Below are 57592 nucleotides of genomic sequence, written 5' to 3'. Positions count from 1 at the left end.
AATAAAAAATAAAATAAAAAAATGTGTTGCATTTAATGTAAGGATGTATGTTTATGTATGTTTAATTATGAAAAGATGTGTTGCTGGGTGGTGGTGGCACAGGCCTTTAATCCCAGCACTTGGGAGGCAGAGACAGGTGGATCTCTGTGAGTTTGTCTGGTCTACAATGGTCTACAAGTTCTAGGACAGGCTCCAAAGCTACAGGAAAAACAAAACAAAACAAAACAAAAAAACTCTGTCTCAAAAAACACCAAAAAAAGAAGGAAAGAAAGAAAAGACGTGTTGCATTTGTTTCACCTTGCCTGCCTAACGCACCTAATTGGTCTAATAAAGAGCTGAATGGTCAGTATCTAGGAGGAGAAATCTAGGTTAAAAAAGAGGAGAAAGTAGAACACACCCAGGGGCAAGAAGTCAGGCAGCTACTAGCCAACCAAACATAGAGACAACAAGAAAGTAAGTAAAGGTAAAAAATTCCGAGGCAAAAGGTAGATAAAGAGAAATAGGTTAGTGTCAAGTTGGGAGCGTAGTCCCCTGCCCCTCCATCTATCCCAACCCCCAGTCCTGGCCTGGACTCCAAATCCCAGCAGGCCAGGTCCTGACCCCTCCCTGGGGGTGGGGACAGGACCATTTTTTCCCCAGGGTATTTAAGTGATCCCGGAAAGAGGAACACGTGGTCTACCTTGCTTCCTCCCGGCGTTTGCGATTCCACGACTTACCGGTTCCCCGTTGGGGCTACCCGAGAGCAGAGAACTCCCATTAAACCTGGATACTTCTTAATTCGGCTTGTTTTGATTTGGCTTGATTGAGAATTTTGCAACCTGTTAGCTGGATGGTGGTGGTACACGCCTTTAATTCTAGCACTTGGGAGGCAGAGACAGGCGGATCACTCTGTACAGAACAGAGTGAGTTCCAGGACAACCAGGACTGTGACACAGAGAAACCTTGTCAGGAAAAACAAAACAAAACAAAAAACAAATGAAAAAGAAACAGGTTAATTTAAGAGAGCTAGCCAGAAATACACCTAAACTAGGCCAGTTACTCAAAACTAATAATAAGTCTCTGTGTCATGAGCTGGTTGGTGGCCCCAAAGAAAACCTGTTACACTGGACTCACTCAAGAAACTTCTTTTAAGAGGTTGTGATTAGGGCTGGAGAGGTGGTTCGTGGCTAAGGACACTTGCTGTTCCTCCAGGAGATGCGAGTCAGCTCCTAGCACCTGTGCTAACAGGCTCCCAATAGCCTGCAACTCCAGTTCGGGGGCTTGGAAGCCCTCTTCTGCACACATGTGGCATACATTTAGAAGCACAAATTTTAAAAAAAAAAACTTCAAATCTCTTTGAAATGGACAATAGGACAATAGGAATGCATATCTTTAATTCCAGCACTCAGGAAGAAGAGGCAAGTTGATCTGTGAGTTCCAGGCAGGCCAAGGCTATATAATAAGACTGTCTCAAAAAACAAACAAACAAACAAATAAAAAACAAAGAACCCATTCCAACAAATAGAAATGTAAGTACAACAAAATTCTTGTTTGGGTTGTGATCTGAGAACAGGTTTTGGGGCCATCATTCCCATCATAATCTAAGAAGATAACCAGGCCATGCAGTGGTGGTGCACGGCTTTAATCTCAGCACTCAGGAGACAGAAACTGGAATACCTAAATTCGAGACCAGCCTGGTCTGCAGGGTGAGTTCCAGGACAGTCAGGGCTACACGGAGAAGTCCTGACTCAAGGACTCCCCCCCCCCCGCCCCCGACACACACACAAAAAGAATATAACCCAGGACAGTATTCCAGAATTTTATAAAGTCATATTCATTCTCAAAAACATGGCTTTGGCAAAATCCTCTCAGATTACCAGGATTATAAATCTCCACACCGGATTTAGTGATAGGCCAGTCTTTACCCTTAGGACCTCATTTTGTGAGGTTAGCTGGTGTTATGGAATATTATCTTGATGTGTTACATTTGTTTATGCTGTGGAACATTTGTTTACTGATGCAAAGATGTATCGCATTCTTTTATGTTGCATTTGTTTAACTCTGTGTTAAAGCTGTATTTGTCTAAAACACCTGACTGGTCTACTATAGAGCTGAACCGCCAAAAGCAAGGCGGGACTGGCAGGCAGAGAGAATAAATAAAAGGAGAAAGAGGGAGGGGCAAGAGCAAGGAGAGGAAAATGTTAGGGTTCTACTACTTCAGCCAGTCAAGGAGTAAGCGTAGAAGATTAAGAAAGACAAAAATCTCAGAGACAAAAGGTAGTCGGGATAATTTAAGGAAAGCTGGCTAGAAATAAACCAAGCTAAGGCCAGGCATTCATGAGTAAGAAAAAGTCTCCATATGTGTTTGAGAGCTGGGTAGCAGGCCCCCAAAAGAGTCCAAAGAATAAAAAAACAACAACAACAACAACAACAAAAAAAAGCCCAACAAGCTGGTGGAAGTCCAGATAAATTACTAGGCAGCAGCATAGATTATGAGCATCTACTGCACCCCGAAAATGCCCACAATCTCTTGGGGACCATGGGACTACCAGTTTCAAGCCTTTCCTCCATTGTATAGGCTGCCCTACTAAGATTCGAACTCTTATCACCCCTGACCCCATACCCAAAAGAAGCACGTGGAAGCCCAGGATGGCCCGTACACCGTTCTGCGGTACCCACGCCTCTCGCCTTGGCCGTTTTGCTAGAAGCCAGCGGCTGACCAGATACGTGGGTAGGGACACGGAACAGGGTATGGGGACACTGTGCAACAGTAGGCCCCGCCAGGCTGGCTGGAAGCGCCCCGTGGAGCAGGAGGGAGGGGCACGTGCAGCTTGTCCAGCAGGCGCCCGCTCATCGGGAGCTGGCACTCACCACCCGCCCGCACACAAAGCCCGCTCGGCGAGCTCGGCGCTCGGCTCCTCAGGCCTGTGCCGCTGCTCTCAATCTGAGGCTTCCAGGTTGGGCGCCGGGCCCGAGCAGGCATCAGGCGTCGAGCATCTGCGCGCATCGAACCGCCGCGGGCGGGAGTGCAAGGGGAGGAGTGGGCCGCGGGGGGTGGGGTGGAGGAAGCGGCCTCGCGCTGAGGAGGGAGCAATTGAATTTCAAACACAAACAACCGCACGAGCGCGCCCCGAGCCGAGCGTTGCCCACCGCGCCCGCCCCGTCCGAGCGGCGCGCGGGCGCAGACGCCGTGGCTGCTCCGGAGCTCGCGCCAGGGGCCACCATCGAGGCGGGGGCCGCGCGAGGGCCGAAGCGCAGCGGCGCCACAACCGCCGCACGCGCAAACTTGGGCTCGCGCTTCCCGGCTCGGCGCGGAGCCCGGGGCGCCCGCGGCCCCGCCATGTCGCGATCCAACCGGCAGAAGGAGTACAAATGCGGGGACCTGGTGTTCGCGAAGATGAAGGGATACCCACACTGGCCGGCCCGGGTGAGCAGTGGGGCCATCGCGGGCCCTGAATGCGGTTGCATAACGATCGGGAGGGCTCGGTCGCCAAGCGCAGAGCGGGCGGAGGGGCAGGGGCACCGGGCCTGCTCGCCCTGGTGGGAGTCCTCCACCGCTTACATAACGGAGATTGCGGGGGCCAGCACCTGGCCGGCAGCGCCGCGTGCTCAGTCCGCCCGCAACTCTCCTACCGGCCGAGGCTTTGGGCGCACGGTCGGGGAGCGGCCGGGTGGTGAGTCGCTTCTTCTGGCGCGACTCCTAACCCCTTCGGGGAGCCCGGAGTCTCTATTGATAGTTGCCTTCGGTTCGGATTTCTCTTTCTGAGCAAACGGTTGCGAAGGGTCCCAGTCCACAGAGGGTTAAGTGGAGGTAGAGCTGTCGTCTAGCAAACTTTCTTCGAGTATTTTGCAGGAAATCTAAAGTTGGGAGGGTCGTGGAGTGATTTGGGGGGACTTAAGAAATGGTCTGCCTATGGGTAACTCTACTACAACCCGTTAGCCCTCAGCTTTACGAGAACATCCCTCCATATGCCGTCAGCTCCGATTTGGAACTGTAGGCAGCAGGGCCCCGTGTGCTTGGGAAGACCTGTACAGATCACCTTGGTGAGGCGGGGGATTGTGGGCGACCGAATTGCCTCCGCAGCACAGCAGCGAGCCTCTCCCAGAGGCCCGTGTCAGCCATGTGGTAGTTTCAACCCGCCAACAGAAGGGCCTTCCCCATTCCAGCACCTGGCCAGGTGGGAGGGTGGGGCCGAAAGCCTGCTGTGTTGATCACCTTTTCTCCAAGGAAAAGGTTAAGTGAGTGTGTGGGTGCTTCTGGCAACTTAAAAGTGAATGTAAAGGGACCCTTGGTACTGGTTGAAGGCATGACTCAGCCCCTAGGGTGTGGGATTTGTGTAAAGTGAAATCCTAGGGCAGAAAGGCCTGAAGGAGGGGTCCCGAAGCAGGTTTGCCTTGAGGCTTTGGCTTTTCCAGCATGGCTGACTGTTCATCTGGCTCAGTACTACTCTGAGCCTAGGAAGTTCCTCCATGCTTTCTTGGTTACTATTCAGGGTTTGGGGCCAGCTTGATCATTGAGAAAACCCATACTCTCCCCCTCGCAAAGAGTGTGTCCAATCCCACTTGCCTGAGCTCCTTGCTCTCTGAAACTTTCAAGTGAGTCAAATAAGGCCTGGCCTCTGGCTTGGGAGTGAAGTGCAGAGAGAAACCAGACTCGGTTCCAGAGCCTAAGAAGGGCTTGACTGAAGCTAGGCTGTGTGTGTGTGTGTATGTGTGTGTGTGAGTGATGTGAACAGTCATGTACTATACCCTGCACTGGCTTCTTGGGCAGGGCAAGAATTGAACCCAGGTCTCTACTACTGCTTCCCCTTGCTGGCGGTAAGACAAAGTTCAGTGGTAAGCTATGCCTGAGAAAGGAGAAATAGTTATGAAGTGTAAATTTAGGGATCTTGTGGTATGTCTTATTCCTTGAAACCTATTGCCCTATGAGAAAGCCCCTCTGATTCCTGGTGACCTTTGGATAGAAGACACCGTGAAGCAGGGATACCATCCATTTCTTTTCAGTATGAGCTCCAGGGCAGAAGGGTAGGACAGAGAGGCAATTTCTTTCTCTATTGAGGCCTCGACCTTTGAGATAGAGTTGTAAATGGGTCTCAGAGATAGGCCTGGCCTGGTTGTGACACTTAAGAGGAGGGGGACATCCAAGGCTATCACCGCTCTAAGGATTCCTGTTGGTTCCCAAAAGGAGAAAACTGAGTCTACCCCACCCCCAATTCCTTAGAACCTGTCTTAGCTCTTCCTGAGTTGGAGGAGGAAGGCAGAAGCCTGATAGCTGGTTGCTCCAGGGTGTAGCCAGAATCTTGGGCCCTGATGCAGGTCGCCTCTTGCACCTTGCTTCCCTCATTTGCTGCTTCTGGGAAAAGACTAAAAGGACTTGAGATTGAAGTCATAGGGACCACATGGTAGCAGGACCTGACTGGAAGAGTGCTTGATGACTCCATCTTACCTTCTTCCCCCTTCTTCCTGCCTGACTTCCTGGAGGATCTCCAGACACTTAACAAGGAACCACCCAAGCCGAGTTTCCCTCTCCTCCACCCTGGGTGCCTTTCTCTTCTCCCAATCCTGGAGACACACGCTCCCAAGCAGTCTAGAGCCTTCCTCTTGACTCTTCTCTTTTCTGCCCTTGGCCTTGCCACACTGAGGTGTCTACTGTCCTGAACATTCTGGTTCCCCTAGGTCAAGTCAGCCAGATGAGCTAGTGTGTCTCTAGCTTTCCTCAGTCTTCCTAAATGCCCAGTGATCTTGGAACTGCTTGGGCTCTGAGTGCTGTGGGCATGGTGTTCAGTTCTCCCTGCTCCTGTGGACACTGCAAATGGCTTCAAAGGCCTCTGGCCTGGACAGGACGGGGTTTCTAGTGTTTAAGGCCTGTCTGGTGGAAATGCAGAGGAGTGGGCTGAAATGGTTAAGAAGTTTCAAAATCTCCTTCCAGTTGGCTAGAGGAGGAAGTGTGGTAGGGTCCCCAGCACATCTGGCCCCACCCTGGCTCACTCTCCTTTGACTCACCTAGTTTAGTCACCACCTGGAGACAGATTCAGGACAGACTTCTTTGAGACTTAGGGTGGAAGAGAGACTTGGGGTGGAAGAGCTGCCCTTCACAACCAAGCTCCAGGAAAGACGTTTGTTTGTAGCTGGCGGGGTGGGGGTGCTGCCACAAAAGTGATTTCTTTTGTGTGGGGGAAGGGGATTGGAAATGCTTCTGAGTGGAAAGCATTCCCACCCCCCAACCCTACCTGCTACACCTACATACAATAGTGAGTGTAGGGCTGGAGAGATGGCTCAGTGGTTAAGCGCATAAGCTCATAGACTGTTCTTCCAGAGGTCCTGAGTTCAATTCCCAGCACCCACATGCTGGCTCACAACCATCTGTAATGAGACCTGGCTCTCTCTTCTGTCCTGCAGGTGTACATGTGGGCAGAATGCTGTATACATAATAAATAAATAAATCTTTAAAAAAAACAATAGTGAGTGTAGTTGGAAAATGAGCCTCTTAAGGAAGAGGCCTATCTGCTCTCATTCCTCCACACCTAACCTTTATGTAGCTGGAAGTTGGCAGGACTGGTGGAGTTGGTATGTCTAATTCCATCCAGCCTTGTGTCTAGGACTGGGCAGCTAGAGACCTACTGGGTCCCCTGCCACACGATTTAGATTCTGCCTGTTTGCTCTCCATGGGAAGATGAGGCATTTCAGTCGGTGTTCTTGGAGAGAACCTCGAGTCTCCTAACCCTTCCTCCACCCCTCTTTCTTTTAGTCTCCTCTTTTCCCTTTCATTACACTGTATTACCAGGCTGAAAGCACAGTGATGCCCTGACTTGGGTGTGGGCTCTCCAGCACTTCAGCCTGGATTCCCCCCAACCCCCACCTCCCACCCCCGCATAGGTGTCAGGCCTATGAGAGAGCCTTGCTACCGTTGTCCTTTACTTGTCTCCTGGGATCTCTTAAGCCCTGGAGGCCTACCCCCACGTGTGCGTGCGTGCGTGCGTGCGTGCGTGTGTGTGTGTGTGTGTGTGTGTGTGTGTGTACTAACCTCCCCCTCTGAGGGGGGGGGGCTAGTTGATAACTGGAGTCAGGTATCCTGTCCCCACCCCTTAGAGCATGTCCCCCTCCCCCTTTGCTTTCCAGTTCTAGTTTAGTTTCACGTACAGCCCAAGATCTGCGTGCCAGATTACGGGCTTTAGTGTCCCCTCCTCCCCAATCCTGGATGGCAGGCCTGGGGGGAGGGGTGGTCACATTCCTGGTGGCTGAGTGGCCCCGGAGGGGCGGAGTTGAGTTGTCATAGTGATGGGGATCACGGTTGTGGGGGAACTGCGTGCCTTTCCACCAGGTTCCCACACCCCAGCATCTCCTGATTCTTGGGCTGGGCCTAGTTTGACTTGTGCTTTCCTAAGGGGAGGGGCTGGGCCGAAGTCCCCAGAGGCCACGGGGCAAGGGGGAGGGGCCCAGAAAGTCTGGGGCAAGATGCCCTTCCAAGTCATACCCACTCAGCTCATTCTAGTCACAGCCTCCCTGTCTCCTCAGTGTTCCCAGTAGACCTTCTTTCTCTAACCACTGCCTTGGCCTGCCTCTTAGGTTTGTGTCTGCAGCCTCAGTCAACATGGCCACCTGGCCTCTGGAGGAGGGCGGGCATTTGGGAGTGTTGCAAGGGTTGCTGGGAGTTGTAGTCCCTGCCCCAACAGCTTGGCTTGGCCTGAACTTCAGGACAATTCGAGGCTGAGCTGGCCAACTGTTCTATCTTGATTTCAAACTTTAACCTCAGCACTTACTACCTTTACTGCAGAATTCCTCCTGGGTCAGAGGGCAAGCGATCTCAAGAAATTAGGTCTAGATTGAAAAGATGCCTTGGTGGTTAAGAGCATTGGCGGCTCTTCCATAGGACCTGGGATTCTATTCTCAGCATCTACATGGCAGCTCACAAAAAAAACTGTCTCGGGGGATCTGACACCCTCTTCTGGCTTCCTCAGGCATTCATGAGGTATACAGGAATAACACTGGGGAAAACGTGTGTGTGTGTATTTTTTTTTTTTAAGAAAATTAGAGCCGGGTGGTGGTGCAGACATTTAATTCCAACACTCTGGAGGCAGAGGAAAGTGGGTCTTTGAGTTCAAGGCTAGCCTGATCTAATTAGTTCAGGACAGCCAAAACTAAACAAAAAAACACTCTCTGGGAAGGGGGTAGGCTTGAAATCTGGTCCTTATAATAATGTGTCGTTTTTTTTTTTCTTGGGAAGGGCATGTCTTTCTTGACTCAGTATCCCCATCTGTAAAAAAGATTTTTACTTATTTTAGTGACTTATTTTAACTGGCTTTCAAGGCCAATCTAGTCTGTAGAGTGAGTTCCAGGACAGCCAGGGCTACACAGAGAAACCCTGCCTGGGAAGGAACCCTACAGACAGACAGACGGACGGACAGACGTATGTATGTAATAAATAGATAAATAAATGTAAATAAAATTTTTTTGTATTTATTTGTTTTGGTGGTTTGTTTTTGTTTGACACAGGGTCTCACTATGTAGCTTTGACTGTCCTGGAACTCAATACGTATACAAGACTGGCTTTGAACTCAGAGATCTGCCTTCCTCTGCCTCCCAGGGTGCTGTGATTAAAGGTGTGCACCACAATGCCCATCAGGATTTCAGAACTGTATCACCAGGCCTGACTCATTCAGCAAATACTGTAAACCTACTGTGTGCTGGAGATGCAAGCCGATCTGATCTGGGTGTGGTGGGTACTACTTTGGACAGCAGAATCATGAGTTCCAGCCTGAGCTATATATGGTGAGATCCTGTCACCAAAAAGAAAGTACAGATAGCTCACAAAAATATTCACCAAGTAATGAATTGTTTGTAAAATTGGAACTATAAAGGGGGGGTGTTAGGATGGTGTGTCCTAGGGGCCCCCTGGTCAGAGATGAAGCTTTCTGGGGGGCATGATGGTGGGGTTGAAGCTGCTCAGAAAGAATTTAGTAAACTTGACAGGCCGACTGAAAGGGCAGTTTAACTTGTCATTAAGCACCCTAAACCTGTGACTCAGTATTCTACAGATGGGAACCAGGCAGAGGCTTGCCAGCCTCTAATGTAGCAGAGCAGACATTCAGATTTAGCTGGATATGGTGGCGCACGCCTTTAATCCCAACACTCGGGAGACAGGAAGGTGGATCTCTGTGAATTTGAGGCCAGCCTGGTCTTCAGAGTGAGTTTCAGGACAGCCAGGGCTACACAGAGGAAATCCTGGTGGTGGGGAGTTCCGACTTTGCATTGAGAAGGGGTGGGCAGTGATCAGAGAGAAAGCATTGAGAGAGTTGAGATTCTTGGACATTTCATAATTGGAGATTGGTATGTGATTGAGGCAGGAGGATCAGGCTGGGCTGCATAGCAAGACACTGTCTCAAAATACAAAGAAGTAACAAACAGTATTGGTGGCAGAGGGAATGGCACTTTGGCCAGGATTGGACACTGGAGATGTTCTCTGAAGGAGAGTGGAGTCACCCTGGATTTGTTAAACTTTCCTATTAGTTTAATTTGGACAAGTTGTACTACTAACCATGTTTTGCAAATTGGGTATTCTCTGGAGTCCTGTTCTGTCTGGCTTTATACAAACGTCACCTTGCCCAGAATGAAGCCTCGGGACTCAGACTCACATCTTCTCTTCCTTTCTTGTCCTAGATTGATGAGATGCCTGAAGCTGCTGTGAAATCAACAGCCAACAAATACCAAGTCTTTTTTTTTGGAACCCACGAGACGTGAGTGAGGGGCTGGTGGGGTGCAGGTGGGACACTGTGGGAACACCATTGTGGGGAAAGGGGGTGGGTGATGATATCTGTCCGTGTCTGGCATTTAGCTTGGTGGCAGCTTGGGGCTTGAGAGCACAGTCTCCTATCTCTCCCCCAGGGCATTCCTGGGCCCCAAAGACCTCTTCCCTTATGAGGAATCCAAGGAGAAGTTTGGCAAGCCCAATAAGAGGAAAGGGTTCAGCGAGGGACTGTGGGAGATCGAGAACAACCCTACAGTCAAGGCCTCTGGCTACCAGGTGAGCAAAGCCCCGGAAGGCAGGGTATGTAGGTCTAGGAGCCTCGCCCAGAATCTCAAGGCTTTTGGGGTGGTAGCGGTAGGACTTCTTGCGAGAGGGACCTGGAGGGTGTGGGGTTACTTGTAGTTAGGGGCCACTGCTGGTGGCATCGAGGACAAGAATAAGATGGACACGGTAAGTGGGGTAAACCTTTGTTGGGCCCATCGTTAGTAAGAGGACACAACCTTCCAAGAGGAGGTTCTTGTGTGCCGGGCAGGACAAGGCGGGAGGGCAGGGGGAGCGGGGTCGTGGGGAATGGGTCCCAGATCCCTTTGGGAGAAGTTGACCCGAGGTTTTGCCTCCTGCTCCAGCCCTCCCCCCTCCTGCACAGAGCCCTGCCTGCCCGGCCTGTGGGTTAACCCCAGGGCTAATCAACAGAGGTGGGTCTCAAATCACTTGTGAGACTGGGCACCTGGGTGGGGGTGGGGGAGAGGTGGGCAGACGAAGGAGTGAGTGTCTGAGGGGTGGTTGGGGAGGGACTAGTCTCTGGTGCCACTCCGCCTCTGATGTCTTCACAGTCCTCCCAGAAAAAGAGCTGTGTCAACGAGGCTGAGCTGGAGCCTGGAGGCCCCGAGGGCGACGGTGACAAGAAAGGCGGTGCCGAGGGTAGCAGCGATGAGGAAGGGAAACTTGTCATCGATGAGCCGGCCAAGGAGAAGAATGAGAAGGGGGTGCTGAAGAGGAGAGCAGGGGACATGCTGGAGGTGACTGTCAGGATGTGCCTGCAGCATTTTCTGGGGAGCCAGCTGAGATTAGAGCACAGGTTTTCTGGGTAGCACTCTAGAAAGAGGCCCTGAGGAGGGGTGTAGGCACAGGGAGGTTAACTGTCTCTAGTCTCAGTTGATGTTCTCTGACAATCTGTCCTAGGACTCCCCTAAACGTCCCAAGGAGTCAGGAGACCATGAAGAGGAAGAGAAGGAGGTGGCTACCTTGGAGGGTGAGAGGCCCCCACCGGTAGAGATGGAGAAGAACAGTGCCCCCTCTGAGCCAGACTCTGGCCGGGGACCTCCTCCAGAGGAAGAAGAAGATGAAGAGGAGGAGGAGGAGGCTACCAAGGGAGAGGCCGAAGCCCAGAGTGTCAGAGATCATGAGAGGTGAGTGAGCTAGCTTGGCAGTGGGCAGGGAGGGCTCAGCCACACATGGAGAGGAGGACACAGAAAAGGGTCTGCAGTAGTCAGGCTGTCTGGAGGCTGGGTGGGCTCTCCCAGAAGACCTGCACTGGCTGGGGCAAGGCCAGGCCAAGGCCACACCATTAACCCTTCTCCCTCCAACCCTCCCCTGCAGCCTGTAGCCACCAATGTTTCAAGAGGAGCCCCTGCCCCGTTCCTGCTGCTGTCTGGGTGCTACTGGGGAAACTGGCCATGGCCTGCAAACTGGGAACCCTTTTCCCACCCAACCCACTCTCCTCCTTCACTCAGTTTCTCCTTTTTTAAGCCCACCTCCTGGAGAATGGCTTGATCTTCACCTCCAGGTTCCTGTATCCTGTGATCTGAGTCAGGGTCGTGTGCCCTGGAATGAAATGGGGCCGTTATATCTTCTTAGATTTGTCTCCTAGGACTTGTGTTGGGGTCTGGGCTGCTGTTTCCACCTCTTGACACCTTTGCCCTCCTTGCAGGTATTCTAGATCTTTGGGCTGGGTGGGGCAGGAGTGGGGTGATGGAATGTTAACTTGAGTATGGGTTCTTGGGTGGCATCTCCTGAGCTCTTGCTCCTACACTTATTTTCCCATCTGCTCAAAAGGGATACTGGGAAAGAGGCTCTCATCCATATATCCTTGATGATTTTGAGAATTTTTTTTTTCCCCTGAACCCTAGGGTTCAAGGAGTTGTAGTTTAACATCAAGACTTTGGGGTTTCCACATTGTTAGGGTCAAGGACCTGGAGAGCTGATAATCTGAAAGATTAACTCATCATTTGTGGTGTCTCTCTAGATCTCAGGTCAGAGATGGGTAACGTGGGGAGACCCTGCTGCCTTCTTCCCTCTTCCCACTGTGCTCAAGGCCGGCCTCTAGTCAGACACATCACCCAGACAAAAAGGAAAAGATACATTTTTTAGGAAATGTTTTTAATAAAAGAAAATTACAAAAAGGAAAAAAAAAACAAGCTGTTAATCCCAGCCCTTTGTGTGCCCCCCACTACTGACCCGTTTCTGGGGTGCACTGGGAGGCTCTCTTTCTGTTCAAGTTGATGACTCCTTGAAGCTGGGGCTTTGATGTTCTTCCGGAGTTGGTCCTCTGGCATTGGCACACATCTAGTTTGTAGCCCACTGAATACCGGGAAAAGTGCTCTCTCCCAGCCTCTTCTGGGATTTCTTATGCCCCCTTCCTTCTTTTATTCCTATCCCTCCCTTGGGCTCTGAAGAAAAATTGCTGACTGTAGCTTTGGAAGTGTAGCTCTGAGAACCATAGACAATTTGAATTCTAGGAAAATAAAGCCGTTGATTACTATCCTGGATCCTGACTAATTGTTTTGAGTGTCTGGGTTAACTGGAGAGGGGAAGGGGGACAAATATATCTCTTCCTCGGTGTCCATTCCCACACAAGACCACACAAACCCACACCATCCATTCTACCCTTGCAAGTGTCTGGGAGGGTCAAAAACGTTTGTATAATTTTATTAGGTATATTTTATGAGTGTTTTGCCCACATTTACGTATGTGCATCACATGCAAGCCTGGTACCCTAGGAGGTCAGAAGAAGCCATTGTGGCAACCAAACCCAAGTCTTCTGCAAGAGCAGCAACTGCTTGTTGAGCCTTTTCTTCACAACTAGTCTAACATATTTTTGAGGCAGGTGTGGTAGCACAAATCTGTATTCTCACTAGTGGGAAGGCAGGAGGATCATGAGTGCCAGCCTGGGCTGTACAAAAATCCCATGTTCGAACCACCCTACCCCCCACCATGTACACATTAAAAAATTGCATAAAAATAGGTTTTAAGGGGCTAAGGATATACATAAAGACACACATACCTCAATTGGTAGAGTAAATTGTCTAGTGTTCACAAATCAGAAGCCTTGGATGTGGTCCCCAACCACGGCAAAAAGGGTGTGATAATGCATGACTATAGCCCCAGAACACAGAAGATGGGGGGTCAGGAAAAGGTGGGTGTGATGATGCATGGCTATAGCCCCAGCACACAGGAGGTGGAGGCAGCGGCGGGGGTGGGGTGTCAGAAGTTTATGCTTTCACACAAGCCAGATGACCTGACTTTTCTTCCAGAGATCAGAAAAGCTGGGTGTTCTCTGAGGCACAGAAAAGAGACTGTCACCTGGCTCAACGATCTGGAAGATGTCCTCTAACCTCCACAGGTGTGTGGCGGCACAGGTGCTGGCACTAATACATAAATGAATTATTTCAGAGTTGAGGACTAAAACCAAGGCCTTGCTAAAGTTAAATCTCTAATCCCATGAAGTAAAACTTTAAAAAACAATTTGTAAGAAAATAGCAAAAAAAAAAAAAAAAAACAGGGCTGGAGAGATGACTCAGAGGTTAAGAGCACTGCTTGCTCTTCCAAAAAAAAAAGGTCCTGAGTTCAATTCCCAGCAACCACATGGTGCCTCACAACCACTTGTAATGAGGTCTAGTGCCCTCTTCTGGCCTTCAGGCATACATGGAGACAATATTGTATACATAATAAATAAATAAATTAATTAAATAAATTTAAAAATGAAACCAACCCATACTATATGGTAATTGTAGAGTTGGTTTAACAGTTAAAGAGTACTTGTTCTAGAGGACCTAGGTTCAGTTACCAGCACCTGTACTGACCCAGAACCATCCATAACTTCAGCTCCAAGGGATCCAATTCAATACCCTTTTCTGACTTCCCTGTGTACCAGGCACACATGTGGTACATACAATACATGGAGACAAAATATTCCTACACAGAAATTAAATTTTTATTACATTTTGCTTTGTGTGCCTTTGTGAAGGTCAAAGGACAATTTTCAGGAATCTCTACCATGTGGGACCAGGTCATCATGCAGTAGGTACTTTTACCCACTGAGCTATGTGACCAGCCCAATACATTTAAAAAATTATTTTAAAGTCAAGCTAGGCGGTGGTGGTGTGCATCTTTAATCCCAGCATTCAGAGGCAGGTGGAGCTCTGTGAGTTCAAGGCCAGCCTGGTCTACAGAACTGAGTTCCAGGACAGGCTCCAAAGCTACACAGAGAAAAACCCTGTCTCGAAAAACAAAATCATCTGCAGGTATGCAGCAAGCTTTTGTGCGGGTATGCACAAAGTCGGTTATATAGAAACTCTTGAGGACCTAGGTTTGATCTCTAGTACTTCAAAAAAAAAAAAAAAAAAAAGAAAGAAAGAAATGGAGTGTGAAGAGGATCCACAAATAGTCATGGAAAGTGTGTGACTTTTGTCTGAGTCAGGGTCTCATGTAACCCAAGATACATTTTAACTATATAGTTGAGGATGACCTTAAAGTGATCTCTAAGTGAAGAGGGTCTCCCTGTTGGTCTCAAACTCATGATCCTTTTAGTCTCTAACGTGCTGGGAAGAAGTGAGTGGTTTGGTTCTAGAAAAGTCTTGGACCTTCAAGTTACAGTTTAGGGAGGATAAATTAACCATTTGATGCTAGTTAGGTTGCTAACCACGTGTCAGCTTGAATTAGCTAGGCGTGGTGGTGCACACATGGGATCTCAGCAAAAGGCCAGCCTGGTCTACATAGTGAGTTGCGGGACAGCCAAGGCTACATCGTGAGACCCTGTCTCAATAATAAGACAAGGCTTCTAGGCAAGAGTTATAAGTTTTGTTTTTTTTTTTTCCCAAAAAGGTTGACAGTTTCTCTGTGTAACAGCCCTGGCTGTCCTGGAACTCGAAGTCCAGCTGACCCCAAACTCAAGAATTAATGACTTATTTTCCCTTGGATATTTGAGACAGGGTTTCTCTGTGTAGCTTTGGAGCCTTCCTGTTTAAAGGTGTGTGCCACCACTGCCCAACTCAATTCATGACTTTTAATTTCAGAGTTCACTTGAAGGTCTGCAGATGGCTTGGCAGTTGCAAAGGAAACTGGGCTCCCAGCACTCACATCAGGCAGCTCACAACTACCTGTAACTCCAATTTCAGGGCACCCCAATACCTTCACCTTCTGGCCGCCACAGGCACCAGCGCACATTTCCTACACTTAAAATTACAATGGTATGTCGTGATGGGGAGTGCCAGGTCTCCAAAATATCCAAGGCTAGGGCAGCTGGACTGCTTCTTCAGAGTATGCAGGTTTGATTCCCAGCACCTACATGACAGCTTGCAACTGTTTGTATCTCCAGTTACAGGGGACCCGACACCCTCACACAGACATACATGCAGGCAAAGGATCAAAGCACATGGAATAAAAAAATAAAAAAAAAAAAGAAGGGGAAGGGCTTATACAGATAAATCCTGTCTCCGGAAAAAATTAGGAAGGTACATACACATAAAAAAAAAAAAAAAAAAAAAAGAAAGAAAAAAGATGCAGTGAACCCTAGGGGTTGGGTCAGTCTGGAGCACCACATAAACCAGGCTTGTTGATGTTGAACCCCAGCACCTAGGAAGTGAGAACAGAAACTAGCAAGTTTGAGGTGAGCCTGGGCTACATGAGACACTCAGGAAACAACAGTTGAGAGGATGCACACCAAGTCCATCTTGCTGAGAGGCTAGTTTAGAGGTTGGGCCAGGCATACCAACCTTCATCTCAGGCTGAAAATGACAAAACTGTGCTTTCTCATAGGTAGAGTTTGAGGTCAATGACAAATCTGGTGCTGATGGCCTCAGGTATACTTTTCTAGTTATACTCATCCTAAGAACAAAGGACATTTCTTCAGGCTCTCCTAATCACTGACTAGTTCACTAACCAAGTTCCTGGCATTACAAACCAGACAGGTTACAGGGGATAGCAGACCCAAAACTCTCTCAGTCACTAGATTTGCTGTGATCAGGGCAGGAAGGTGAGTGGCCAAAGAGCGAGTTGTTAGGTTTTGCTAGAGAAGCCTGCCAGTCCACTGATGGTGGAAGAGAGGGCAGGTGGGAAGTGGACACCATGGAAACTTCCCAGTATGCTCCACTTTACATAGATTGTTTAGCTCATTTAGTATTGAAAGGACCCACGATTACCCATTCCTCTACAAAGGTGGGGCGGTTTTATAATATGTCATGGTCCTTCAAGCAGAGAAGAGCCAGGACACAATGGCTGTAATCTCACGTAGAAATGGATCACTTTGCTTTGAATAGGAAGTCATAACCACCAAGAAAATGGAGTGTTGTTTTCTGTGAACTACAACTCCCAGTGGCCTCCACGCAAAGCACTTACAGGAAAGTACCCTGCGAATCTGCCCGTCTTTCGCCTTCAATTCCCGACATGCCTTTCACACCCGGAATTTCCTACTTATGTCCATATTTCCCGTTTTCAGGTCATTTTGTAGCGACGGACTACATTTCCCAGCAAGCTGAGAGGCTCGCTTCGTTTTTAAGCGTCCTCTCTGCAATTAGACTACACCTCCCGGACTGCCCATGTATAGCACCCACGTGCAAAGAAAGGTTGGGAAAAGTGAGACTGGTCACCGGTGGTCGTCGCGAAGGAAGGGACTTCCTTTTCCTAGTCTTAAACTGAGGGGCAGTCCTCATCCTTGGGTTTCTCTTTACTAGGAGGTTGGAGCTGTCGTCGGATCTGGGTGAGTCTGACAGGGCAGCGCTTGAAGGGCTTGACCTGGGGCTTGAGAAGAAAGCCTACGGCGGAAGTGGCACCAGTATCCGATTGTGTAGGGAACCGAAGGGAAAGATGGAGCGGGGCGTGCCCGGTTCTCCTGCTTTCTCATCCCAGAGCCTTGAAACACACCACACACTCTCGCTCTTTCTTTTTCTCCCTTCCTCTCTCTTCCCCCCTCTCTTCTCTCCTCTCCTCTCCCCTCTCCTCCCCTCCCCTCCCCTCTCCTCTCCTCTCCTCTCTCTCTTCCCCTCCTCTCCTCTCCTCTCCTCCTGTCTTCCCTCTCCAACCCGTTTTATTCCCCCCCCTTCCCTCTCTCTCGCCCTGCCTCTCTCCGCCTCTCTGCCTTAGACCCGTTTTTCGTTTTAGTGAACAGGATCTTAATGAGAATTGCAGCACTTCCTGGGTACTGAGAAGACCAAAACATTGAAATTCTCAGTTTTCGACTTGGCCAGGTGCTTAGAATCAGTGTGTTGGATCTAATTAGAAATATTTAAGCCCTTGTATTCATCTAGCATCATGGATAACACTGGGCCAACCCCCGCGTCTCCTATCCTGAGGTATATAAAGAAGGGAAGAGTACCTCACTTAAACAGAATTACTTGCCCATTACATGTGAATCCCCGAGTTTGATCACCAGTACTCCCCTCCCCCCACCACAAAAATAAACAAAAAACAATGAGATTAGGAGCAATTTCATCGCTGCCCTTAGGCTTCTGTGAGATGCTACTTAATATGGAACCAGGCTAGCAGCTGCTATTTAGAGAGTTCACTGCAGGCTAGGCTAGCGTTCTGCATTGGGCCTTTTGACTTTGTTGTTTTGATTCGAGCAGGTCTCACCTTGTAGCTCAGACTGTTCTGTATCTTGCTGAGTGGGACAGACTGACCTTGAACTCATAGTAATTATAATGCTTCTGATTTCAATGAATCTCTTCACTTAGTATTTTATTTTTGTTTGTTTTTGTTGAGACAGGGTCTCACTAAGTAGTCTTGGCTGGCCCAGAACTGCTGTGTAGACTAGGTTGGCCTTGAACTCGCTGAGATCTGCCACCCAAGTGCTGGGATAAAGGGTTTGTCCTATTGCACTCATTCTTTATTTTTAATTTCTTAGATTTTTTTTAATGTGTGGAAGTATTTCTACACATTGTGTATTTCTACACATTGTGGGCATGTGTGTATGTACACCATGTATGTTCTTGGTACCCACTAAGGTCAAAGTAGGGTATGAAATTGGAGTTATGGATGGTCCTCTGTAAGAGCAACACGTGCTCTTAACTGCAGAGCCTTGTCCCCTCCTCTTCCATTAAGAATATTTAAAAGTCAAGGGCTGGAGAGATGGCTCAGCAGTTAAGAGCATTGGCTGCTCTTCCAGAGGTCCTGAGTTCAATTCCCAGCAATCATATAGTGGCTCACAATCATCTAAAGTGGCACCTCTTCTGACACAAAGGCATATGTGCAGACAGAGCACTCATATACATAAAATAAATCTTTTTTAAAAATAAAAATATTTAAAAGTCAGGGTTTTTCTATGTAGCCCAGCCTCAAGTCTCACTTAGTCTTTTTATTCTTACTTGTCAAGTGTTAGCATTATAGATGTGCATGACCACATCTGATTCCTTTTACCATTTTTTTCAAGTTGGATTTATTAATTTTTTTCTTTTTCTTTTGTTTTAAGATTTATTTATTTATTATATATGCTGTATTCTGCTGCATCTATGCCTGCAGGCCAGAAGAGGGTACCAGATCTCATTACAGATGGTTGTGAACCACCATATAGTTGCTGGGAATTGAACTCAGGACCTTCAGGAGAACAGGCAGTGCTCCTAACCTCTGAGCCATCGCTCCAACACGATTTATTAATTTTTTAAATGTGTATTTTGCCTACATGTATGTATATGCATTTACTTGCATGCCTGATGTCTAGAGAAGCCAGATGAGGGCATTGATCCCTGAAACTGGCATTCTGGGTGGTGTGAAACACCATGTAGATGCTGGGAATCAAATCAGGTTCTCCTGAAAAGGAGCAAGTGCTCTTAAGTGCTGAGCCTTCTCTTTAGCCCCCCTCCCGCCCCTTTTTTTACTTTTTGAGACAGGGTCTCACAAAATTGTTCAAGTGAGTCTTAAACTTGTTATCTTACCACAGTCTCCCAAGGAACTGGAAGGCCTGGCTTAAAGCACTTACTTTTTATCAGTTAATTCAGTAATCTGTTAATTTAGTCTACTGCCCAAGTTGGGAGTCTAGGAGTCAACAACCTTAGAGTGTGCAGTCTTGGGGTCCTTAAGTCTTAAAGGAAAAGCCATTCTTAGGGAGGAGTGGGTTGCTGACAGTCTGTTGACAGAGGTTTCTGTTCCACCCGGTCCCGCAGCCATTCAGTCCCAAAGACACAATACAGAGGCCTACATTAAGTATAAACTGGTTGCCTTACTAGCTCAGGCTTATTAACTTACTCTTACATCTTAAATTAACCCATAATTCTTGTCTGTGTTAGCCAAATGGCTTGGTACCTTTTATCAGCAAGACATTCTCATCTTGCTTCCTCTGCATCTGGGTGATGACTGCAGACTGAGTCTTTCCTTTTCCCAGAGTTCTCCTATTCTGGTTGCCCTGCCTATACTTCCTGTCTGGCTACTGGCCAATCAGTGTTTTATTAAACCAATACAAGTGACAAATCTTTACAGGATACAAGACCATTGTCCCACAGCAGTGAGTCTTTCCTGTGTGAGGTTAGAAGAAGACAGAACATGGGTTCAAGCCAATAAAAAGTCCTTATTAGCTGGCTGGCGGCTGCATTGGGTATTGGGGGGTCCCAGTGTATCCCCAAGCATTTTTCAAGGGGAGGTTTTAAGCACAAAAAACATACTCTGGGTTGACACACAGCCAAAAGCAGAACTACAAAACCAAAAAGCAAGGTTAATACATGTAGAGACTTTCCCAGAATCGTGGACTTTGATGGAATGGGTTTTAGTTTTCATTGGTGGTGCTGTCTATGTGATGAGTTTTATGGCCCGAATGGAGTCAATTGTGTGAAGATCTGGGGCCTGTTACATAGGCACACTGTAAGATATTTTTATCCTCACTGACTCTCTTTGCTGCCTTGTGACTACCTTCAGGCTCTGTCCTTTTCTTTCATTACCTGCTTCTCCCCTGTCCTGCTGTTCATGCATTCACTAAATAACTGTCTTAAGTATCTTAAATGCCAAGTTCTCCTGAGACAGCAATGCAAGGAACTAGATAGTGTGCCTCCTGGCCTCAGGGATTTTTTTTTTTCTTTTTTTGAAACATGTTTTTTCTGTTGCCCTGGCTGTCCTGGAAGTTGCTCTGTAGACCAGGCAGGCCTCGAACTCAGAGATCTGCCTGCCTCTGCCTTCCAAGTGCTGAGATTAAAGGCGTATGCCACCATTATCTGGCGGCCTCAAGTAAATTTTTTGCCTCGAAGTCAATAGATGGGGTTTGAATGCTGATTCCGCCCCCATAGTAGCTTTATCACTGTAGATAATACATAACCCCATTGTTTTCTCATTTGTAAAGACAACTTGTGAGAAGAGTCAACAAGATGAAGTCCACTGCGCAAGAGAGTCTATGTATGCTTTAATAACATTCCTGGGTTGTGAATGGTGGTACTAGGGAAGCAGATGAATTTGAGAGTTCAAGGCCAGCTTGGTCTACATAGTGACTATGCCTACCTACGTAGTTACATAGCTGTAGACAGCTAGGTCAGCCAGAGCTACACAGTGAGACCCTGCCTCAAAACACAAACAAGGGGCTGGAGAGTTGGCTCAGTGGTTAAGAGCATTGACTGCTCTTCCAGAGGACCTGGGTTTATTTCCTGGCACACATATGGTGTCTCACAATTGTCTGTAACTCCAGTTCCACGGGACCCAACATCATCACCCAGCTATACATGCATGCAAAACACCAATGCTCATAAAACAAAATAGATTAAAAACAAACAAAAGTTCCTCTCTTAGTTCAAATTTTTATTCTGTTTCTTTTGTCTCATAGTTGATGAAGAAACTTTTTGTGTCTTTCATTGGTGAGATTTCTTACATCTAACCATGCGGCTTTCGGCCCTGCTGGCCTTGGCATCCAAAGCCACCCTCCCTCCCCACTACCGCTATGGGATGAGCCGTCCAGGCTCCCTCTCAGACAAGAGAAAGAATCCTCCATGGAGCAGGCGGCGCCCAGTGGTGATAGAGCCCATCTCTGATGAAGACTGGCACCTATTCTGTGGAGACATGGTGAGAACATCAAGAATGACGGGAAGGGTTGTGGGCAACAATCTCCTGCCTTTGTCTTCTCATCTTACAGGTGGAAATCTTAGAAGGCAAAGATGCTGGGAAGCAGGGCAAAGTGGCCCAAGTTATTCGGCAGCGGAACTGGGTTGTCCTGGAGGGGTTGAACACGGTGAGTGAAAGGATGATGAGGAATTGGGAAGTCTTTCCCATCTGTCTCTTTTTTCTTAAGAGCAGCATGGGGAGACAGTGGGCTTGAGCTGAATATGCTAAACAGTAGTAGATAAATCCCTTTCACACACTTTGCTTTCTGATAATGCCTTCTCCTGGACAGCATTACCGTTATGTTGGCAGAACCAAGGATCACCGAGGGACCATGATCCCTAGTGAAGCCCCCTTGCTTCATCACCAGGTCAAGCTAGTGGACCCTATGGACAGGCAAGCACAGTTGCCTCTGGTCAAGGGGTTTCTAACTTGAGTCCATACAGGTGTCGGACAGACCCATTTATCACGAGAATGGTTTGTTGGATATGCTGAAACTCAGGGGAATCTGTTTCTTTTGGGGGGGAGGGGAGAGGTTCGAGACAGGGTTTCTCTGTGTAGTCCTGGCTCTCCTGGCTACAGTGCTGGCCTAGAACTCGGAGATCTGCCTGCCTCTGCCTTCTGAGTGCTGGGACTGAAAGTGCACAACCACCGCCCAGTGGGGTCTGTTTCTTGCACACAATTGTCAGTAGCTCTGACAGAAACAAAAGTGGTAACCCAAGTTACCATTGCCTTCAATTTTGGGTTGGAGGGTGGCACAAGGATCTGGCTCTAGACTAATTTTTTTTCTGTTTACCAGGAAACCCACTGAGATCCAGTGGAGATTTACTGAGGCAGGAGAGCGGGTCCGAGTCTCTACAAGATCTGGGAGAATTATCCCCAAACCTGAATTTCCTAGAGCAGATGGCATTGTCCCTGAAACATGGACTGGTAAGCTGGGGGTGGGCAGGAAGTAAACAGGGATGTGAGGTGTGAGAGGAAAAGCAAAGTTGGTAGGCTAGGGATGTAGCTTGGAGCAGTGCAAGGTCATGGGTTCCATCCCCAACACCGCAAGAAATAAACAGTCGGCAAATTATCCTTTCTTCTGACTCAATAGATGGCCCCAAGGACACATCAGTGGAAGATGCTCTAGAAAGAACGTACGTGCCCCGGCTAAAGACATTAGAAGAAGATGTGATGGAGGCTATGGGGATCCAGGAGACAAGAAGACACAAGAAGGTTTATTGGTACTGAGTCTGAGTGTAGCTGCTGCCTGCTCAGTCTTCACCTTGAAAGTGGAGGCCCCTCTTCTCCAGCACTAATAAAGAGCCATGAGTGTAGCTTCTGCACCACCTCTCTTCCTTCCTCAAGCGTTTGCATTTTGTGGAGGCCAGCACAGTGCAGCTTTTCTTCTTGTCAGGACAGACTGGACAGAGGGCAGCCTTTCCAGGGGCAGTCCTACAACGTTTGGGGACTGGGGATAGAAACAAGGAAGAGGCCCCTTGTCCCTTTCCCTATTTACAGAAACAGAGGTTTTGTTGTTGTTGTTGTTTGAGACAGGGTTTCTCTGTACCTTTTGGGCCTGTCCTGGAACTCACTCTATAATCCAGGCTGGCCTCGAATTCACAGAGATCTGCCTGCCTCTGCCTCCCAGGTGCTGGGGTTAAAGGCATGGCCACTACTGCATAGCAGGAGTTAAATCTGAAAAGTTTAATAAATAAAAATGACATAGAAATTACATATGAAAGGAGAGAACGGGTATAAATCTGAAGTTTGCAGAGAGCCAGAATCCCAGCAGGATGCAGGCTCTCTGAATGGTAAGGTGCACTGGCCATGCTGTCACTGTGGTTCTGGACTGTCAGTTGTCTTCAGTTTCAAGAACAGAGAAGGCCTGACCCAGGGGTGTCTTGGTGGCCACCAGAACCAGATTTCTGGGAGAGAGTTCAGGGCTGAAGATGGGTAACAGCTCAGCATAGAAACCTAGGAGAAAGTCAGTGTTGGTTAGTTCAGCCCAGACCCTTTCTGCCTGTCCAACAGCACAGCACCTTATTCCAGAGGGAAGACACTAGCTTGAGAGCAGTCAGTGCCTGGGACACTTGCTTAAAGTCTACCTCACTGGAGATGGGTAGGGATCAGGGTTAAGAACACTTGCTGCTCTTCCAGTATACTCAAGTTTGGTTCCTAATACCCACATTGGATGGCTCACAACTGCTTGCAACTCCAGTACCAGGGAATTAAACACCCAAAAAACATGCATAAACACACAAATCTTAAAACCAAAACCAGTCTAGTGGGAGGTGCTGCTAGGAGTCCACATTTGCTGACAAATGTCCCCCACATGAGGTGGTGTCCAGGTCCAACAAATCTGACAAGAACTCACCTTGCTCCTGGAGATAGAGCAGCCGGTCTAACAGAATCAGTGTCTCTACTAGTGGGGCCAGCAGGAGGGCCAAACTGAAGAAGGCCACCACACGATTCCCTTGGGCCTGCTGGGCCCAAAGGGCAGCCAGATCCAGTGGCAGCTGGGGGTCCAGACCTACTCGTTGTAACCCTTGTTGCACATATCTGTGGGACCAGTCATAATACAAGTTAGTTCTAGAAACTTCCACCTGCCACTTAACCGTTTTGTCTAGAAGCTGATTCCTTCTTTAATTTGCTTAAATAGACATTTTATTTTTTTTCCAGACATGGTTATTCTATGGTCTTGGCTGTCCAGGAACTCACTCTGAAGACCAGGCTGGCCTTGAATTTTTAAGAGGTCCACCTGCCTCTGCTTCCCAAGTGCTTGAATTAAAGGTGTGAGCCATAATGCCTACCTGTTTTGTGTTTCTGAGACAAAGTCTCACTATGTAGTCTAGGCTGTCCTCAAAATAACATGGAAGCAGTCCTCCTCAACTCCAGAGCCAGAAAGCTGTCACAGACATGCCAGTACCCATTTTAATAATGTTTCTTAGGCTGTAAGCTGTCTGTTCAATAGCAAAGAGTCCCAAAACTTATCTTCATTTAGTCTTACACAATTTAGCCATACTTTTAGTAATTAGAAACTAATCTAGCATGTACAAAGCCCTGGATTTGGTGATTTCTAGAGTTTAAAAAAAATGGAACTTGGGCAGTGGGCAGTGGTGGTGCATACCTTTAATTCCAGCACTCCAGAGGTAGAGGCAGGCGGATCTCTGAGTTAAAGGTGTGTGTGGGGGTGTCTACAGAACTAGTTTCCAGGACAGCCAAGCTGGTTACACAGTGAAACCCTGTCTCAAAAAAACAAACGAAAGAAAGAACTCGGGATAATCGAACTCCTGATTCTCCTGCCATCTCCCCAAACTAAGGTTACAGATGTATGTCATCACCTTCATTTTATACCGTGCTGGGAACTGAACCTAGGCTCATGCACATATAGAATAAAGTATTCTACCAACTGAGTTACATTCCTAGTCCTAGGAGGACAATTTCAGAGAAATTTGGAGCAGTGTCCCTGGTTAGCGAAGTTTATGCCATTTCTTTGGGCTCACACATTTTCTTTGGCTGTGCTAAAAGGTGGGATTATGTGGGGAGCCTCCCCAGACCTCACTCTTCAATCTTGAGTTCGTGGACCCTGGGGATTCCTTGCACGCCAGGCCTCCGAAGTTCAGGGCAGGCACGTCGGATGACTGTCTCCAGTGCTGCACGGAAGCAGTGTGCTTGCAGGCCAGGGCCTGCTTTCTGTAGCCTCTTTGCATAGTCCTCAAGAGCATGGCAGGCCCCCTCCCGGAGCCTGTAAGGTAGTTCATGGCCAGGCAGCCCAGTCACCCACTGACTCAGTGGGTAGCTGCCAGGCTCACTGAGTTTCATGTAGCAGCAGCCAACTGAGGCCAAGGCTACCACTTCAGAACAGCAGCAGAAGTGTCTCAGCAAGGAAACACTCAGATCCCCACAAGCATGGAGGCCCGTGAGTAGTAGGCGGGTACTACCCTGGCATGGTGCCTCCAAAGGCAGCAGAAGCTCATCACACAGGGCTGTGGGGCTGACCCACTGAACAATGTGGTGGGGGGAGTGGCGGGAGGCTCTTTGTACCACCTGTGGGGAGAGCAAAAACAAAGGCAGATGCAAAACTGGGTGGCTATCCTCAGGCCACATGAATGGGCCTGTCCTCTGAGTTATGAGTCAGAAGCCAGGCATTACAGAGCTAGACTCTGAACAAAGAGATGAGACCATCATTTCAGACGGTACACCTTTTCATTTCTTTTTGTTTGTTGTTTTTTGTTTTTGTTTTATGAGACAGGGTTTCTCTGAAGCTTTTGGAGCCTTTCCTGGAACTAGCTCTTGTAGCCCAGGCTAGCCTCAAACTCAGAGCTCCACCTGCCTCTGCCCCCGAGTGCTGGGATTAAAGGTGTGTGCCACCACTGCCCGGCTCACCTTTTTATTTCTATCATTTTTCTTTTTCTTTCAAGTGGGGCAGGGGGAGACACAAGGTCTTTGCAGCCTTTTCTGACCTAGAGCTCAATATGCTGAACAAGCCAGCAAATCTGCAGGGATCCTGTCCATGCCTCCCTAGTGTTGGGATTACAGGCATGTACCACCATACCTAGCTCAGTTTCCCTTTTTCTTTTGGTGGTGCTGAGGATGGAAGCCAGGGCCTAATGAATGCTATCACTGAGCCGTATCCTAGCTCTATCATTTCTTTTTTTTTTAAGATTTATTTATTTATTGTATATACAGTGTCCTGAATGAATGTATGCTTGTTTATTATATATACAGTGTTCTGCATGAATGCACGCCTGTTTATAGGCCAGAAGAGAGCACCAGATCTCATTACAGATGGTTGTGAGTCAACATGCGGTTGCTGGGAATTGAAATCAGAACCTTTAAGAAGAGCACGCAGTGCTCTTAACCACTGAGCCATCTATCCAGCCCAAGTCTTTTCATTTCTTGTTGGTAATGAGTCTAATACCTAGGTGTGGGTTAGGGATATAGCTCAGTGGCAATGGGCTCCATCCCTAGAACAACAAATAATAATACCCATCTGGCCACATCATAGTTTACTATGAGACCATACTAGTGTGGAAATCACTATACAAACTAAAAATGCTTTTGAGATATGGGGATGCTTTGGGGAAGGGGCAAAGCGTAACAGATATAGGAACCATTTCTAAATGAGAAACTTGGAAGTAGAAAATGAATTTTAATATGCAGTTCCAGCCAAGCACCCTGGTTCTGTATTGCAGGCTGAAGAAGTAAGAAGGGCAGCTTACTTTTGGGTGCCTCTTCTCCATTTTGTCTAGAGCCTGCAGGAGCTCCTGGTCTAGGCGCTGGGCTCTCTCTACCAGCCTCGGATTTCCTTCAAGGCTCTTCACCATCAGCCCCAGCCCGAGAGACATGAAACGGGAGAGATGGCCCTGGAGTCATGAGGGAGGACAGCATTGTTCAGTGCCCTAAAGACTGTCACCCTATCAGTGGTGTAGACAACTGGGTCCCGGGCTCCACTAAAGTCTCACTCTCCCGTCTCCACTTCTCAGCACCCGCTTCCGTGGGCATTACGCCTGCTAATCTGCCTTCCCCAGTGGCCTATTCTCATAACTCAAATAGACAATATGTTGAGAGTCTGGCTTACCTGGCCTGAGCCCACATCCACAACCTGGGTGCAGCCAGTGAGATCACTCAGTTTCTTCACCAACTGAAAGAAGAGGAGACAAAAGTCTCTTCTTGGCATTGGCTCCTGACTCCTGAAGTCATAAGGAAGGTAGAGAAACCAAGGTGACAGAGAAGCACTGAGGGTGCCATAGAGATATCGGATGTCAAACCAGAGCTGAGGTGATGGCAGGTGTCTAGCCTAGTCCGCCTGCCCCTTAAGTCAATGACGCAAGAGCAAGAACCCTGTAGGCTGTGAAACTGAAAACTGACCGCAGTGAATAGAAGTAGTCACCCCACACAGCTGCCGGTCAACTCGAGAAATACACGAGAAAGCCTCCCAGCACCAAGACAGGATGCTAGTATGTCTGCTAAGGAAGAGGGCTTCTGCACTTGCTGGTTCCTACAGTACGGGTCACACACAGCTCTCAGACTGTCTCACCTCTAGCCGTCTCCTCACCTCTCCCAGCCTCCGGATCTCATGCTGCTTTTTGGGCTTGACATGTTTCCGAAAAGGCGCTGCTAGTCGGGAGCTTTGGCTGGGGTTCTCCAGGAACTCGGAGGGGGTCTGAAAGCCAGGTGTCCGGGTAAAGGCGAGGGCACAGGCTGTGGACTTCAGGGCCAGCAGGGTGAGTGGCCACACGGACCTGTACCTGAGACAGTCCAGCCCAGGCTGCCAGTGAATAGCCCACAATCACATCCTGAGTGTATAAGCCCAGGAAGATGCAATGAGACTGTCTACATAAGGTTCAATACATGGCTCCAGGCTCATTCCCCAGCAAAGGGCTCCTCTGTTTGCACATACCTAATCTCCTCCCCTTCCCTGGGCATCCCCAGCAGCAGGGTGGCCAGCTGTGGTGGCTTTAGTCCATCCAGTGCTTCTTGCCATGAGCTGGGGAGTGTGTCCCACAGGCTGTCGGTGAAAAATTCCTGCAGAAGGAGCCAAACAGTCATTTTCTCAGCCTCATCTTAGCTCTCTACTTTATCCCCTGCTTTCTTCTGGGACTAGTGCCCAAGGCCACCAGATGCCACCAGCAAGTCTCCCCTGTTCATCTGTATCAGCTCAGGTCTGCCCCAGCCTACCCAGCTAAGGTGGCACAGAGACTGCTCTCTGAACACACTTCATTTTATTAAAGCCCCCTTATTTGTGTCTCCTTTCTCCAGTCAATTTTTCTGGTTTGTTGGATTTTTTTGTTTGTTTTTTCGAGACAAGGTTTCTCTCTGTAGTCATGGGTATCCTGGAACTTGTTCTATAGACCAGGTAGCCTCTGCCTCTGCCTTCCTGATTAAAAGTGTGCCTTTAATCCCAGCATACCTGGCTTGTTTGTTTGTTTTTGAGACAGGGTCTCTCTATGTAGCCCTGGCGTCCTGAAACTGAACTGTGTAGAGATCTGCCTCTGCCCCAAGACATACACCACAATGCCTGGCTTAACCAATTTTTTCCACATTTGTATCCCTAGCATGATCAGTGACTGACACACAGCATTAACATGTAGCCATTAAGGAACCTGCTATTTTAAGATACGGACAGCTGTGTATTAACTCATTCATGTGTTCCTTTTAAATTCTGGGACTTTGGGGGCCAGGAGTGTTGGTGAACACCAAAGGATTCAGGTGGCAGAGGCAGGAATATCTCTGTGAGTTTAAGGCCATCTTCTTTTACATAGTGAGACCCCTTCAGAAAATAATCAACTAAGTTAAAAAAAAAAATTAAAAAGCCTGGGGTTGGAGAGATGGCTCAGAGGTTAAGAGCATTGCCTGCTCTTCCAAAGGTCCTAAGTTCAATTCCCAGCAACCACATGGTGGCTCACAACCATCTGTAATAGGGTCTGATGCCCTCTTCTGGCCTGCAGGCATACACACAGACAGAATATTGTATACATAATAAATAAATAAATAAATAAATAAATGTCTTTTTTAAAAAAAATTAAAAAGCCTTAGTTGTTAGGGGAGTTAACCTGGCAGTGAATCAGACTCTGGTCTCCACAACCCTGATGCCAAGACCACCTATCCTATCTTCTGGTAATGGCCTCCAGACTGGCAAGGTGGTGCACAACTTTTCTCAGCATCAGGAGGCAGAGGCAGGAAGATCTCTGTGAATTCAATGTCAGCCTGGTCTATAGTGTTCCAGGATAGCCAAAGTTCATCTAAAAAAATAAATTTTGAGGTTTTATTTATTCAGCAAAATCTATTCTAAACTCAGACAAGAGTCTTGGACATGTAGAGTTTACTTTGCAAAATAAAATTCAGGTAACAGAGGCTTAACTCAATGTTAAGAGTGCCAGGCAGTAGTGGTGCACGCCTTTAATCCTAGCACTCAGGAGGCAGAGGCAAGCGGGTCTCTGTGAGTTCAAGGCCAGCCTGGTCTACAAAGTGAGTTCCAGGACAGCCAGGGCTACAGCAAACAAACAACAAAAACGAGTGCTTGATGAGCACGCATAAGGTCTTGGGTTCCATCCCCAGCACTGCAAACGAATGCAAATAGTGAATTTAGCTAGCACAAATACTACATTCGATAAAATGCTCATGAAAACTATTTAACAGAGAGCTTAAAGGACAACTACTTTAAACTCCATAGAGAAAAAGTCGTGTGAGGGGACACTCCAGAGTTGTCATGTAAAGAAAATACAGGCAAAAGTAAACACTCATACTTTCACTATTCTGAAAACACTTATACAAGCATTTATTTACTTTTTTAGTTTGGAGGATTTTTTTGCTGTTGTTTTTGAGACAGGTCTTACTATGTAGCTTTCACTAGCTTGGGACTCAAAGAGACTGCCTGCCTCTGCAATCCAAGTGCTGCAATTAAAGTGGTACAACCACAACCCCTTCAAATTAAAAAAAAAAATGTTGGCAGTACTTAGGGATTTAACCCAGGGTCTCATACAAGCTAGACAAAATTTTTACAAAGTACTTTCACTATTACTTTGCATGTGTATGTCCTCTGTGGACAGGTCTGTGCATGTGAATGCTGCTGCCCATAGCACATCAATCCCTGCAAGTGGAGTTAAAGATGGCTGTGAGCACCGTTATGTGTGTGTTGGCTACAGAACTGGCTCGGAAAAAGCACTACATGACTAATTTTTTTTCCCTCTGGTTTTTCAAGACAGGGTTTCTCTGTGTAGTTCTAGTAGTCCTGGAACTCACTGTGTAGACCAGGCTGGCCTCAAACTCACAGAGATTCACCTGCCTCTGCCTCCCAAGTGCTGAGATTAAAGGCGTGTGCCACCACCACCCAGCACAGTATGTACTTTTAACCAAAGTGACATCTCTCTAGCTCTAGACAAGCATTTACCAAAGAGCAGCAGTACTGAATCTGTGGGTTGCGACCCCTTTGGGTCACGTATCAGATATCCTGCATATCAGATATTTACATTACCATTCCTAACAATAGCAAAATTTGTTATTTTAGGAAGTATTATTTCCTTAAGTAGTAAGGAAATAATTTTATGGCTGGGGTCACCACAGCATGAGGAACTACATTGACGAGTCACAGCATTAAAGGGTGAACGTAGCACAAATTTTAATTGTTCTTACTAATAAAAAACCAGAGTCAGATATCAGGGTAAATGCTGAAAGGTCAGAGAAGTAAAGAGTCAGTGACTAGAGAGACTTCTTACCTCAAATCCAATTCTCAGATCAAGGGCTGACAGTAGGTAGCTGAGATCCCGTCTCCACCCACTTTATAACCCTGTCTCCACCTCCCTAGCTCTGGGATTAAAGGCCTGTACCTCCCAAGTACTAGAATCAAAAGCGTGAGAGCCAAAGTGTTGGGTTCAAAGGTGTGTGTCACCACTGCCTCGCCTCCACCCTTTGACCTTAAGGCAAGTTTTGTTAGAGCACAAAGTATCATCACAGTTGAGAACCACAGCTTTAAAGTTACAGCTCCCACTACCAAGCTTTGTAGGTGATTTTCTCTGTGTGTGGGGTGGGGGGAGAAATGAGAGGAATCTCAGCACTAGTCTGAGCTGGCTGCAAATCAGAGCAATTCATCTGCCTGTCTTCTGAGGCAGGCACCATTACCCATGCCTGACCTGCTTTTTCATTTTGTAAAGTAATATAGTCCAGTCCAGGCTGGTCTGAAGTGCTGGGGTTACAGGTCTGCACCACATCTGGCCAATCACGTCCTCTTCATCAATATGGTCTTTATTACTGCCTTTTAGTGGAGGGACAGTCTAGACACTTCAACCAATGACTGCAGAGTCGTCAAAGTGGGAAGAGAACAAAATTTGTTGGAGACAGAGAGGTAGCACACACTAAGGTCACGTAGATAAAGGCAAGGAATTAATTCCATTAAAGCACTCAGGAAGCAAGAGGAACTGGAGAAATACCTCAGGAATTATGAGCACCTGCTACTCTTGCTGAGGACCAGAGCCAGCACCCAACATCCTATTCTGGCCTCATTGGACACCCAAACACATATACACATAAATACAAATAAAATTTAAAAAAAAAACAAGGTTTCACAGTGAAAAGTTATATTCTTCGGCCAGGTGTGATGCCTCATTCTTGTAATCTCAGTATTTGGAAGGTTGAAGCAGGAAGTTCACTAAGGGTTCAGATTAGCCTGAAATGGAGTGAAACCCTGTCTACAAAATAAGAGAGGGTTGAAAACGGGGGTGAAATTCAGATGCATTGGGAAGGTAGAGGCAAGACTGTGGATCAATCAATGAACGGTAGCTTGAGAAATTCTGAAGATGGTGACACTGACGTTATCTCATTTCTCCCCCACACAATATCCTCCAGTTAGGGATCAATTTTATAATCAAGAAAACCAGGAGAGAAATGAAAGGAGAAAGGAATAGTTCAGTGTTAACAATAGAGGCAATATTCTAGTTCAGTTTCATCTGATATCAAAGCTCGGCTGCTCTTTATACCACCAAACCGGAAATGTATTCAAAGCCTGAACACCGCTCATGTTTCTAGAAAAGGTCAACGCAATTGCAGCGAAGTCCAAATGCTGGTTTTGGAGATTACAAAACAACTTAAATGTTAGAGAGAAAAGGCTGGGGGAGGAATTATTCTAGTCCTCGGCTTTCCTGTACAGGCTGAAACTCAGAAGAGATAAAAGCTGTCTCCAGAATTCCTCTACCGTAGCCTTCTAACCACCCCACCCCTAGAAGCATACCGCCCTCAGCCCAGTGGCCTCACGATGATGTAGGCGTCCAGGATGGAACGGTAGAGCGCTAGGACGCGGGTGAGGTTCACAGCCAGTTGCCTTCTCTTCTCGTGCGAGAGACCACGGACTGAGACGCCCGGCATCTTGCGGCCAGACTGGCGGTGCAAGGGGCGGGGAGGAGGTGAAGAGATCCAAGGCCGCTACCACGAGGGAATGAGACCCGAGCTGGGCTCAACTCTGCTGGCCCAACGCGAAGCAAGCTCTCCGAACTCGTCCGACAATGACCAGGCGCACTTGTCAAATGTCACAGCTTCCGCCGAGTAAAGCCATTACCGTCGGAAACGCGAGGGGGTCTCGGTGACGTCACAGATGCGCGCCCAGTAACCGCTCAACGCCGGGCAGCCATCTGCAGGTCCCGCCTTCCCTCCCGGAAGTGGGGCCACGGTTCCGGCGCGCGCTGCTCCGCTTCCCGCGGCCCACCACCTTCGAGTTGTACCTCCACGGCGCCCGAGGGGCCGGGGAGCGCATCCCGCCCCCGCCCCCACCCACGCCACCGCCACCGCCGCCGCCGCTGCCGCTGCTCACACACTCCGAGTCTCTGGTTTCGCTGCCTGAGGCGGGGGCGCTGCGGGCGCGTGTACGCCGGCCGCCTTCGCGCTGCCACCCGCGCTCCTGCCGTCCCGGTGTACGTCGGCGCGCACCTGCGTCCGCATCCGGCTCCGGACGCTTGCGATCCTAGTGCGACCCAACCTGGAGGTAGGTGGGTGGGGTGTTCGGGGGATGGCCTGCGCCTCGTGGGCCGTCAGAGTGTGCTGGACGAGGTGGGCTGCTTGGCTTCTTGAGTTTCCTCCACTCAGATCCTCTGGTGACGTCTGGAGTCCCAGGTCCTTGCTAGGCGGGGAGGGGGACAACGACGCCACAGGTGAGGTGTGTGAGAAGACTGCACCTCCCCCCCACACACACACACGTGAAGCCGAGGGAGAGCGGTGCCTGGATTTGCTCTTCATTTCTGGCGCCACGCTGAGGATGCCTGGGTAATCCTGCAGACGTGTGTGCTGGGTCCTCTCACCGCTAGCAAACGTTTAGTACTTAGGAGTTTTACTTCTCTGCTGTTTTCACAACACCTTTCTTTTGACTTCATAGATTTGGCAGAGTTAGAACTCCGTGGTCTCCACAACCCCTTTTTACCCCAGCTTCAGCCTTTTCACGTATTTGTGCCAGTACCTTGCCTGCATGTATATATGTACACAATGTAAGTGCCTGAGGCCTGCACAGATCAGAAGGCATCCAATCCCCCCTGAAACTGGAGTTACAGATGTGAGCTGCCACATGCATGCCGGGAACTGAACCCTGGGCCTCTGCAAGAGCAGCAAGTGCTCTTAATAAAGACATCTCTCCAGCCTCTGTATCATTTTTTAAGAAGACACTGAGATCTGGAGAGTGGAAATATCCTTTTTAAGATCCACCCAAAGGTGAATTCTAAGGCTTCATTAGTACCCAGGCTTTGGGCTTGTAACCTTCTAGAATTGGCTTATTTTACCCCACCCCCCAGGCCGATGATGCAGGTATCAGGGTTCCTTTTGTCCCCAGGGCTAACTGCAGACCTCCACATGTTGGACCATGGGATTCCACAGAGAATGAGCCTCCCAGTCTTCTTCCATCAGTAAGCCGTTCTTCCCAGCTGCTCTCCTACCATCCGCTGCCCTCATGTCTACCATACTCCTGAATTTGGACTTTGGGGAACCTCCAAAAAAGGCATTTGGAGGAAATGCCAAGCACCAACGTTTTGTCAAGAAGCGACGGTTCTTGGAGCAGAGAGGATTTCTGAAGAGAAATAACCAACCCCCTAGCAAGGTGGCTAAATTGCACTCAGAACCTCTAAAGAAAAGGGAAACGTCTTCAAAAATAGATGACATTTTGAAGATCCTTTCACGCCAAAAAAAGAAGGAGGCAGCTGCCTCCAAGAAGGAGTCAGAGCAGTCCACAGACAAGAAAGCATCATTGTCTTGGCTGACCCCTGCTCCTTCAAAAAACACTGATTCTGTTGTGGCTAAAATCGATTTGCTAGGGGAGTTTCAGAGTGCCCTTCCAAAGATTAAGAGCCGCCCATCTCACACTCAGAAGAAGGGCTCCAAGAAGAAGCCCTTGAAGAAAGATGCCACAGAGAATTCCACCCAAACTCCTTCAGAGAGTAAGAGCTCCAAGAAGCCTGCACAGAAGAGTGCTGCACAGAACTCCACCCAAGCTCCTTTGGAGAATAAAGGCTCCAAGAAGAAGAAGAAGAAGTCCTCAAAGAAAAATGCTGCGCAAAGATCCACCGACGCTGGCTCAGAGGATAAGTGCCTTAAAGTCTCCCAAAACTTGCCAGGGAAGATGGTGGCAGTTGACTGTGAAATGGTGGGCACAGGACCCAAAGGGCGTGTTAGTTCCTTGGCCCGATGCAGCATTGTGAACTACAATGGAGATGTGCTTTATGATGACTACGTCCTCCCCCCCTGCCATATCGTGGACTACCGGACCAGATGGAGTGGCATCCGAAAGTGCCACATGGCTAAAGCTACACCCTTTAAGATTGCTCGGAGTCAGGTGAGGAGCATGGGGCAGAGAGGGGTCAGGAGAGGACTTTCAGTGTGTGCTGTTCTGAGGAGGTGTCTAAGGGCTGTGAAGGGAGGGAGAATAATGTCACATGAGTAAGAAGGCTTCCTATTGCAGTAAGGAATTGTTTTTCTGTTTGCTGCGACAAAATACCTGACCAAGGGAATTTAACAGATTGATTTGCCAGTTTGAGGATACATTCCATCGTGGTACAGAAACCGTGGCAGCAAGAGCAGGATGTGGCTACTGAGTAATCAGGAAGCTAGAGAGAAATGAATGCTGGTTATCTGATTTCCTTATTCAGTCTAGGACTCTGGCTAATGGAATAAATAGATTATTTTTGCTTTGCTTTGCTTTACTATGGGTCTTCCCACCTCAGTTCACCCAACATAAAAGCTCACAGACACACTCATAAATTTGTCTTCTCTATAATTCTAGGTCCTTTCAAGTAGACAGTTCTATCATGAGTCCACCTCTTGTCAATTTGATGCCCAAACGTAACGCCTTTTAGCCATAACCTTCCATCCGCGGTCCTCATAAGCTCATAGCCATCTCATAATAAAAAATGGATTTAGTTCAACTTCAAAAGTCTCCATAGTCGTAACAGTCCAAACATTGTCCAAAAATATAAGGCCAGAGCGTCTCTGAAACATAGGCAGACTCTTAACTGTGAGCCCTGCCACTTCAAAAGCAACGACCGAGTGTGGCAGACACACTTTCTTCCCAGTACTCAGGAGGCAGAGATAGGTGGGTATCTGTGTGTGCCAGGCCAGCTAGAGTTACATGGCAAGACCCCATCTCAAAGACAGATTTAGAGCTGGAGAGGTGGCTTATTGTATAAAGTGCTTGCTGCACAAGCACGGGACTGGATTTAGCTTTCCCAGAACCTGCCCGTCTGAGGCTTCTCTGTGGTAAAACAAAAGCAGCTTGAAGAGGAAGTGTTTACTTCATCTTAAAGTTATAATCTAGCATGAGGGACAGTGGAGCTGTCAGTCAAGGCAGAAACTGAAGCAATGCTGCTTACTAGCTTACTCCCACCTGGCTTGCCTAGCCTGCTTTCTTATAACATCCAGGCACCTGCCTGGGGGTGGCACCACCCACATCAGTTCCTGTAAAAAAAAAAAAAAGCACCACATACATGTCTACACACCAATCCATTGGAGACATTTTCTCAAATACGATTCCCTCTTCGCAAATATCTGTCTCAAGATGATATAAAACTAGTTAGCACAACTGACCCCTTGTCAGCTTTAACATAAAAACATATCACTGTTTTTTTGTTTTTTTAAAATATTTATTTATTTATATTTTACATACATTGGTGTTTTGCCGTGAGTGTTGGGTCTCCTGGAACTAGAATTACAGACAGTTGTGAGCTGCCATGTGGTTGCTGGGAATTGAACCCGGGTCCTCTGGAAGAGCAGACAGTGCTCTTAACCACTGAGCCATCTCCCCAGCCCCCAAAACGTATCATTGTTAAATCATAACTTTTTCTTTATTGTTGTCCCCAAGATGTCATATATTAACAGCAACATCACAATATAAAACATTCCAAACTTTAGAAGCCCATAGTCTTTAAAAATTCCAACTTTAGAAGTTTAATCTCTTTAAAATATCTAAAGTCTCTTTAGAGTTCCAAAGTTTCTCTGAGGTCTTATAACTATGGATTCCTGTAAAAATCAAAACCAAGTTTAAATACTTTATTATTTCAAGAGGAAAGAGATGACACAGTTACAACCAAAGGAAAACAAAGCTGAACTCCAATTTTCTAAAGCTTAAGTGTCATCTTTTGAGACTCAGGACCTTCTAGGCTCCAGAAGGCTTGCCACGGCACACACAGCTTTTCTCCTAGGCTCAGGCTTTCTCCACCCCAAAGTTGCTGCTCTCCATGGTCATCCCATGGTACTGGCATCTCCAAAATGCTGGGGGCTCCACTTCAACTGGGCACCTTCACCAACAGCCTTTCCTGGACTTCCTTCAGGGACTGTGGCCAAGCCACACCTTCTATCCATGATCCTTTCAATCTTGGGCCTTCTACTGCAACTAAAGCTGCACCTTCACCAATGTCTCTCCATGGTCCCATCATGACTTCAACAGCAGTGTCACATGGGTGCATGACTCTTACATGGTAGCAAGTTTGGCTGCCAATATGAGATGCAGCCTTGGCCCACTCTGGAGCATATCTTCTGTGTGCTGACCCTGGGGAAGCACTTGCCAGAAGAGTTCATCCAGGTGGTGCTTCTTCCTCCTCTTTTTTTTTCCCCTCCAAGGCAGGAACTCACTATATAGCTCTGGCTGTCCTGGAATTCACTGTGTAGATCAGGCTGAGCATGAACTCAGAGATCCTCCTGCCTCTGCCTCCTGAGTGCTGAGAATAAAGGCACCTGCCACCAATATCCCACAACCTGGTATCAATTTCTGTCTTAAAGTTTCTATTGCTGTGATAAAACACCTTGACTTGACAGTGGTGGCGCATGCCTTTAATCCCAGCACTTGGGAAGCAGGGGCAGGTGGATCACTGAGTTTGAGGCCAGCCTGGTCTGCAAAGTGAGTTCCAGGACAGCCAGGACTACACAGAGGAACCCTGTCTCCACCAACCAAGGTCATGGGGGAATCTTGACTGAAACTTGAGGAGGAAAGGGTTTATTTAAGCTTACAGTTATAATGCGAGAAGGGGAGTCAGAGCAGGAATTCAAGGCAAGAAGTGAAGAAAAGGCCTTGGAATTGCTTACTGCCTTGCTCCCTCCTGGCTTGCTTATAGCCCCTGGAACCAACTGCCCAGGGACATGGCAAGAAAAGACCAAACCAGAGGGAGACTGAAACACAGCAGGGCAGACACCAGGGCCTCCAGCTCCAAGTCCAGCATCAGGACCTTGTGAAGCTTTTCTCTGAACTGTCAGGGCCATAGAGCCCAGCCCTTACAGGACTGCTGGCTGTAGGACACAGAGCCCTTTGTTGGGTTAGCTTTACTCTGTGCCTGCAGCTTTTCTTGACTATAACATGGTTTAGGCATTTCCAAAATCCCAGATCCTCCATTATAACTTAGGTTTCACCTTCACAGCTTTGTGCAGGGGCCTCCTTGAAGGAACATCAACTCTGACACATATGACCTGGCCCTTAAATAGCATTCAGAAATTTTTTTTATTATTATTTAATTTTTTTATTGATATTTATTGAACTCTACATTTTTCTCTGCTCCCCTCCCTGCTTCTCCCCTCCCTTCCTTCTACTCTCTCCCAAGGTCCCCATGCTCCCAACCAATTTACTCAGGAGATCTTGTCTTTTTCTACTTTCTACTTCCCATGTAGATTAGATCTATGTAAATCTCTCTTAGTCTCCACATTGTTGTTTAAATTCTCTGGGATTGTGGTTTGTAGGTTTAAAAACCACCTATGAGTGAGTACATGTGATAATTGTCTTTCTGTGTCTGGGTTACCTCACTCAAAATGATGTTTTCTAGCTCCATCTATTTTCCTGCAAAATTTAAGCTGTCGTTATTTTTTTTAATTTATGATTTATTTATATTTTATTTTATGTGCATTGGTGTGAAGGTGTCAGGTCCCCTGGAACTGGATTTTCAGACAGTTGTGAGCTGCCATGTGGGTGCTGGGAATTGAACCCGGGTCCTCTGGAAGAGCAGTCAGTGCTCTTAACCGCTAAGCTATTTCTCCAGCCCCCTAGCTGTCGTTTTCTTTTTCTGCTGTAATACTCCATTGTGTAAATGTACCACATTTTCCTTTCTTCGGTCAAGGAGCATTTAGATTGTTTCCAGGTTCTGGCTATGACAAACAAAGCTGCTATGGACATAGTTGAACACATTTCCTTGTGGCACGATTGAGCATCCAAAAGTGGTATTACTGGGTCTTGAGGAAGGTTGTTTCCTAATTTTCTGAGAAATCACCACACTGGCATCCAACGGGGTTGTACCAACTTTTCCCCACAACTTCTCCAGCATCAGTGGTTTTGATTTTGGCCGTTCTTATAGGTGTATGATGGAATCTCAGAGTTGTTTTAATTTGCATTTCTCTGTTGCCTAAGGATGTTGAACATTTCTTTAAGTGTCTTTCAGCCATTTTAGATTCCTCTGTTGGTAGTTCTCTGTTTAGGTCTGTACTCCATTTTTTTTTTAATTGGATTATGTGATCTTTTGGTTTCCAGTTTCTTGAATTTATATATTTGGGAGATCAGACCTCGGTCTGATGTGGGTTTTTTTCCCATTCTGTAGGCTTCGTTTTGTCTTGTTGACTGTGTCCTTTGCTTTACAGAAGCTTCTAAGTTTCAGGAGGTCCCATTTATTAATTGTTCCTCTCAGTGTCTGTAATGCTGGGGTTCTATTTAGGAAGTGGTTCCCTGTGCCAGTGCATTCAAGTGTACTTCCCACTTTCTCTTCTGTAAGGTTCAGTGTGGCTGGCTTTATGTTGAGGTCTTTGATCCATTTGGACTTGAGTTTTGTGCATGGTGATAGATGTGGGTCTATTTTCATTTTTCTACATGTTGATATCCAGTTATGCCAGCACCACTTGTTAAATATTCTTTCTTTTTTCCATTTGATATTTTTTGCTTCTTTGTCAAAAATCAGGTGTTTGAAGATGTGTGGATTAATATCTGGGTCTTCTATTTGGTTCCATTGGTTCTCCTGTCTGTTCTTATGCCAATACCAGGCTGTTTTCAGTACTGTAGCTCTGTAGTAGAGTTTGAAGTCAGGGATTGTGATGCCTCCAAAAGTTCTTTTATTGTTCAGGATTGTTTTGGCTATCCTGAGTTTTTTGCTTTTCCAAATGAAGTTGAGTACCGTTCTTTCGAGGTCTTTGAAGAATTTTTCTGGAATTTTGATGGGCATTGCATTGAATCTGTGGCCTTCAGGAATCTTGAGCTATATATTTTTCTCCGCTCCCCTTCTACCTTCTCCCAAAGTCCTCGTGCTCCCAATTTACTCAGGAGATCTTGTCTTTTTATACTTCCCATGTACACTAGATCCATGTATGTCTCTCTTGGAGTCTTTTTTGTTGTCTAGGTTTCTGGGATTGTGAATTGTAGGCTGCTTTTCTTTGCTTTATGACTAAAAGCCACTTAAGAGTGGGTTCATATATTTATCTTTCTGGGTCTGGATTATCTCACTCAATATGACCTTCAGGAATCTTGATGCAAGCCCCCGTGACCCTCTTACTGCATTTTTCATGCCCTAAGGTCAGTGCCACATATTGCAAAGTGCTGCTTCCAGCTCAAAATGTAGTGTAGTTCCCTTAAAGTAAAGCTGTATGCTTTGATGAGAGTTTAAGTAGAGATTGCTTGTTTGTTTCCCTGCCACCCAGACCTGAATAGTCACACAGAAACTGTTAATTACAACACTGTTTGGCCAATAGTTTACGCGTATTTCTAGCTAGCTCTTATATCTTAAATTAACCTGTTTCTATTAATATGTGTATCACTGTGAGACTGTGGCCTACCAGTAAGGTTCCAGCAGTGTCTTTCTCCTTTGTCAGCTGCATGGCATCTCCCTGACTCTGCCTACTCTTTCTCTATATCTCTGTTCAGATTTCTCGCCTGCTTTACTCTGGTAAGCCATTGGCCTAAAGAGCTTTTATTCATCAACCAATAAAAGTAACACATATACAGAAGGACATTCCACATCACAAAACTCTTTCCTAAGTGCTGTTTTCTAGCAGGATCCTTGGTTCAGCTTTTTCCATTCAAATGAATGTGTGTTTTCACAGTTTGGAGCTTTCTGTGGATGGGGCCTTGCCCCTTAAGTTAACTTTCCCCTTATCCCAATGCAAGTATCACATTTTGTAGCCTGTAACTTTAAATGTATGGTCCTTTCCCTCACTAAACTGTATATTTCTTTTCATATTTTAATGTCCTATTTGCTGTCTTTCATGGTAGACATGGATAAGAACAGTGAGCAGTCACCTTCACACAACCTTTGTAGAAATACCCTCTGCCATACAAATTAGTCCATTACCTTTAATTCAGCCTCACTCAAGTTCTCTGGACTCTTATTAGCCAGGCTTCCATCGCTGCCATTTCTCTTGCATTCTCTTCTAGGCGCCCACCAGAACAGTCCGCTGAGCTCTGTATAAACCCTCAGTTCTGTACTCCCACGTTCCTCCTCTAAAACCAGTTCAAAGGCCTGAGAATCACATGGTCAGTGTCTTAGTTACTGTTCCGTTGCTTTGAAGAGACCGTGACCACGGCAGCTCATAAAAGAAAGCCTTTAACTGGGAACTTGCTTACAGTTTTAGAGGGTGAGCAGACAGGCATGGTACTGGAGCAGTAGCTGAGAGCTTTACATCTCGATCCACAGACAGCAGACAGAGACAGACAGACCCTGGGTTTGGAATGGGTCCATCCACCCACCAAGACCGCACCTCCTAATCCTTTCTATATAGCCCACCAACTAGGGACTAAGCATTTAAATATATGAGCAAATGGTGGCCACCACAGTCAGGTTTATCACAGCAAAGCCTCCCCCCTCATTACCGTTCTTCTGTCTTAGGTACTTATTGCTGTGACAAAACAGTTTGAGGAAGAAAGGGTTTATTTTGGGTAAGTGAAGATTTAGTCCATCATGGCATGGAGTGTGAGGCAGCTGGTTACTACCATTTAGGGTGGATCTCCTACCTCACTTAACTAGTCTAGAAACTCCCTCCCTCTCAGATGTGGCCAGAAGTTTGTCTCTGTGATTCTAGGTCTTGTCAGATTGACAAGGTTAACCCCATAGGAATGTTAAAGACAGGTAGCCACAACAAGGTGGTGAAAGTAATTTTACTAGTTGTGTTTACTTTAAGTGTGTGATGGAGTTTCCCTCAAGAATTAACAGCCAGTGGGTGATAGAAGTGGGCTGAACAGCAGGTGTGAAAGTCACTTAGGGCAAGTGCTGAGTGATTGGAGCAGGAGACAGACTTTTACAAAAACAAAATAAAAATGGCCTGGAGAGATGGCTCAGCAGTAAAGAGCACTTGCTGTTCTTACAGAGAACCTGGGTTCCATTCCAAGTGCCTATGTGACGATTCTTCAACTGTAACTCCAGTTCCAAGGATGCTCTTCTGGCCTCCTTGGGCATCAAGCACACATGTGGTGTACATACATATAAAATAGAAAACAATTTGTTTTAAAGCTGTATTGGTTGGGGAGTTATCCAGGTGGCCTGTCATAAAAGACATAAAAGATACATGATTGTAAGGGGGGTTCTCATCCCTCCCTTAGCAAACCTACTCCATCTAGCCCCAAGCCTGAGAGCACAACTAATAATAAACAGGAGTAGAGAGAGGACAGAGTGAGAGAAATGAAGGGAGGAAATGAGAGGAGCCTGTTGGTGCTGGGAGGCCACCAGAGGGCACCCTTGATCTGCTTTGCAATTTGAGGTCTGTCTGCCTCCCAAGTGTTGGGATTAAAAGCATACACTGCCACCACCACCTGGCGGTCTTGAACGTTTTAAATGCTGAGACATTAGTTGGTTTCAAGACGAGTATGCAGAAAACCCCATCTTCAACTTTACTTTTAAGTGGTTATTTTTTTTTCTCATTCTGTGAAGATAGTGGTGTGTCATGGCATGTGTGTAGAGGTTAGAGAACAAGCTGTGGGAGTTGGTTCTTACCGGGATCAAACTCGGATCATCAGGCTTGGTGACAAGACCTTTACCTTCTGAGTCATCTCACTGTCGTCGTCACCGTCCCCCACCCCACCCTGAGGCAGGGTGTCATCCCAGTCTAACCTCATATCCCAGGCCAACCTCAAAATTGCTATGGAGCCAAGGATGACCTTTAACTTTGGTTCTTCCTACCTTCACCTTGCAGGTATGGGGATTACATTAATTGGTTTCAAGACGAGTATGCAGAAAACCCCATCTTCAACTTTACCAACATGCCCAATTATTGTAGTGCTGGGGTTCCAACCCAGGTTTTGTGCATGTTGGGCAAGCACTGTGAGCCAAGCCCCTAGATCCAACGCTGTTTGTTGAGACAGGGTCTCATGTGGCTCAGTCTCTCCTGTGCCTTACAGTTCACCTGCCTCAGTTTTCTGTGCGTTGGGATTGTAGGTTTATACAACCTTGCCTAGTAACTAATTTTTTGGTAAAGATTTATTTTTAATTATTTGTATATGCATTTTTATATGTGAGTGCAGTGCCTGCAGAGACCAGAAGAGGGTGTCAAATCCTCCGAAACTGGGAACTTAGGCAGTGGTGAGTCACCCTACAAGGAAGGGCACCAGGAGCCCAAACACTGGTTCTTTGGACCAGTACACACTCTTAACTGCTGAGTCATCTCTTCAGCCTCATGACCAGCATCAGTATGTGCCATCGAAGATTGAAGGAAGCAACTAGGGGTAGAGGTCAGTGGTAGAGCATTTGCCTGACATATACAAGGCCTCAGGTTCTGGAGGCGGGGGAGAATACTGAAGACCATTGTTGGGGTAGAAATTAATAAACATGTGAGAAACCTCTGGTGATGTAGTTCCAAATGGGATTACACATAGCAGTTCTCTAGGGAAAGGAGGTGGGTTTCTGAAAGAGGAACACTTGTGGAAGAGGACATTTCAAAAGGGTGGGGTGGTGTGCTGATGATGGCCATGTTGGGCCTGCAGTGTATAAGGAGCTCCACCTTGAACATCCCTCTCATTACTTTCTTTTTTTTTTTTTTTTTGAAAGTCTAATTTTATTTTTTTTTTTTGTAAATTTTATTAAATTATAAAAGTTTCCATTTCCGCCCCCCCTCCCAACACCCTCCCACTCCCCCCCTCCTTCCCCTCCGTCCCCCAGGGCAGTCAGGGTTTCCTGCCCTGTGGGAAGCTCCAGCTCCCTCCCCCTCCCTCCAAGTCCAGGAAGGCGCCTCTCATTACTTTCTATGTGCCGTTCCAGATCTTGAAGATACTCAAGGGGAAGATAGTGATCGGACATGCCATTCACAACGACTATAAAGCCCTACAGTACTTTCATCCCAAGTCCCTTACCCGAGACACTTCCCAAATACCACTCCTCAACCGGAAGGCTGACTGCCCAGAGCATGTCACTTTGTCACTGAAGCATCTCACCAAGAAACTGCTGCATCGGGACATCCAGGTAACTTCTCTCCAAGTGTACCCACCACACACAGTTCAGGACCTAGTAGTGTCTGTCAATGAGGAGAAATAATAAATAATTTCTGTGTACCTCGTAGACTACCAGATGGTACAGTGAGAACAGAAGACTGCTCAAGCTACATGCTTGGCAGTCAAGGACTCTGACCACAGAATACAGAGTTGTGGGTACGTGTCACATGGAGAATATCTAAGAAACAAGACTCAGAAGGCCTATCTGTGACCTGGGAATGTCCTGCCTCTGCAGAATATGCTACACATACATTGCTACAGGAATGAGTAGATTAGCCAGGCAATGGTGGCACACCTTTAATCCCAGCACTTGGGAGGCAGAGTCAGACTGATCTCTGTGAGTCTGAGGCCATCCTGGTCTACAGAGCAAGTTTCTTTTCCTGAAAAGAAGGGGGGGGGGGGAGAGCGGGGAGAGAGAGGAGTGTATTGAGTGTATTAGACCATATCAGGCTTCCTGGGAGTTGAACCTCAGAAATGTGCTAGGGAGTAGGACCCCAACAGAGTTCTGACTGCAACTCATAAACTAGAAGAAAATATGGGGTAGCTGACAGGTTGCAGGGAGTCCAGAGTTGACTGGGAAAAGAAAAAATAGTTCTTATTTTCTTTATATTCTTTTTCCCTTTAGGCTGGAAAAAGTGGACATTCCTCAGTGGAAGATGCCCAGGCCACCATGGAGCTGTACAAGTTGGTTGAAGTTGAATGGGAACAGCACCTGGCTCAGAATCCTCCAGAAAATTAGCAATCCCAGGGAGACACACGCAGTAGCCCATTTCACAGTTCTGCCAGCTGCACATGTGCAGAAACTAGAATTGTTGAAGAGAAGGACTTCACCAGAGACTTAATACCCATTGAAATTTCATCTCAGCTGCTGTGGTCGCTGTGTGGTTAAGTGCCTGATGGAAGGGGAAACCCATTTCTAGGCCAGTCAGGTGGCACAGGCCTGTAATCTCAGTTACTTGGGAGGTTGAGACAGGTTTTAAATTTAAGGTCAGCCTGGGCTACAAAATTTGTTCAAAACCAATGAAACCCTGTCCTAACATAAAAAGAGGGTCAGGAGTAAAGCTTAGTGCTAGAGCATGTACCTAGCATACACAAGCCCCAAGGTTCAATATCCAGCAGGGGAGTAAGAGAACGGTGGGAAGGATGGAATACGACATGATGTATTACAGATGGCTTACTTTTTTAATAGTGCTAACCACATGTCCCAGAGTTCTTGTGCCGATCAGCTTTCTTGACTTTGAGAAAGCAAGGCACACCAGAGAGTGTAGATTCTCACATTATTTTATCCGTGGGACACATAACATAGATGTGTCTCCCTTTGGTGGGGAGCGGACTAAAGGGGTTCTTGTATTGCCAAGGTTGGCCTCAAACAGTTGTGCTCAAAGGACTTCTTCCTCAGCTCCTGAGTAACTGGGACATGAGTGTCTGTTCACTTCTGTGCCTGGTTCTTTGAATTTTATGTTTTATAAAGTAATTAATAGTATCCTTTCACTTCAAAAGTGTCCTGTGGAGGTAGGCATGGTGGGCTGTAATCCCAGGACTCTGGAAGCCAAGGCAGGAAGATCAAAAGTTCAAGGCCAGTCTGAATACATAGAAAAGAAGAGAAGTAGAGAAGAGAAGAGAAGAAATGGATTGTGTGGCTGGATGCTAAATTCTATAGCCACATTACATAGCACAGAATAAGAGTTTACTTATTTAGGTTCTGTTTAGTTGACAAAGAATTTACATTGTTTTAATAGTCTCTCAATCTTTCACCTTGCAAATGGAACCTTTTAAAAATTCAAATGATTCTTTTTATGAATTTTTATAATAGAAAACTAGTAGGTTTTTTCATAAAGATTATTTTTATTCTATTCATGTGTATGTGTAGCAGACTTTCTTGGACCACCAACCAGCTCCAAAAATCAAGACACAAAGACTTACTAAGTTATGAATGGTTGGTCTTAGATTATGCTTGTCCCAGGAGCTCTTACAACTTAATTTAACCTGTTCGTCTATGTTTTGCCTTGGAACTTTTTACCTTTCTTTCATTCTGTATGCCCTACTTTCCTGCTTCCTTCATGTCTGTCTGCCTGGCTGGCTCCAGGTGTCACCTTCTCTTTCTCCCTCCTCTCTTTTTCTCTCTGCCCACCAGCCCTGCCTATCCCTACTCTGCCTAGCTATTGGCCATTCAGTTTTTTATTAGATCAGTCAGGTGCCTTGGGCAGGAAAGGTAAAACAGCAACACATCTTTCATAGTTAAACAAATGGAGCATAAACAAAAGCAACACATCTTTACATAGTTAAACAATTGTTCTGCAACATGAACAAATATTAAATAATTTTAATACATCTTTACTCTTTTTTTTTTTTTGCTCACTTTGTGACATAAGTCACCTCCCATTGTTTTGTTTTTTAAAATTTCTATTCTATATATGTGTGGTCTTTCAGGGTTCAGGAGAGGGTGTCAGTCTAGAACTGAAGTTCTAGATATTGTGAGTTTCTGGAAAATGGGTACTGAAAATCAAGCTGGGATCCTCTGAAAAGAGCCATTTCTCCGGCTCTTTTTGGCTTCACATTAAATAACTCCACAAGGTATAGAGGGTTATATAGTTGTATAAGAGGATTTCTAGGGTCACTGGAGACTGTGTTTGTTGGATTGTCTGAAGCTCTAGTAAGCCTTTGTGACACAGACAGTGCCTTGTGTTTCCTATCCAGCAGTCACACCTGAAGTGACAGCCTAAGCCAGGCAGCAGGCACCCTCATGGAGAGGGTGTGTGACCAGAGGAGTGAGGTAGAATGAATCTGGGGGCATAAAGGAGGACAGTGGGGGAGGAAGGGTGCTTGGTGATGCCAGCAAGGCAGCTGCTGCCAGCTCTTCCTTAGTGGTACACACCCTCATCTCTAAAAGGTGAGTCATATGTCTGTCCAGCCGTATTGTCCCTAATCTTCAGAGTCATCTCTCCATATCTTTTGGTTCTTTGAGACAGCGTTTCTCTTTTGCTTTGGAGCCTGTCCTGGAACTAGCTCTTGTAGACCAGGCTGACCTCAAACTCAGAGATCCGCCTGCCTCTGCCTCCTTATTTGTGGCAATGAAATTACTTTGATTCTTGGCGTTTTAATGGTTTTTGTCCCACATCCTGAGTTCTTGCCTTTTAAGGAGTGGTATTTGTAGTTCCAGTAGAACTGCACCACAGCATGCACTATACTGAGCCCTTGCAGCACACCGTGTCACTGAAAGCTGGGTGGGGTGTGGGTGTTCTGTCTACATGTGTGTTTGTGTACTGCTTATGTGCCTGGTGAGCTCATATCTATAAAGGAAAACATGGGGTGGCTGACAGGGTATAGGAGGCCATTACAGTGTATCAGCTCCCCTGGAACCGGGTTTACAGATAGTTGTGAGTTGTCATGTGGGTGCTGGGACTCAAACCCTGGTTCTTTGCAAGAGCAGCCAGGGTTAACTGCTCTGCCATTGCGACAGTCTCAACAGTTGAGACTGAGGTTAACCAAGAAGGTAAGAAATTTCCCCAGACCAAATGTTAGAAGATGGTAGCATTGGCTCCAGATTTGCTGAGTAGGCCTGAAGGCCCTGCCCTTGTGTTAGCATCTGAGTGATATCTGACAGGACATCCTTGACTGGGGTCTGTTCTTTGCCAGGCAGTGTGTTAGACACTGAAAATGGTTTTGTCTTTGGCTAAGAAGAGCCAGGAGTCCTCAATGTACCATGCAGATTAGTAATATGAACAGGTCTGGGTCTCTGGAAGACTATGCTGGCTGCTGTGTGGAAGCAGGATTGTAGAAAGGCCAAGAGGTGAGTATCTGAAGAGGGAGGAGCCTGTCAGTACTACAATAAGTGACAACAGCAGGGCCAGGCCATTGGGCTTATTAGAGACATTGTTATCCCATGCCCTTTGGAGAAGGTGCACAGAATGCCAAGGATTTCCAGAGAGGGTACAGAAGCACATTGGTGAGACACATGCCATACAAGCATTAGGACCTGAGTTTGGATCTCTGGCACCAATGTAAAAGATAGGTGTGGCAGCATATACCTGTAGTCAATGTTTGTAGAGACGGGTTTCTTGGAGCTCACTGGACAGTCAGCCTATCTAGCTGAATCAGTGAGAGCCAGTTTCAGTGTGAGATCCTGTCTCAAAAATAAGGTAAAACTGGGTGTGGTAGCACATGCCTGTAATCCTAGACTCAGGAAGCAGAGCAGGCAGATCTCTGAGTTCAAGACCAGTCTGATCTATACAGTTAGTTCAGGACACGGCTATGTAGAGACAGACCCTTGTCTCAAAAACAAATACCCACGATTGACCTTTGGCCCCCAAACATGTACAGGCATATACATCATGAACACATATATGCGTACACACAAGAACTGCATAGAAGTTCAGTGTCTAGGCCCCACATATCCTTCAGCACACAAGAATGATGCTGTAGTGTGGGATGATCTTTTTCTACACTGTGAAGATAAAAGTCACTCTGGTTTAATAAAAAACTAAATGGTCAGTAGCTAGGCATGGAGGATGCTGAGAAGAAAAGGAGACACTGAGGACACAGAGAAAGAAGCATGGGCAATGTTGGGATGAGGAATCCTAGCATTTGGGAGGCAGATGCAGGTGGATCTCTGTGAGTTTGAAGTCAGCCTGGTCTACAGGAGCTAGTTCCAGGACAGACACCAAAGCTACGGAGAAACCCTGTCTCACAAGACAAAACAAAACAAAAAAACTTGTTACTATCAGTTGAGCTTTCATAATTAGTAAAAGTCTCTGTGTCGTCATTGGGGAGCCAACAAAGTCTGACTATAGGGTAGACAGATCCATGACATTTTCTGGAAGACGTGTGCACTGCCACCCTAGAGTAAGAGCTCTCAGAATAGGACCCAACCCTTCTGAGTAGCAAGCAGCACAGTGTTTCCCAAAGGCCGTGCTTTACTCTTATACCATGTGGAGCCCTGCTGTCTGATCTCACAGTGAATGTGCTCTAAACTACCAGCAGCAAGGCTGCTTGGGCCATAGTGGTTCAGTTGCTGCTACTAAAGATAGGCCTTTACCTTCTATCATAACTAAAGAAAACTTAACTATAACTATCTAGTCTTTTTTAAATGTTTATTTATTATGTATATAGTGTTCTGTCTGTGTGTATGCCTGCAGGCCAGAAGAGGGCACCAGACCCCATTACAGATGGTTGTGAACCACTATGTGGTTGCTGGGAATTGAACTCAGGACCTTTGGAAGAGCAGGCAATGCTCTTAACCTCTGAGCCATCTCTTCAGCCCCAACTATCTAGTCTTCAACTCCATCAGAGACCTGAATAAGATATAATATTACCCGAGTAAACAGGAAGTACAGAATAAGCAACTTCCAAAACTATAGAAATGACAAAGACATCTAGCTTCCTGGATTCCCAAGATTCCCTGGATTACCCAAGATTCCTCTGCAACATTGGGGCATCCATCTTTGGCCTACAGGCCTAGAATATCATACTTTATTATGAAGCAGGAATTTTGAAGGACTATCCCACCTTGTCTTGGTAAAGTTCAGCAGTCTTTTTCCTCTGTGTCCTACATGTCCAGTTTGTACAGCATATTGTCAGTAGTAAAGATGAGCAGCTTCTTGCTCTAATGACTAGCTTTGCCACACTGCAAGCAAGCTCCCTATGGAGGTTCTTTGATCTCCATCCATACTTTTATGAAATAAGTTGGTGCCAGGAGCAGACATGTCTCACTGTTATGAAAAGCCTTAGATTGTTAAACATCTAAAAGGCCATATTCTTTTTTTTCAAATATTTATTTATTATGTATACAATATTCTGTCTATGTGTATGCCTGCAGGCCAAAAAAGGGTACCAGACCTCATTTCAGATGGTTGTGAGCCACCATGTGGTTGCAGGGAATTGAACTCAGGACCTTAGGAAGAGCAGGTAATGCTCTTAACCTCTGAGCCATCTCTTCTGCCCCAAAGGCCATATTCTTTAGGTCTCTGAAGTGTTTAAAGATCTATCTAAAATATATCTGTTTTAACCTTGAAAACATACCTAACATGACTACAAGCTTGATTATTATAGATAACTACTTACTAACCTACATTCAATTGTACATTCCATTTTTAAGTGAGCTTCAAAAGCACAATACCACAAACTAAAGAAACATATACAATATAACAAAAGAACTTTATATATGTATCAAAATCCATACCAATGTAAATATTTGAGGTTAATAGTTGTCTTTTTATCTTGTATTCTTATATCCCCCTAAATGATGATAAATATCTATAACCCATTGAACGATGAAAGACCACCCACATCATGTCTTGGGAATGTGGGCCTTGTGTTCTCTAGACTGCTTTTTGTTGTCTGAGGACTATACCATCTCCAGGAGACCCTGAGAAAATTGGGACATTGGTCAAGTCTGGGAAAACTAGTTGTAACATTGTTGTCAGTCTCAGAATCGTTCCCACGCAGAGGGAACAGAATCTATGTCACCTGTCTTGTAGTTCTTGCTTTATTTCTTATGTCTGCAGCCAAGACTTTCAGGAAGTCTCTCCGATCAAACTGATCTCTGTTAATCTTGAAGGAATCCACAGCCTTTCATTTCCTGTGCAAACAAAAACAACCTCTCCCCCAATGCAATACATTTTCTGAATTCCACTTTGCATATTATATAAAATGACTGCTTCCTTAAATCTCAGATCTAGCATTTCTATAGGATTCCAATTAACTTCTACATAGCCTTGAGGGTTCCTATCTGGTGGTGGTTCTTGTACAATATATCCAGTTATATTCAGGTTGGTATTCTAATACCCTTAGGCCACTCCTCTTCAATTTCATAATGCAATATTGTGGTATGTTCTACTCCAAATTCCTATCTGTGTGAATATTTTTATTTTTTTCATTAGTAGGTCTAAGGCTTGTATGTTATCAAATTATATTTGACAGTCATCCAACCACGTTTTTAAGGAGAAAATATTAATGACCAAACTGATAGTAATTCCAGTCAACATTAGGTCAACCCAAGCCAGGTCATTTATCCTCTCTTACATCTTCCATCAAACACTTATACAGGGTACTGTCACCTTGCATTGTGATGTTCACCATTCTTAACGTGGGAAAGATCTCTCCTAAAGGATTTCCCAGATATCTCACCAAATCTGCTGACTTCTCCAGGAGTCTTGGCAATTGGTAGCTGCCTGCTGTGAATGCTCCTGCAGACAGTTTGTGTGGCTGTGCTATGTGTTGGAGTGCCTAAATGCTGTTTTACCCTTCTCAGTGACTGCTAGTAGACTGGCTCTAAGGCCATCATAGCCTGGGGGTTTTCTGTTCCCCAGACAGTGGCTCTGTAGCTTTAACGAAATCTCTATCGTTCTAACAAAACTCAAGACTCAAAGGGTAGCGTGAAAACTTGCTAGCTCAAAGAGTTAAAGTAGCCAGGCGGTGGTGGCACACGCCTTTAATACGAGCACTAAGGAGGCAGAGACAGGCAGATCTCTGTGAATTTGAGGCCAGCGTGGTCTACAAGAGCTAGTTCCAGGCCAGGCTCCAAAGCTACTGAGAAACCCTGTCTCGAAAAACCAAAAAAAAAGTTAAAGTAGTAGCAACTGGCTAACATTCTCTTTGCTGGTGTCTCTAGAAGCCTCTCCTTCCACACTGCCCCAACTAAAAAATCCACCTAAGCTCCTCCCTGCTATTGACTGTCAACTAGTTGCTGACCCACGTCTCTGAGCTCAGTTTAATTTTACTAACTCAAATGCAACACATCTTTACATAGATAAACAAATGTAACACATCTTTGCCTAATTAAATATTCCACAACAGACAGAATCCTGCTTGTTGCTGTCTCAGTTTGAGGTATTACTGCTAAGATAAAACACCACAGCCAAAAGCAAATTGACAGGGTTTCTCTGTAGCTTTGGAGCTGTTGGGGACCAGCCATTACAAAAATACCTTTGTCATGGTAAGGGCATGGGGATTTAGAAATATAGTAAAGAATATGAAGGCACGAATGAAAATAATAAAACAGAAACACATAGGATAGTATCTGGAGGGAGTTCCAGTGAGTACTGAAAATTTGCCTGTGTTTAATTTCCCACTGCTTAAAATACCCCTGACCCAAAAAGGTAGGAATAAGGCAAAATACTGCATTAACGTGACCCAAGGAAATGAACATACCAATTGAAGGTCACGGGCTACATTCACAGTCAAACATTCTGTTGCTAGAATAAAACAAGTCACCAAGTCACACTCACACCCCAGACCAAAACATTCTGTAGGCAAACCACTCCCTACATGGAATCCAAGGTTGTCTCTATAAAGGGAACTGGAACTGGAACTTTTGTTTGAGGTAGGAACAGATCTACTCTATTCCTGGAGCATAAGAGCTGGCAATTAGCCACACCTGTTGACAATAACCTTGAGAGCAGAACTCTCTGGTCAACACTAGGTAAATAGGACCTTTGTTTAGAGGTAAAAGCACACTAACCTTAAATGAACTAGAAAGTTTCAAACTCTCTGGCCTTTGGTCAGCATGAAAACAGGGTCACAGGCCTCCACTAGGAGCCTGTCCAAGAACTCACTGTGTAGACCAGGTTGGCCTTGAACTCACAAAAATCTCCCTGTCTCTGCCTCCTGAGTGCCAGAATTAAAGGCAACGCCACCACCGCCCAGCTTATTTGCGTTATATTTCTATATCCACAGTCCATCACTGAAGGAAGTCAGGACAGGAACTTAAACAGGACAGGAACCTGGAAGCAGGAGCTGATGCAGAAGCCATGGAGGGGTGCTGCTTCCTGACTTCCTCTCCATGACTTTCTCAGCCTGCTTGTTTTGTTGTTTTTTGAGACAGGATTTCTCTGTGTAGCCCTGACCTGAACTCACTCTGTAAGCTAAACTGGCCTAGAACTTGGAAATCCTCCTGCCTCTGCCTCCCAATTGCTTAGATCAAGTGCATGTCCTACCACTGCCTGACCACAGTCTGCTTTTTTATAGAACCCAGGGCAACCAGCCCAGGCCTGGCTGGCCCTGCTGACAATGGGCTGGGCCTTCCACTGTTAATCATTAGTTAAGAAAATGCTGTGGAGGGGCTGGAGAGATGGCTCAGTGGTTAAGAGCACTGGCTGTTCTTCCAGAGGTTCTGAGTTCAATTCCCATCAACCACATGGTGGCTCACAGCCATCTATAATGAGATCTGGTGCCCTCTCCTGGCATGCAAGCATACATGGAAGGAATGTTGTATACATAATAAACAAATAAATATTTTAAAAAAAAAAAGAAAATGCTGTGGCTCTCAGGCGGCTGCAGCAGCAGAACGCTGCAGGTAAAGCGGCGGCAGTGGGCAGCGGTCCCGAGAGCACGGACTGGTGCAGTTCCCCGAGTGCCATGAGACCATGCCGCAGGTCCCCGAGCAAGGGCAAGTAGCAGGCAGGCGAGAGGACAGATCATTATGCCCCATTCTGTCTCTCTCTCTTTCCCCCTCTCTCTCTGCTCTTCTCCCCTTCGGAGTCCTGCGGCGTGGTCTCCTTGCGTGGCCCATATGTCTCTCTCCTCGTGGGACTGGCTGCCCCATGGAGGTCTCTCACCCACCATGCAGCTCCCTGCTTGGGACTTGCTGCCTCTCGTGGACCATTGCAGCCATTTGGGGAACTGTGCTATCTCTGTCTGGGACTGGCCGCTCTCGGAACCCGCAGTCTGCCGCCCCTTCGGGTACCTGCAGCATTTTACTTTAACCATAACAGCTAGCAACTATGAAATCCAGAAAATACTGGTCTCTTTGATTCCCCAGGGACATGTTCTTGCCAATCCCCAAGTTCCAGAGCTCCCACTTAGATGGCTTGGCCCAGGTTAGTAGAGGAATGGCAGGCAGGAGAAAGTTGGGAATATCATTTGGACAGCATACTGCTCTGCTAGGCTAACAAGTTCACAGGCCTCAGGCCAGTGCCCTCTGGGAGTGAGGCACCCTCCATCCTGACAGAACAGATGAGGAAGGGCAGGTTCTGGTGCAGTTTAGTTTTTCTTTGACAGCTGGCATTTCCAAAACTGGTACCCACAGAGAGGAAAATCAGAACTTGCCACTTCAAACATCTTTTCCCCATCTTGTTCATGTTGCCCAGAACAAACTATTAGATCTAGGTTAGTATGGAGCCTCCTCGCCCACCCCTGCCTACTTAACCAGCTCTCTGACTTTGCTCTCAGAAAGGATAGGAGTACAGGTCAGGTGAAGAACAAGGCCCTGGCCTGGCTAAGGAACCAGACTCTGAATTCTATTTTTTTAATCTGAACCTTTATTATTACTTAATTTATATGTATGTGCTTGGCTGCATGTATATTGTGCATGCCTGGTACCCAGGAAGGTCAGAAGAGGGTATCAGATCCACTAGACCTGGAGTTAGAACAGTTTGTGAGCCACCATGTGGGTACTAGGAATCAAATCTAGCTGCTCTTAACCATCTCCATGCCCAGACTAAAGTCCGGTAACCCTGCTAATCTCTGCTTGTCCAAGATTACAAGGGTGGGAGGAGGAGCCGAGTATCTGCTCTTCCTCCAGGAACCAGATAATTTCAGAGTACAGGAAATCAGAGGAGGGTCCCAGGTCCCAGGGCAGGAAAGCAGCACCAGGGAAGTGACAGGATTGGGGTTCTCTTGGGCAGAGTGGCAGAGTTGTTTGTCCTTTTCAGAACAGGCCACTTTCTCCAAATGCCATAAAACCCACCAACCCTACCTGTTGGACTTGCCCATGGCGATAGCCCCATCCCTCCTCCCCTAGCTGCTAGAACTGGGTACAGGACAGTGTTAGTGCAGATGGATACAGTACTAGGAACCAGCCCTCAGGGCCAACCCAAGTGTAACTGCAGGTCAGTCTCCATGCAGGGGACTGAGACTCAGTCTGGACATGTCCTCAGCCAGTGCATCCCTACCCCACCCTCTTGTCTTCCTGGCTCAGCCAGCCCAACCCAGCCCAGCCCTGAGGAGAGCGTTGGCAGCTGGAGCTGGGAAAAGCATGGCAGAGCCAAGAACAATAGAGGCCCCGCCTGGGTGCTGCACAGACCCTCTTTTGGCTTAGGGTAGCCCCTCCTTCTGCCTGAGCCCTTCCTATTGTTGCCTCTCAAGCTCCTGTGTTGTCCTCCTGGCCCTACTTTCCTGCCTTTGCCAGAGCCCAGGCTGACCCAGGAAGTCATTGCATCCTCTGTCTTTGGGTGGGACCTTCCCTTAACCTCAGTTTTCTCAGGGTCCTCTGTCCTCCTTTCCTAGCTCCCAGGGAGTTCCCTCCTGCACCTAAATGTTTCTGGGAGGTGAATTGCTTCCTTCCTAGGTTCCTGACCCTGTCATTCAGCTTTGGGACTGTATTTCCCTCCATTCTGCTACAATGACAAAGGCTTGGTCTCTAAGCCAGGAGACAGAAGGCACAAGAGTCCTTTTGCATGGAGGACTCTAATGGAACAGAGGATGCTGGATCTAAGCTCTCTGTGCAGTGGAGTCCTGAGGGTGCAAGGGCTCAGGAGACACAGCCTCTCTTCTGACACAGAACCCCACCACAAGTACAAATGCCCAGCCCAGCCCGGCTGACTTTTGTTTTGGAAGTCCAAGTGGACAAACACTGTAGCCTAGTAGAGGCTCTGAGTGAAGTCATCTGCCAGTACTAACCTTGGCAGAGAATCTCTGTAGTCCTGGTTGGGGGCGAGTGTAGGGATTTTGTGACTTTCCTACTCCACCTATCCCCAGTCAGCCATGGCCCCGTCCATGATGGCCTGGGTGGTTCCTTTTCTCCACACAGCCTCATGGGAAGAGATGTAGAGGGCAGAAGTGTCTCCTATTCCAAACCCCGCACTGCAGTCCTCCAGCACACAGCACACACTCTACCCGACCTGTTCTTGTTCCCTGCTGCCATTTCAGCCCATCTCTGCTCCTTCCTCCTAGCCACACAATGGAACCAAGCACCAGAATGTTCCTTCACTCTCCTGAGCTTGCCTGCTTCTTTCCCCACTTCATCCTCAGCTTGCTCCTGCTTTCCTAGTGTATCACCCAACTCCTGGAGGGAGAGGGAGCCCCAAGAGGGGTGTGATCATGAGAATGGGGTTGCCTGGGGCAGAGTGCAGCAGATTTGGTTATAATTGAAAAGCCAGAGGCACTGAGAAATTCCTTTCTTTATTGATCCCAGTGGGAAATTAAAGCCAGTAGTGGGGCATAGAACTCTTATTGGCTGCAGCTCCTCCCATCCAACCGCTCTGGAGCCCTAGCTCCTGCCCCTTGTCGGTTGCATCCCCCATCCATCTCTGCCAGCCCTCCTCCTAGTTCCTTCCAGACCCTCTCATCCCTCAGGGTCTCCTTTCCCTAGCTGCTCGCTTAAGCTTAAGCACCCCAGCTAGTCCCCTGGAATAAAAGGGCTGTAGGAGACTGAAACCCCCAGCCCTAGTTAGTCAGCATATTGTCCCCACCCTCACTCTCCTTCAGCAAAGTTGGGGTGCTTGGAGCTCTGGCCCTAAGCTGCCAAACCACAAACACATCTGGAAAGAATTCCCCGCCCAGTCCCACTTCCCTTTGTCTTACTTCTGTCTCTGGAAATCCTAGCCAGTTGCTAAAGGAGGAGGTAGTGGGGAAGAAGTATAGGGAGTGGGCCCAGGGCTCCCACTCCCAAGCTCTAGCTTCTGTGGCACTTCTTCATCTGGCCTGTGATCCTCAGAACTATCCTAGGCCTCCTTCCTAGGCTAGCTAGATGTTTTGATCCTGGTGGCCAGCCGTAAGGTTCTCAAGGCTCATGGAAAGAGTGAGGGCTTGCTCTGTCCTTTTCTTTTGCATGAGGGAGAATGCCACCCAAGTAAAAGAATGGTCTCTCCTGCCTATGGGCTCCAGGAGTCTGGAGATGAACACAATGACCGGTAGAAGAGGTAGGGACACTGGAGGGGAGGACAGCAGGCTCCTGTTTTCTGCCTTGTTCTCTCCATATTTCTTGGGTTAGAAGCCATATTTCACTGTCAGAACCTAAAATTCCTTCATTGTACCTACAGCAAGGCGAAGCTCGGGGCAGGGCGCGCGCGGGGGTGGGGAGTGTGCTCCAGCCTGCACTCAGAGCGTCCCCTTTTCTCTCCAGTTCTGCAGCTGTCTGCGGTGAAACTGCTCGACCTGGTTGTCCCCTTTCTTCCAGAAGTCTATGCCCCCTATGTCGTCCCCTCGTCCCTTTTAAAATCTGTAGCCTGAGACTCAGGCCAAAGTGTCCCACTCCCTTCTGGGTGGTGGTGAATTCGGGGGCGGGGGTGGTCCAGAAGATCTTTTGAGAGGCAACCTCTCTTCCTCATCCTCCCAAGCTTTCAACACACCATTATTTGGGGATTGTCTCGACCTAGGCCTGAGTGGCTGGACACCGTCTGGCCTGGCTTTGAGGTTAATCCTCCAGGTCCTGTCCACAGCTCTATTTGATTCCCACGAAAGCCTGCTAGTCTCCGGTTCACCGGGTCCAACCTTTGCCACGCTGACAAGGAGGGGCCAGGCAGGGACCTTGTTTAAGATCCTGGGGGCGGGGGGGAGGGGGTGCATGGAGGAAGGATCCCGGGAGGCTAGTGGCGGACTCTGAAGCAAGGGCGAGAGCTTCCCGCGTGCCTCCAGGCCCTGCCTGTCGTCTCTGCTTCCTGATCTCTAGGCCTTTCCACTGGGGTTTCACCCACTTAATAACCACCCGCAGAGGGGCTAGGCCCGCCTCGCTTTCAGTTCAGTATGGGGACATCGCACACCGAGACCTACCCCCTCCCTGCGCAGCCAGCCTTCCCCCAACTCCAGTGGCATCTCCGTGCACAGGAGCCTCCGCGTCCTCCTCCGCCTCCTTGTGGCCTAGGGGGCCGGGGGAAGCGGAGCCGTAGAGAAAGCTCCTTAATAAAAAGTCGTGTCAAGTGATTGGCTGTGACCTCTGCCCTCCTAGCCTCGCGCCCGGGGGCTCCAGTTTAACCCTTCGTTGTCCGTTCAGTGCTTGAGGAGGAATGAATGAATTGCCTTGTGCTCACTTTAGGCGTTACCAAGTACTACTCGAACCCAGAGCTGAGTCGGGGTGGAGGAGAGAGCGGCACCTCCCAGGAACTCCTGAATTCTAAGCCTGATCCAGTTCAGGCTCCAATGGGGTCCGAGTTTGACTGCCAGTTGCCGGGCCCCAGTTCCTGCTCAAGTGGGGTCTCCAGATGTCTGGCGCCGAGCTGTCCAGAGCACCGAGTCTGTAGAGGGCTAATAGGAACTGGCGAAACGGG

General features: G+C 47.2%; 4 protein-coding genes across 12 annotated transcripts; 3 read left to right on the top strand and 1 right to left on the bottom strand.

The window, feature by feature from the left end:
* The first annotated feature begins 3077 nt into the window (after positions 1–3077).
* Positions 3078–12490, top strand: Hdgf (heparin binding growth factor). The gene is made up of 6 exons (XM_048454007.3): positions 3078–3406; positions 9637–9713; positions 9862–10000; positions 10558–10743; positions 10907–11133; positions 11324–12490. The coding sequence occupies exons 1-6, from the start codon at positions 3320–3322 to the stop codon at positions 11328–11330; spliced, it is 723 nt and encodes a 240-aa protein (XP_048309964.1). The 5' UTR covers positions 3078–3319; the 3' UTR covers positions 11331–12490.
* A 3967-nt stretch (positions 12491–16457) lies between these two features.
* Positions 16458–22326, top strand: Mrpl24 (mitochondrial ribosomal protein L24). Its single transcript, XM_087897397.1, has 6 exons — positions 16458–16700; positions 20736–20971; positions 21042–21137; positions 21300–21403; positions 21807–21937; positions 22104–22326. The coding sequence occupies exons 2-6, from the start codon at positions 20789–20791 to the stop codon at positions 22238–22240; spliced, it is 651 nt and encodes a 216-aa protein (XP_087753523.1). The 5' UTR covers positions 16458–16700; positions 20736–20788; the 3' UTR covers positions 22241–22326.
* Positions 22327–22681: 355 nt separating this feature from the next.
* On the bottom strand, positions 22682–32066 carry Mettl25b (methyltransferase like 25B). 9 transcript variants are annotated; one of them, XR_014997730.2, is made up of 9 exons: positions 31742–32066; positions 27396–27520; positions 27033–27243; positions 26574–26636; positions 26215–26358; positions 24555–25039; positions 24120–24234; positions 23803–23897; positions 23419–23551 (listed from the first exon to the last, which is right to left on the bottom strand). XR_014997730.2 is itself a non-coding variant. In XM_048454020.3 (8 exons), exons 1-8 carry the CDS (start codon positions 31850–31852, stop codon positions 22845–22847), a joined length of 1446 nt encoding a protein of 481 aa, XP_048309977.1. In that variant the 5' UTR covers positions 31853–32057; the 3' UTR covers positions 22682–22844. The 9 variants fall into 9 exon arrangements, 5 of the variants coding, with proteins under 5 accessions (XP_048309977.1, XP_048309987.1, XP_048310005.1 ...); XM_048454020.3 differs by lacking the exons at positions 23803–23897; positions 24120–24234 and adding an exon at positions 22682–22966 and having other exon boundaries at positions 23367–23551; positions 31742–32057; XM_048454030.3 differs by lacking the exons at positions 23803–23897; positions 24120–24234 and adding an exon at positions 22682–22966 and having other exon boundaries at positions 23367–23551; positions 27051–27243; positions 31742–32055.
* A 251-nt stretch (positions 32067–32317) lies between these two features.
* Positions 32318–45722, top strand: Isg20l2 (interferon stimulated exonuclease gene 20 like 2). The gene is made up of 4 exons (XM_085678101.2): positions 32318–32465; positions 33300–34295; positions 43162–43362; positions 44017–45722. Exons 2-4 carry the CDS (start codon positions 33417–33419, stop codon positions 44128–44130), a joined length of 1194 nt encoding a protein of 397 aa, XP_085534227.2. The 5' UTR covers positions 32318–32465; positions 33300–33416; the 3' UTR covers positions 44131–45722.
* Positions 45723–57592: the final 11870 nt, after the last annotated feature.

This window comes from Myodes glareolus, chromosome 17 (assembly GCF_982192425.1).
Source record: "Myodes glareolus chromosome 17, mMyoGla1.1, whole genome shotgun sequence".
Taxonomy (NCBI): Eukaryota; Metazoa; Chordata; class Mammalia; order Rodentia; family Cricetidae; genus Myodes; species Myodes glareolus.
The sequence above is the reverse complement of the archived record's forward strand: the minus strand, read 5'-3'. Positions and strand labels throughout refer to the sequence as shown.

Excerpts from the sequence above, each read along its gene's own strand:
- Hdgf (XM_048454007.3), top strand. The coding sequence starts at position 3,320 with ATGTCGCGATCCAACCGGCAGAAGGAGTACAAATGCGGGGACCTGGTG. Across the intron at positions 9,714-9,861 it reads TTTTTTGGAACCCACGAGAC|GGCATTCCTGGGCCCCAAAG; the intron begins GTGAGTGAGGGG and ends TCTCTCCCCCAG. Across the intron at positions 10,001-10,557 it reads TCAAGGCCTCTGGCTACCAG|TCCTCCCAGAAAAAGAGCTG; the intron begins GTGAGCAAAGCC and ends ATGTCTTCACAG.
- Mrpl24 (XM_087897397.1), top strand. The coding sequence starts at position 20,789 with ATGCGGCTTTCGGCCCTGCTGGCCTTGGCATCCAAAGCCACCCTCCCT. Across the intron at positions 20,972-21,041 it reads ACCTATTCTGTGGAGACATG|GTGGAAATCTTAGAAGGCAA; the intron begins GTGAGAACATCA and ends CTCATCTTACAG. Across the intron at positions 21,138-21,299 it reads TCCTGGAGGGGTTGAACACG|CATTACCGTTATGTTGGCAG; the intron begins GTGAGTGAAAGG and ends TCTCCTGGACAG.
- Mettl25b (XM_048454020.3), bottom strand. The coding sequence starts at position 31,852 with ATGCCGGGCGTCTCAGTCCGTGGTCTCTCGCACGAGAAGAGAAGGCAA. Across the intron at positions 26,637-27,032 it reads AGGTGAGGAGACGGCTAGAG|TTGGTGAAGAAACTGAGTGA; the intron begins GTGAGACAGTCT and ends CTCTTCTTTCAG. Across the intron at positions 25,040-26,214 it reads TGGAGAAGAGGCACCCAAAA|GTGGTACAAAGAGCCTCCCG; the intron begins GTAAGCTGCCCT and ends CTCTCCCCACAG.
- Isg20l2 (XM_085678101.2), top strand. The coding sequence starts at position 33,417 with ATGTCTACCATACTCCTGAATTTGGACTTTGGGGAACCTCCAAAAAAG. Across the intron at positions 34,296-43,161 it reads TTAAGATTGCTCGGAGTCAG|ATCTTGAAGATACTCAAGGG; the intron begins GTGAGGAGCATG and ends GTGCCGTTCCAG. Across the intron at positions 43,363-44,016 it reads TGCTGCATCGGGACATCCAG|GCTGGAAAAAGTGGACATTC; the intron begins GTAACTTCTCTC and ends TTTTCCCTTTAG.